Source organism: Topomyia yanbarensis, chromosome 1, assembly GCF_030247195.1.
Source record: "Topomyia yanbarensis strain Yona2022 chromosome 1, ASM3024719v1, whole genome shotgun sequence".
In the NCBI taxonomy this organism is placed as follows: Eukaryota; Metazoa; Arthropoda; class Insecta; order Diptera; family Culicidae; genus Topomyia; species Topomyia yanbarensis.
In genome coordinates this window covers 198,524,488-198,596,576 of record NC_080670.1, presented here as the reverse complement: position 1 = coordinate 198,596,576, position 72,089 = coordinate 198,524,488, and the positions used below count along the sequence as shown (strand labels likewise).

Sequence of the window (72,089 nt, the reverse complement as noted above, 5' to 3'; positions counted from 1 at the left end):
CTGCAAAAAGTATCAGTAACGAATTTAGTATATATTCATAACAAACTTGAATGAAGACTGGTAGATTGGAAGATGTTTTGTTCCTCTCAAAAATGATAAATTTTATGAAACAAACTTTTCTTTGACTAATTTTGTGAAAATCACTCCAACAACATTTTTTGTAGGATTTGTCATTTTTAGACTAGAGCCATTTGAAAAAAATTGGTAAAAAAAAGTTTGGCCCTTTTCAAAAGACAGTCTATAGATCATTTTTGGAAAACCAAAGTATGCAAAGTGGCTTTTTGTGACAAAGTTCTCATGTACAGAAAGTATCAATAAAATCTGAGAGGGTGCTGCCAACATTTGTTCGAGTTGGTGCGAAATTCGTCTATAAAAGAAAGAAAAAGAGTAATGTCTGGAACATAACCGGAATGTCGTGACAGCGCTTGGAATGGTACGATAAATTTAACGATATGCATGTGTCTAATCGGTATATTGGTTTCGATATAGTCTCCTGAAAGGATACTCCAATCGTTGCCTTCAAACATTTAGAGGCAACTGATTTCACGAAACCACAGTTCACGATTTGCGGCTGAAATGTATATGAAATATGTGACAGTCAAACACTAACGAGCTTCGGTCGAATCTTTTTTCGCTATTTCTTATAAGCTTTACTTCATGATAAATAAATGTGTGTTGGAGGAACAAATACTCAAATACTTTTGTATAGTAGAGCTTGGTTAAATTTCCCAATAAATAGTCTGCTCAACAGAGACTGTATCTAATACCTACAAATCGACAACCAGCACAACCAACAAAGAAGCCAACGTGAAAGAAGAAGGCTACTCAATTAGGTTTTACACCAACCGACATAAACTAGACTCACGTCACTGTTCCGTCAGGATAAGTTTAATACGTACGTCAAAATATTCCGTGCCGTTGATGTTGTGAGTGAATCTAGGGGCAGATCACTCGAAGAATGTATAACAAATTTGCATCAAATTAGAAAAAATGCATTTAATTTCCATTTTTGCATCAGCTTTGCACTCCCTCGCAGAAAAGTTTGTTTAACAAACGTCCTACGCTGATCCACTTTGTTCGACGTTTTGTTAAATGTAGGGCTAGTTTTTCTGTAGGGTTTTGACGTCTTACACGCAACGCAAACAACATTGCACGCAACGCAAAATACATTATGAATTTCTATTTTGATGGAAATAAATGCATTTAATTTCGCTGATTTTTAAAAATGCATCACAAGTGATCTGCCCCTAGGTGTGAATGCTTCCATTTAACTGCATGTAACTAATCTTGACGTCCCGTTGACGGAAGCTGATGTATCGTCTGAATCGTCCTGTAATCGCACAAAAAGTGCTGGATGAACTTCTTTTGACAATCAGTTGCACTCAACTTACGCATCTGACGAATTAAATAAACCACCGAGAATTGTCAAACATGAACTGCATTCATCACGAGTTCATTCGTGTCGTTATCTTGTAGAACTCAATTGAATACTTTACGCTGACGTCACAAATGAACTGAGTGTTTATTTTTGACAGTTCGCTTGTACTGTTTACATGGACTTAGAAAAAATCTTTACGGATTTTCTTTGAGCGAATCCAGCCTTACTTATGGCTCAGTTAAGCTTACGCATTCATATATAAAAATACCACTACTTTAAACCTTGCGCAGGCCCATAACGTGCTGTTAGCCGGGTGGACTCCCGCTAAGGATGCCAGCCTTAGGAGAACGTTGAAATCTTCGTATGCTTTTGAAACTTATTGCGGATAAGTCAGAAAATGTTGATTTACACGCTAAATTATTGTTCAAAAGTCGTACTGGAAAACCATAATAAACACCAAAAGAGGCTCGAATTTGAGAACACCCGAAGATCACGCTACGGCCCTGTGTATATATTCTACAAGATACTCGATCGAACAGAATTCTAAACAGGCATTTCCATCCGCTCTTGAACGCGGTAACAGGATAAATCACTACCAACTAGATATGGGCTAGTGAATTTCGGATTAGAAGAATCGACTGTTGAATGAGCTGTGGTGAATAAATCCATACTGCTTCGTGAAACAGGTCTGTTCTTTCACGAATTTATTTTCGAAAAGGAAGAAATATTTCTCGTAGCCTACATCAACTGGTGAAACATTTTTTCTGGGTAGGGTTGCCACCCCTCCGGGTTTGACCCGGAGACTCCGATTTTCGAGGGCGATCTCCGGGTATCCGGGTTTTACATCAATTTCTCCGGGTTTGGTGGGAAGAAAAATAGGTTGAAATTTATTGATTCTTTAGAAAATATTTAAAAAGTCTAGGATAAGTATTACTCTGGTTCAGATTTATTTTGCCCGACTAACCTTTCGTTTCAAGGTGGCGAAGATGAGTTCACCAAATATTAATAATTTCTTTCACAAAGCAATGAAAATGAAAAACAAATAAAATTACTACAAATTAACCTTCCGGCAGTCGCGCTCTGAAAATCTAGCGAAATCGTCTTAGGGTACCAGCGGCTGCTCGTTCGGTAGGCTATATGCGCGACTTCCGGAGGGTTAAGGAAAGTAATATTTCGTCATGTGCTACAATTGAAATGTTGCATTCCACTAAGTCGTTCAAAATGGTGTAAAAAGTTTTTTGTTGCAATTTTACCAAATAATTTCACTCATAGTGGTGCTTATCACCAGCTGCACTAAGGTCTAGCAGATTTGTTCTAATCCAGCTGACTAGGTAAACATCAAACGAGTTCTTCCGGTGTTGTTGCTACTCCGGCAGCGATCCTTAACTGGGCTAGGGGGGCGAGTTTTGCCCCTTTGTTGCGAAATGAAAATTTGTTGGTGATGTATAACCGATACCACATAGTGTGATGCCGCAGCTCTGCCTCCTTTGCTCTCCTTTTCCTGTTAGTTGTGGAGGAGAGCAATGCTCGTTCAACTTATCCTCTACAGTGAGAGTGGCTGGTGCTTTTGTATTCTTGGCACTTAGTCGGTGAAGTGAAATACTACACCACATTAAACCGATAAAACCGTTCTCAGCCGTCAAAAAATTACAGCTTTACTTTAACGTAGTAATTAAAAGCGATTAAAGTGCTCTAAAATGCCGAGCAATCGCTTTGATTCCAATTTCTGTCTCGTTCCACTCAAAATCCACCACCCCCGATCAGTGAAAATCTGCGGGTCAAAGCCTCTCCAGAGGTGGCAACCCTATTTCTGGGAATTTTTCCTTATTCCTGTTTCTCCATCACATTCTCTCTTTCATGCACAACTCTATCACTTCAAAAAAAGCTTCATCCACTCGTCACCACTTGTGGTATCCGGAATGTTCCGAAAAGAGGGCTTCACTTGATAACGGTCGTAAACAAAAGAGATCTAGTTTGTTATTTGCACATTGCTGCACTTCTTGTTCGTTCTGAGTATTCTGACATTTCTAACCCAATGGGTTCGGACCAACTGATCGAATATGTCGACTCCTACACGCAGAAAAATATATTGTAGATATAACAATATTCTGGTTCAAACTCAATAATAATTATTATCTCAGGGCTAATAATATTCACTAGTTGATTCAATCCATAATATTGTCATTTCTACAATTAATTCTGGTTTTGACGTATCTAGATTTAAATCGCATTATGGGCTGGATCAACAATAAAAGTGTTAAAACGATCGACATTGTGTTATTGATCGAATGATGTGAACACGATTAGTTCAACAATATTCTGTTGTTGAAGCAACAAATAATACAGCAAACAATTACTATTGAAATGTTTGTTTCTTTTCAATAAAAATAAACCAAAATATGTTTTAATGGCTTAAAATTTATTTATAATGAAACGTTTGAAAATCTTACTGGTTCATTTGCTAGATAAAACTTTTCTCATTTCAGGGTTGTTCTGAAAGATAGAAAGATGTTACTTTCAATATATTTAAATTATTTTAATATTAGCTTTTACCCAGAGAGTATCTTTTACGCCAATATGATTGTTGCAATAGCATCGCAACTGTCCTGTGACTGAGTTGCGAATTGGGTCATTAAGCTATATATAGTTTTCCGTTCCATTCGATAAATTTTAGGTCCAATATACATAATAAAGCATTATTTCAAAAAAATTCGTTGTAATACGTAAAAACGATTTTTTTGTGTTTTTTTAAAATAAATCTTATGTAAACTTGGCAACCATACATAGGAAAACTGCGGTTGTTTACATCTGGCCTATCAGGACAACACCCAAAATGAAAAAAAACTATATGCAATGGATGGTGTTTATGTCAAATAAAAATAACCCTCCGGGAAAACCGAGAAAACATGCCCTAATTTTTTTCTGACAGGGCATCATTTGTCGTGAAATTCGATATGTCAAATCCTTCCTATAGTGTCAAATCCAGACTGTCAACATATTTCTTTATTTTAAATTTTAATATTATTTTCACGTTGCCTGAGTTGGAAAAAACATTGTTGCAATCACGAAAATCAGCTTTATCGATGTAAGTAATAAAAAACCTGTTTTAATCCACCTAGAGGTGCAATTGTGCCTTTCTCATTTTTCCAAACTATGATTTAATAGCTGGTTCGTACAATATAACATTATGGAAATGTCTTTCATTCTTATTACACTTGGTAAGTATATATAAGAGCACCTTTTTGCATTCATCGCGGTATCGGTTTGAATCGGAGTTTTCTATGTGATCGACCTCCACAACCCGTAACTCCGGTGCTGGAAGTCGGATGGAGATGGAATTTAATATAAGTTTCTGGGGACGCAACACCTTTCATTTGAGACTAAGTTGAGCAAATCTAGCCATTTTCGAGAAACCAATATAACCGTTATTCTGACTTTGGATGCTTCCGGATCCGTCGATGGTGGCCAGTGTGGCCAAAGAGACTTTGAATGACTGTTGGGGACCTAGATCTACATATTCAACAGTTGTGTTTACATTTTGGAAAAAAATCACCTTTTTACATTCATCGCAGAATTCGTTAGAATCGGGATTTGCTGCGTGATCGTACGTATCACCCTGTAATTCAGGAACCAGAACTCGGATCCACACAAAATTCAACAGCAGCTGATGGACCTTTCATTTAAAATTAAGTTTGTCAAAATCGGTTCAGAAAATTCCGAGAAACCGATTTGGAAAAATCAACAAATTTTGTTTTGTAACCATACTCTTCAATTCGTAATTCGGAACAAGATGTCGGTTGAAAATGAAATTCAATAGCAACCTATGGGAATATTATACCTTTCATTTGAATCTTAGTTTGTAAAAATCGGTTCAGCCATCTCCGAGTAACCGATGTGGACATTTTGTTAACAAATCCGCACATACACACACATACATACACACATACATACATACACACATACATACACACAGATATTTTGCGATCTCGGCGAACTGAGTCGAATGTTATATGAGACTCGGCCCTCCGGGCCTCGGTTAGAAAGTCGGTTTTTGGAGCAATTGCATAACCTTTCTATATAAGAAAGGCAAAAGAATAATATTTAATTAGCTTAATAAGCATGAGTTCAATGTTATCTTCATGTGATTATAATTTGCAAAGGTTGGTGGAATGCTTTTGAACGTGTAGGGAATGGGGGTTTAGTAGAGTGGGTGTGGAGGATGCGTCAGAAATCCTTCATCTTATTTCGGTATACGGGGTGGATGAAGGAAATCTGGGCGTGAGGGTGATCCAAGAAGAGGGGAGTAATGAAGGAGGGAGGTGTAAGGGCAAGGTGGGGAGGGGGGGGGGGGGAAGGGGCGGCTACGCAATACTCAACTGCATATTTTGCCTTCCATTTGAGACTTGGTTTGAGAAAATCGGTTCAGTCATCACCGATTAACCGATGTGACTTTAATTGTGGAATATGCCCGGAATTCCGGACTTCCGGAATCGTCGATAGTGGACAATATATTCAAAGAATGTTTGATTGGCAATCAGTGATCTAGATCTACGATTAGAAGTAATTTGGTGACCATTTCAATAGTTTTTAGCCTCTGAGGTATCCTTACTAACACCCCTGTAACTCCGGAAGCAAGAGTCAGAACCGAATGAAATTCAGCAGCAGTCAATGGCATTACTGTATCTTTCATTTGAAATTAAGTTCGTAAAAATCGGTAGAGAATTCGTTGTGGAATGGGTGTGATATTAGCTTAGGAACTTGGCGGGTTCCCCGAGGGCGTCATGAACCGTCATAGGTGGCCAATGTGGTCAAAGCTGCTTTGATTGATCATTAGTGATCGAGACCCGCAAACTAGAGTAATGTTACATCAATTTTAATATGTTTTACATCATTTGAACATTATGGTGGTACCAGTTTATATGGGAATTTGCTGTGTGACCGCACTCTTCAACCCGTAACTCCGGAACCGGAAGTCGGATCAACTAAAAATTCAATAGCAGCTTATGGGAGCGTTATACCTTTCAGATGAAACTAAGTTTGCGAAAATCGGTTCAGCCATCTCTGAGAAAATTGTGTGAGTTTAAATGACACACACACATACACACACACACATACACACACATACATACACACACAGACATTTGCCGATCTCGACGAACTGAATCGAATGGTGTATGATACTCGGCCCTCCGGGCCTCGGTTAAAAAGTCGATTTTTACAGTGATTGCATAGCCTTTCTTTATAAGAGAAAAGCAAAACGACTTTTTTCTCATTTAATGACCCAATTCTGTGAAAACAAAAATTATATTTTTGGTAAATAAATTGTGATATATCATAGTACCGTCGTTTTACTTTAGGTTTCTTACTTACATGTATGTAGAAGAAAAATACGTGCATAGAACAAACACACAAAATACACAATACACACTGGTTTGCTACTATGCAAGACCAGCATAAAATAAATTTTGGTTGAAGTAACAATAATACTGTTAGTTCAATAATAAAACAGTGTATATTTAACAATCAATGAGTTTTGAATCAATAATTGATTGACCAATTAAATCAAAAATGAATTTTGTTGGTTTAAGCGTTTGAAATTTCGCTGCGTGTAGAATTTGGGGAATAACTCTACCCCCTAAGAAACGCTTGTTTCAAAATCTTCCAATGAAGGACGTTCGTTGGATCAATGTTGGACGGTGTCCAAAAAAAACCGTTCATCGTCTAACCGGTTTTGAATGATTTTTGAAACATTTTTTTTAGGGTTTCTCAGTGGGTACCCCAATCTCTAAAGAGTGTGGTCCAGAAACCGGGTTCAACAAAATTTATATTCTTCAACTTATTTTGTCCATAGCAGTTTTGTTGCTAAAGCTATGTTTGTTTTATTTGGAATTCAGAGTACACTAGATTGAGATATATGTTTCCAAAATATGTGTATTTTTTACCAAACACTTTCGTTCGTGGTATAAAATTCAGCGCGACCTCGTCAACTATAAAATCCGGTCAAATAGTTTTTGGTCAATTACAGAGTACAAACTGCCATTTACGAACAATAAGTATAACATGCTTATTTTTTGAGTTCGGAATCAGGATATTCAGTGTTGCATGTGTCAACTGATTAAGATTAATACATCCTCCTCAATTATCCATTTACCGAAGTAACTCGCTCGAACTAATCAAAACAACCGTTCTAGTTAGCCGTTAGGTACGACGCGTCTCCACCATCACGCTAATATGATTAAGCAATTTGGATAAAACAGTCGTTAGCATCATGTTAGTACCCAGCATGGGGGGCTAGCAATAAAAAATCAGCACACGCTTGGATCAGGTACCTACACAGGGTGTGTATGAAACTAGTTTTCCACATCATACCCGAGACCCGGTATGATGGCAGTTCTCGATCCGTTCACCAGCTAAGACGATCATCGATTCAAGTGTCGATACCGGATCGGATCGGGTCTCCTCTCGCAAAGCAATTACCCCTCTCGGTAATCTAGTAATTATCTAGTCATTGCGAGAAATTATAATACAGTACCCGAACATGGGACCCGTGCAGCAAACTGCCGGCGAAAAGATCCTCAAGATTTGCAAGTCGAACTCGAAACTGCCTGCCTTGGGGGTGCATGTAATAATTTGATCATGTGTTAATTGCATTAGTTCACTAATTCTACACACTCGAACCGCACGAATGTTGGTCGCTTTTAAGAGGGGTCGAATTTTAGGTCAACGCACAGCACGTTTCTGACGAGACCCCGCGTTGTGGTGTGGACTTTCTAAAAAATTCTTGTGCTGATGGTCGGTGCTACTTGCTGCCTACTGCCACCACCGACCAACCGAGCCGATGGAATGTCCTTGTGGCAAGAAGTCGGTCTCGTATCTTATACAAATTAAACGCTCGCGGGTCCCTGATAGACCTCCATTCGTAACCAGCTGAAACCAGCTTGGAAACGCTGTCGTCATAAAAAAGATGACTGAACATGACAGCTAGTCTGAGCTGCATCAGCAGTAGCGCATTGCGGAGCTACGTGGGATCGTCGTCGTTTCGCACTTTGGACCCTCCACCGTGTGAGTTTTAGAAGGCGGAAAACTGTAAACTGGGCTCACGAGTTTGTTATTCGTTAATAGCCTCCTTCGTTTCGTGATGTTATGTCGAGCCACCGTACTGATTGTTTATTGCGTCGAAAGCGAACCTAACCTAACCTTCGATTGTTTTGTGGAATCAACTTCACAAATAAACAAACAAACGACTTGACCTCCGCCACCAGACGCTGGTAAAGTACCTATCAATGTAAGATCTGACTGAGCATGTTTTTTTCCAGTAGTTTATAGGGGCGACAGTTAACCGGACCCTGACCGATTCAAGGAAATTCGATCTGTCGTAGTTGCTGTCAGTAGAGTGAGTTAAGCGGTTTGCTTATTTTTTGTTTATTTTAATTAGGAAACCATAACATAAGGAGCGTGGCAAACAGCCACCATCATCATCAAATTAATGGATCCCATCATCGTTCGCCATTTGTCTTTCTCGAGCTGAACAATGTTCAAACCGGTCGTTTTTTCTCACGTTCAACTATGTAATGACTATACACATTCGAGGCCAACTAGATGGTCCTTTTGTTTCGAGAGCTGCTGAGTGCGAATGGACTTGGACCACGATGGGGGTGACGATGATCGGAGCTGACTTTGAAAGTCGACGAGCGATGAAGGGATTTGCATCCTAACAGCTGTGGATAAAATTAGTTTGTAGTAGTGACATTCGACGATCCCTTCAAAATGTTATGGTTGATGGCGTATATTTACTACGAAACAACACACGAAAATACCCATGATACATTCATAAGCTCACGAATTAACATTTAGTATTCACGAATTAGGAAACCATGTTGTTCCGTGCGATGGAAAAAGTTACAGTTACAGCTATTTTCATCGCAAAAAGAATTGCAAATACGTCAAAATGGTATAATTTCAAACGTCAAAGTGATCGGTGCATCAGAGCGGTGTTATGCAAATCTTCTTGATAATCTCAACTGGAAGCATCGATCATAGCTCAACGTCTACTCCAACTCTCAACGTGATGAGAAACCACCAAAAGCGGACCGTATAATTAATTGACCGAAACTTGATCCCAGTGTGGTTTAATCTACTTTCAGCTGAACTGGGTTCTCATCGTCGCAACTAAATAACTGCTCGGTGCCTTTCCAGCTGCATAACGCCACATTGCTATGCGGTGTAACTGTCTAGTCTAGCCCCAAGCAAGACATTTTTGTTGCTCATTTAATTAATTAGCTACCAAAGAATATCCCGTCATCGGAACGCAGCACGTAGCAGAGCAGTTATACCGATGCAATACCGCGGCAGGTTGCTTTGATTGTGACTGTTTTTGGACTTTTTAACTAACGCGTTTAACGTTGCGCCGCTGTACGCCGCCGCCTCTAGTCATTAACCAACCTTTCGTGGCAGCTGTCATGGACTACTGTGATACTTTCCATGGGATTCAGTCTTACCTAAATATTGCGTCAGTTTGCGTTCCGTTGTTGTTCTGCAAAAGGCTGACTGTCCGTCAGAGGTTGTGGAGCTAGAATATTTGACAAGTAAAAAGTGGTTGTCTCGGTCGGTGTAATGGCAGTATGTATTGCCATAGAGAACAGACTTTCTTGTTCAAATTATTTATTTAAAAAAAATGTGTAAACATTTGAAAGTTGGCTCGTTAATAGATTAGTGCCGTAATACCAGAATATCCCGAACTGGGTGGCAATTTTGAAACCTCTCTGTAAATATATGCTGCTTTTAGTCTACTTTGACTTTTGTATGTACAATTATAAATGTTTTTTTTCTTGACCCCTATCCTTTAGTTGTATTAGCTGTCATAAATGGTAACCAATGTGGTTAAAAAGCCATTGTCAAGTAAAACCAATAGTGTCAAACAAGGACGTAAAAAATATCTATATTTTTTAGGGTTGAACAAATATTATGTTAGATTTAGAAAGTAAACCTCTATCAATGTAATAAAAAAAATCTAATGACCGAATTCTTAACCAGCCCGTTAATTTATACATACCCCAAACGCTCGAAACGGGCGTCTGTTCTCTGTGGCAATATGTAACACATTCCTTCCCGCCGAGGTTACAAGCCTGTGTTCCATTCAAGGTGCGATCTCGTTGCCATGGTCAATCAAGTTGCACTATTTACCTATACACATTAAGCAAAAAAAAGTTGAAATATTTCTTTCACCTAACCTTCGTTCTCCCTGCATGTTATTCAGTCTTGTAAATACCCCAATAAGGTAGCGCGATTGGATCTATGTTGATGCAAGAATTGAGTTGGCGTTCAGTGCCGGTACGTTGTTTATATTAATTGTTGATTTTAGCCGTCATATTGTACAGTTGATACAAGTGTGACATTAAATTTAAATCTGTTAAGCCACGCGGAAAATTGAGGTTATCAATGATCTAAAGATGCAGTCGGCATCGAAACGTCACATGGCAGCCTTAAAAACAATAACATTTTTCATGGACCTTTGCGGAACACGCAAAACCTGATTTCGTTATGTAGTTAATGGGTTAAAAAATAAATTAAATTAACAGGTCGGGTTGAAATGTTTTTTTTTCGTTGAACTTGCTTTTGTAAACAGGTTGGTACATAATAGTAAGTGAAACATCGAAACGTACTTTACTTTTTATGAAAATATGCTTGTTTTGTACAGTTGAAGGTCAGAGCTTGTAGTGGAGCAATTTTCTCGTTCGTATATAACAAGGGCTCGATTCTGCAGTAGTAATTCAGGTAAGGGTTCAGACAAAAGAGATTAAAACTATAAAGTGAGTGGTAGTTCCTGTCAATAAAGTGAGTACTGGGCATGAACTTTCATTTTTACTCTACTTCCTGTTTGTCCTCATCAGGTTATGGGTAAACGTCAACTATTGAAATTATTTCTCAAAAAACAAGACGCATTATCTCAAAACCTTTAGGCTTGCATAGTTAGTACCTTCGGAAGAGTTGCTCAGAATGCCATTGTCTGAAAGTTTTTCGAAAACACCATCCTTCCATCATGCCTCATTAAAAAGTAAGGCGGAGTTCCGCTCTAGCGCAACCACATAAAGGCCTGCCCAGATACTAAGCATCCACTTTGCTGTAGACACTGTACTTTTATAACATAACAACGAGGAGGTATTAATTAATTCCACAGCTTTCAGTTTTCGACCGCTGTGCGACGCGCTCGTTGAACTGCTAGTGTATCCGTCATTCGAAATAAATCTTTCGATGCAGTTAATGGTTATTTTAGGCCACTCAAAATTATTTCCTGTTTTTTTGCAGGTTCGATTTGTTTACTACCCTCGATCAGGGATGCGGTAAACTACATATTTTCCGGTACATTTACATTTGCACAAGCCGTACAGCCCGCTACAGCGACGCGTCACTACTGCTCTTGCCAGAACGGTAGCCAAACCGAGTACACTTTTCCGAACAGCAGTAATATACATTTTTGTTTCGCTGCTGTACTCCGACTGCTCGGTGAGAGTGTGTGGTTTGGTGTGACCCCCGTTATTCCGTTCGTTACCTTCGCCTACCTTTCGCAGGCGTAGTCAACCTGGTTGTTGAAGCTCAACCGGTCGTCGATTAGTTTTTCTGAGTGTATCCTGCAGGCAGGAAACAGAATGCTTTCCGTCATTCTCTTCATCTATTACACTACATGGATCCTACGAGGCTGAATCCGGATCGGGGCTTTCTTTGATTTTAGTCGCAACGACAATTCTGTGAGCTTGCGTTAGTCACTTGGCAATCATCCGTGTTTGTTCCTTCTTTTTCGCCTTACGGTGTCGGTTGGATCGTGCTTCGGGAAGAGACACTCAACGATTATATTTAGCTTACCACGGCGCATTTCAACGGGTGTCACGATCCCTTCATCATTCCTGGCATCTACTTCTTGGCACAGCTCCTTGTGGTACTCTGACTTACTAAGCTTAATTTCCCGTTTTAGCTCGTCTCTAGTTTCCCGAAATGCAGCCTTGAGCTCCTCTCTCCTTCTACGATCATGCTCTCTGATCCCACCTTCTGGCTCTGACACAAACAGCGCGTAGCGTACTGAGTGTCTCGTTCTACCAGCAATCTGAAGGCCGTCTGCTGTGTCGTTCCAGTTTCGGCGGCATTGTGGCGTCACAAGCCATCACGATCCTACTTGTTAGATCAACCGCATCAACGGTCGCGGTTCCACTGTCTGGCTCCACGAAGTGCCTCAGCGGAGAGGTTTTTGTCTTCCATTTTCGAACGCTGGTCGTCCTTCTCCGTGCTGCAGCAGGGCTCTGTTGGCCGATGTGTTAGCGAATCGCCTGATGATCTATACGGGAATACCTCTCGCACACCCTAGTCCACGTTCACCACCAGTGAAGGACTACAAAATGTGACGTTGACGATAGACTGTCTCTTCGGAATGTGCTAGCTTAAGCTTTCTTGCACAATCGTATCACTAGAGCTTCCTGCAGAGTACATCCTCTGGATATAGATTTTGTCAGACAAGAAGCCTTTTGCTCACGAGTTTTCTGTGGTTAACTCGGAGCTTCGCTTATTCCATGAAATAGCTCGACCTTTCATGCATTTAGTTCCCGACATTATTCTTGCTTTCCGTCATTCTCCATCTATTACACTATATAGATCCTAGATATACTTGAGGCAATTAGCCCCGAACTTCAGTATGATATTACTGCAAGCCATTTTGTTCGTTTCGAGACGTTTATCTCCCGTTTTCGTGAAATATTTAGCTTTCGTCTCAGCGATCCATTTAGCTCCGGTTTCCGTGAGCCATTTAGGTCCTAGCTTAGTTCGCGATCTACTCGAATAGTCCCCGATGGTAAACTCACCTTAATCCGACTGAGAGTTCTCCGGTAGCGGAATTTCACCCGAAACTGATACCCGTTTCCTTGAGCACTTTAGCTCCAAAACGAAGTAACTACCGTACTCCGACTGAGAGTTCCCCGGCGGCGGAATTTCTCTCGACACCGATGTACGTTTCGTGAACTAATTAACTCCGAGTTTTGTCACGATACAAAAGAGTCATTCAACTCCCCGTATCGTCGCGATCTACTCGATGTAGTCTTTGGCGGCGAGACAGAATGTGGAGCGATACAAACAAGCACGGAACAGGCAAACCTCGGTCCTCTGGAGAACGAAGCGCAAATAGGAGGAACGAGATCGCGAAGCGATGGAACAACTGTAGCGCGTAAACGACACATGGAAGTTCTACGAGAAGATGGACAGTTCGCGCAAAGACTACGTTCCGCAAGCCGAAATGTGCAGGAACTTAGACGGCAACCTTCTTACGAACTAGTGTGAGGTGATTGAGAGGTGGAAGCAGTACTATGACGAACACCTCAACGGTGAAGTAGTAGAGGACGAACGCGGTATGGCAACGGATCTTGGAGCACGCGCAGAAGACGATGGGCTGCCGACCCCTGATCTCCAAGAAGTCAAGGAGGAGATCGGTCGACTGAAAAACAGCAATGCTGCCGGTGTAGATCGACTACCCAGCGAGCTATTAAAATACGGTGGTGAAACACTGGCTAGAGCGCTGCACTGGGTAATCGCCAATATTTGGGAGGAGGAGATTCTTCCAGAGGAGTGGATGGAGGGTGTCGTTTGCCTAATCTACAAAAAGGGAGACAAGTTGGATTGCTGCAACTACCGCGCGATCATTCTTTGCCGCCGATTGTCACCATTTGCAAGGGAGTTCGTGGGGCACTACCAAGCGGGATTCATGGGTTCCCGTGCCACCACGCAACAAATATTCTCGATTCGGCAGGTTCTGCAGAAGTGCCGCGAATATAACGTGCCCATACATCATTTGTTCATCGATTTCAAATCGGCACGAGTACGGTTTTTCGGATAAGCTAACACGATTAGTCAAAGCAACGATGGATCGGGTGATGTGCGTTGTTCGAGTCTTTTGAATCTCGAAGAGGGTTACGGCAAGGTCATGGTCTATCGTGCCTGCTGCTCAACGTTGCGTCAGAAGGTGTAATAAGGAGAGCGGGGATAGACACGAGTAGCACAATATTCAGGAAGTCCGTCCAGCTTCTTGGAACTTTGAGGCGATGTCGGAAACGTAGATCAGACTGAAAGCTGAAGCCAGCAGGATTGGACTTGCCATCAACGTTTCGAAGACATAATACATGAGAGGAAGAGGTTCTAGAGGTGACAATGTGAATCTCCTATCCCACGAAGTTGATTATCTACAAGATGCTGATTAGACCGGTGGTTCTCTACGGCCACGAGACCTGGACTATGCTCGTGGAGGACCAACGCGCCGTTGTAGTTTCCGAACGAAAGGTGTTGCGTGCAGATAGAAGACTGAACGTGGCGCAAGTGAATGAACCATCAGTTGCATCAGCTGCTGGAAGAACCATCCATCGCGCATACAGCAAAAATGGGACGTTTGCGGTGGGCTGGAAACGTCATAAGAATGCCGGACGACGACCCGGTGAAGATGGTTCTTGAGGGCGACCCTATAGGAACAAGAAGATGGGGTGCACAACGAGCACGGTGGATCGACCTGCGGACCTTTCGAAGACTACGAGGCTGGCGACAAGCAGCAATGGACCGAGTGGAGTGGAGACGGCTTCTGCATACAGCCAGAGACTTACCTTTCAGGCTCTAGCCTGAAAGGTAAGTAAGTAAGTCTTCGGCGGTAGACCTAGCCTCCATAAAGAGCGCCAACCCGTAGGTTCCGAGGTCTGTCGCCAATTTTCACCGCAAGGAAATATTCTCAGAACAAAACTTGCAAAAGAAACTTAAAGAGTTCTGTTTAAAATACAGTCGTGATTCGTTGGTTGGGCCACAGCCTTGTTCACCTAACGAATTTGATTCGCTAGTTGGACCGACTGACAAATGTCAAAAACTCTCCAAAGGAGATGTTGGCAGTGTAAATGCATCTATTCACATCTCTAAATATTGTCAGATTGATTGTCAACGTTAATTTGACATGAGATTTTGACGTTCAGATGCTTTTTAGTTGGATAATGGTCCAACTAGCGGAGGTCAAACTAAAAAGCGGTCCAGTTAAAAAATGTCCAACCAGCGAATCACGACTGTATAAGGCACATTTTTGTCGAACATATTTCAATTTCAATAAAATAATTCCCCCCTCTACTACGCCAGTGGATCCGTGATTCCGTTCAACAAATTTGTAATCGAAAGATAAGATCACTGCAATGAGAGGCCATTGTTCGGACGACTGCTTTAAAATGTTCTCACTGTTGGTAGAATAACCAGAATAAAACAGGAAGAATTGTGTCCCGAGAAGAATTCTTGGTTTTTATCAATTCGCTAAAACCAAGAGGGACTGTCTTCTGATTTGTAGCAGCACTCTTCAATGATGTATGATTCTTATTCTTCTTAGAAGGTCAGGGTTCCTAAAAAGGCCGATCCCGTCCTTCATCAGAACATGACAATTAGACTCGCATCGCTGACTGCACCGTCGATCTTCACGTCGCTGGAAGGAACGTTTACGCAATACTCTGTCTTAAAGAGACTACTGCCAGCGATATCATTGGCCCTGTGCAAGTCAACCACGACTAAGCGCAGCTTATCCGACTGAACCTTTTTAATCTCAGTCACGGCAGAGTAATGTTTTGTCAGCTCCTGCGTAGCGATTAGGCTGTTTAGCGCTTTATATTTGGGCTGAAAGTACGTTATCTAGGAACCGGCGGATCCATCTTGGTAAACCATGATACGAGGGAGGAGCTGTTAAACAGTGAGAGAAGGGGAGTATGATGAATTTAGAAAAGGCCGGTATACTTACACCTTTATGTAGCCACGCAGATTTCTTTGATCGGATCATTCAATTTGGATTGTTAAAATACCGTTGTAAGGCCTCACTCAACACGTAATTTTCTCCGTGAAAAGTACATTAATATCGTATACAACAAATAAATTTGATTTCTAAACGGAACCCGTCTCCGTTATTCTAGAGTATATAAATAAATCAAATCCCCTCTTAAGACTAAATAAATATCGTTCAGGTAAGAACTCAATTTTGTTAGCTCCAAATGTAGTTCTGCCCATATTTAATTAAACATTTGTATCAACGTGTAAATGCGCATAACTCAGAGCACTCTTACAAAAGTGCTCGACCTAAAACATCTTGCCCCACACATGCTGTGTGCTGAAACGTACGTGCGAGAAATCCTGTCTTTCGCACCATCGAATTGAAGCATTTTGCAGTCCTGCCACTGCATAAGCTACCTCCATAGGTTTAATCGAAAAAAATATATATATTGAACGCACGAAAACTATTCGTTACCGCACAGTGGCCGGTACAGATTAGTGAATTTATTTGTGGCTGCGTGGCCTCAGCTGGGACCATAACCGCATGCCATGTGTGAACTGAACGAAAAAAAACCATGAATGAATAAAGCTGTGGGTAACTTGACATTTTGTTGCAAACGACCAACGATCCAAGCAACCCAACGCGTCACGTGACAAAAAAAATTGGCACTCCCGTCTATGGCGGCGGCGGCGTAGAGAATGTGCACACACATGGTTTGTGCTTTGACCGCTGGAGGTCAATACGGTAGGTTCCGATCGGAGCGGCTCCGTTAGCGATGGCTTATTGATTGGGGCAGTGCTTTTAATTTTTCTAATTTAGCATTTGCCGTATGTTTCACTTAGAATGCAAAGCGATCGTTGCAGATAAGGGCTAATTGCAAAGATCGTATCGAAAATATTCATCGGAATGCTTGCCCAATTGCCCTCCGGGCTTCTCATAATAACGCCGCAGATCTAACACTACAGGATGTGTCAGGGCATAATCAATTATCTCATTTGCTAAAATTGTATCGGCCATAAAATTATGGCGGCATTTTAGTTTTTGCACTGACATATCCAGCGCAGGTCTGTAATCGGTGTTCCTTGCAGGCAGTTGTCGCTTATAATGTGTTAAAATGTTTCACCTAAGTAGCCACCGCTGGCATAATTCGATCGATCCAATGAACAAACCAATTTGATGTATCCGTTTTGGCTTTCGAACCGCAGAGCAAGGCCATCTACGATAAATAGAAGGGAGGGTATCCGAATTTGGATAAATCTGCATCGATAGATAGTGTGTTTGTTGCTGGATTTTCTATCTCAAGTTGTTGAGGCTGTCACGTTTTCAAGGGGACGTAACGTTGTCAAGGTTTGGGTTAGTAAAAAATCGGGACCTTGAGATGCCATTTTGCTTCAATCCGGTTAACCCCTGTGGTTGCAACCGCTGTGAAGGAATGCCGGTAGTGTCAAACAACGAATTTTTCACTGTATCACTTGAAAGAATTAATCTGGTCAGCTTAGTACGGAAAGTGACAACTGTACGTTTAACCCTATTGGATCCTTAAGATGTCATTCCAACTTATGAATGGCACTTGTCAACGTCGCGTTTTTCCACTGATAGCCTTCTGTCTGAGGTACCATAAACATTACCATACGTTAAAAACGATTACTTACGCAACCTTGATCGTTTTTGTTTATTGCGATCATTTGCTGATCACCCAGTCGATCGAACTCATTCCGTTACCTGCCAAGGACTCACTTACTGGCTGCACAGGCCGACAGAAATTGATGGGGGGAATAAATATCTCGAAATTACAGCCAACCGTAACACATTGGTTTGTACTGCATAAATATGAATATGCGCATTGCACATATTCACCCCACAGTGGATCGTTGCGATCGGAGCTGCACTGGACCAATTTAACCCTAATGTGACCTGCTAAATTTGATGACACCAGGACCGAATGGATCTGTCAACACGTTGCACTGGGCACACGAGCACCGATTACTATTACCTTCCCCGACAACTACCGTTGGGATCAGAGGGGCAGATCGCTGTGTTAAATGGCGACCCAATCACTGTCGTACATATAGCAATCGCGATTATTAGTTCAACGAGACAATCTCATTGTGAGCTTTTTAATCAAAAGCGGTCATTCAATTACCTTATGAATGCACTCGCTCCTTCCAAGCCGGTCGGGTTCAGGTCAATTGTATATAGTTACAGTTGTGTGGTGTCTCGTTAACGCAGGTAGGCGTTACTGGTTGGCCTGATCGAGCGATTAGCGAACCTCGTTCCAACTAATGGTACATGATCGGATTTTCACGCATAACATCGCACACTTGAATATAAATAACTCAAGTCTCAATTATGCGCGGTCTCGCGTCGTTTAATGGCAGTGCTTGATCGAAAATTGTTTGACATTGAGTCAAGTAGTCCGAACGCCGTGAGGCGAGTTTGCATATGGCAATGGTTTGGCACTTTGTATCCAGCCGAAAAACAAACCCACTCGTAAAACAAAATACTAACCGACAAATGGTCCGCAGAATGCATGGTCCGTGACATTCACAGAAATGTCATTTCTAAACGGCACGTGACTGGTCGACAAACGTATTTCTTCGTTGCTTAGAAAGGTATCGTTATAATCCTTAAACTGGATGAGGCACAATAGCCTGTGGCAAAAAATTCTGCCATTTATGCAATTGACAGCATAATCATTAGCGTTCATAGCTGGGGCCATTATGGTTGCTCGACGAAGGTGTTAAACATCATATTAGCAACATCGGCATTGTATGGAGTCGTGATCGTTATGCTCTCAATTTGAACGTTGAATGTTGTTCTACTAATGTCAAAATGTGATCCGTTTGATTGAACTACCAATCGATCTAGTGTGCCGATTGTTTACAGTTTTTTTTCGTGATATAACAATTAATTTCCACTACTTTCTCGTGCCATTGCTTTTATATCTAAATCCCGTGGAGGAATTCCATTACCAACGTTTTCGGATCACTTTAGAGTATAAAATATTTGTATCGATGCGTTGATATCAGGCCGTTTTGGCGTTTGCATTCGGAGGTAAACAAATCGCTCTCACGGTAAATTTGAAGACAAACAAAGCACTGCAGTTTGTTTGTGGTAAAAGGCGAACACGAAATTATTGCGACACCGAAAATGTCATGCCAATTTTCTTATAATGTTTAAAATCAAACCAAAATTTTAGGGTAGTTTTATACATATATTTACTTCAAAAATCAAAAGAAAAGTTAATCGATGGAGCCTTGAGTGTAAAATTGAACGCATTTTCGCTTGATGCCCGTCATCAAAGTCTTTACAGGGTCAGCCGGTACCAGTTTCTCAGTTTTTTCCATTTTCTTAACATGTCCTTCTCGTCTTTGATTGTCTTCTTGCTCTTCCGAAGTTCCCGCTTCATCATTGCCCAGTACTGCTCCACCGGGCGCAGCTCCGGACAGTTTGGTGGATTCATGTCCTTCGGAACAAAATGGACAGAATTGGCCTCATACCACTCCAGGACACTTTTTAAATAGTGGCATGATGCCAAATCTGGCTAAAATAGCGGAGCTTCGTCGTGCTGCTGCAAGAACGGCAAAAGGCGCTTCTCGTGGCACTCAGATTTGTAGATCTCGCCATTTACTGTGCCCTTTGTCACGAAAGGCTCACTCCTCAGTCTGCAAGAGCAGATGGCCTGCCAAATGAGATATTTGGAGACGAACTTCGACATTTTGTTCTTCTTAAATTTGTCGTCCACATAGAACTTGCTCTTGCCGGTGAAAAACTCCAACCCCGGAATTTGCTTAAAATCGGCTTTTATATACGTTTCGTCGTTCATCACACAGCAGCCATATTTTGTCAGCATCTTCTCGTAGAGCTTCCGTGCCCGAGTTTTAGCCGTCGATTGTTGCCGCTCATCGCGGTTTGGAAAGTTCTGTACCTTGTATGTATGTAGTCCAGCTCTCTTCTTTGCATTCTGGACGTAGCTCTGCGACATGCCGATCTTTTTAGCCAAATCACGGCTTGAGACGTTGGGATTTGCTTTAATCATCCGCTTCACCTTTCCCTCCCTTTTTTTTGTTCTCCGGTCCCGGTTTTCTTCCAGCTCCTTTGCCGTGATCCAACGTCAACCGCTCCTGGAACCGCTTCAACACTCTGGAGACGGTTGAATGGTGAATGTTTAACATTTTTCCCAACTGCCGGTGCGACAGGTCAGGAAATTCCAGGTGTTTGGAAAGAATTTGTTCTCTCGACTCGCGTTGGCTCACCTCCATTTTCGCTGAATCGAAAAACACGACTTCGAGTTTGACAGCATGTAAGCAATACACATCAATGAGAAAGTGTGCAAAATTTGGTTGATTTTTACCCAATGGTAAAAATGTGCGTCAAATTTGGTAATTTTCCAACCAGAAGGGATGGATGCGTGTATTAGCACCGGCGAACCGACAGGACAGAGACATTTGAAAAGTGTATTATGCGAAATAACGATTGTTTTGAAATGAAGCGATCGCTGCTGTCAAACTACGACAGATTGCTCCGCCAATGTTTTGTCGTTTTTCATTGAAAAACACCGGGGTAGTGGATTGCACTGGTTTTGTACTTTCTTGCAGAAGTGGGAATGAAACACGTCTAGTGGCCTGCTCTTCTGCTAGAAAATGCAACACCAGTGCTATCCACCGCTCCATGGTTTTTCAATGAAAAACTCCATTATACGCGAACCATCCCTGTCAAACAAAAAGCGGACGAATATGGTCAGGCGATTTAAACAGTTTGACGTTTAACTCAACTCGCCTGTGCTAATTGTCCCTAGGAACAAATGCAATTTGCGAATGCGATTTAAAGGCAATTTCAAATTTTCTGGCGGCTGAAAAGGTTTTAGATGTTTTTGCGTTTTTCAAACATGGCGGTTCATGTTTGGTTTAAGCTTAAAATGATTTTTTCAAACGATTGGCGTGTTCTCGCTTGTATTTTGTTTGTCTAGTGCACTTCATTTAGCCAACGAATGTGGGAAATTGTGGAATCGGGTGTTAATATAGTGGAACAAGATCTCTGACCTAAAATCTTAATAAAAGTCAGATTGTGGTAAGTTTTGGTGTGTAATGCCAATTTCACCATTGATTCTTCCTATAGTTTGCTGGTGATTACCTATTGTAGTGATAAGTTTATGTGAGTAGATAATGAATCCGAAAATAAGTAATATTTGTAATTTTCATATTAGGATATTAAGGGCTATTAAATGGCGCGTCCCCTGGGCGATTTGGGGGCGATTTAAGGGCGGGTAGAGCAGCTAAAAAATGACGGCGGCAAATCGCCCAAATGTTGCATTTGAAATAACCCCCTAATTGCCAGCAATTTGCTGGAAAATTGAAGGGCAGTTAGCGCATCCGAGTTGGCAAATAGCCCCCTGTTAGCCAGCAACTTGCCCTTTTTGACTGGGATTATACAGATGCTGTTAGTGTAACAACGTATTTTAATTTAAACAATTAGGACAACATCCGACGAATTGTAGCCAAACATGTCAAATGGCCCTAAGTGCAAATGACAGTTTCTCTTTGTTTACTTTCTCTTTCGCTAATAACTCGGCAGTTTATACGTTTGTACTTAACTCTTAGCAGAATAAACTAGTCGAAATTAGAAAAACTCTAAAAAGAGAACTGCGGAGACTCCATTTTTGATCGATTTTTGGATTCGCGTTTAGCTGTCAAAAAAACGAATCCAATCGAACATTCCCTATCCTTATAACATTGGACGTGTTGCCATACAATGCCGGGGCATACGTTGCCAAAAATGCTGTTTTTCTCTCCGCAGTTCTCTTACTAGAGTTTCTAGTCGAAATTTTTCGATATATCCTGAAACAATATTGAAAAGTTTTATGATGACGCCGTAATAATCGAAAGAGAAAGTAAATAAAGAGAGGCTCTCATTTGCACTTAGGACCATTTGAAATGTTTGTCGAGAATTTGTTGTTCCATGTCGGTTCGTCGGTGTTATAAGGTCATTTCATCAACAAATCACGAAGTGTCGTTCCCCTCGCCTTTCCCACAAAAAGTTCCCAAAGAAAGTCTTCGTGTGGCTGACAATCAGTGAGAGGGGGATGTCAAAGCCAAAGAAGATGTTTTCTTTGCATCTTGCGGTCAACGGGGGGTATTCAGTATAAAGTGCTTACCGGAAGTTGCGGCCTTCATTAAGGGGTTACATACCTTTTTATTTTCAAAAAAATCGAAATTGTTTTCATTACTTTATCTGAAAGTAAAATTCCTTGAGAATACTTTTCCAATTTTTTTGGAGATCCAAGAATTAGATCGAAAGTTACAGTGCTTCCAAGCGCGCTTCGTCTACCAACAGCAGTGGTAACTTGAAATTACAAACTCGATTATCTCGAAATGTCATTTCTTCAAAAATGGTTTCGCCGCGAACAGAAATGTTTTTTTTTCGATTGATCGAAATTAATTTTTCTCGAACCTTAACGATTCTTTGTTATGCATAAATTTTTGTTTTGCGGACGAAAATTTTTAAATGCAATTTGTATAGCGTTGCGTCTATAACTCTGCCATTGGCACGAGATGGCACGTTCCCCCCTCTGTCTTTTCAACCGGAAAGTGATTCAGTAAAAAGCGTGTGTAAAAGCCTTGTTTTTTTTTAAAATCATTATGAAGTGTCAAGGTAATTTAATCAGTGTCATTGATGAATGAAACAGATACGAGTAGCCCTTAGTGGCTTCCTTGAGGAACATTATTTATGTTTATGATTGGCCAAGTTCTTAGCAACTCTCCACGCGTTTCGAAACGCGTTTTTAAAAATCAAAATTCCATTTCATAAATCGTGCATACATTTTGTCAAGAAGGTGTGTCCCATTTTACCATCCGGCTGGAGCTGCCCATGAACTCTGCCAATTTATGCCATTATTACATTTTTTACTCGATAGTCCTTGATGTTTTAAGATATTTCCCAGTGAAATGTGCTCTCTTCCGGAAAATATTTTATTAACCAAAGGACTGTGAACCGAATCGATTAAAGGTGGTGAATACAAACATCACCGCCAATCATGGTGAATGTTTGTTTTCCAATAGCAGGTATCATTTCGACTTAAGTTTAGAATGATGGTCTTTCGTGAAATAACTTTTCACTCCTGAAGTATTTCACGTTCAAAAAAAACCTCGACAAATAATCACGAGAAGTCTACATTAGACTTCAGAAGGTGAGCAAAAACACACTAGAAAAAATCTAGAGGATCGAAGTTAGCTCGTGTATGATTGGTAAACAGGTTGTTTTAGAAGTCAACAAGTTACTGACAGGATGTCGAATCATCCTGTTTGTTCTGGTTATATACATTATTTCCTTATTTTTTACTGAATTCAAGGTTTGTTTACCGCTTAATGTTTACCTCCTCAGATAATATTTTGAATAGGTTTATAATTGCATGTTTTTCGATAATGTTCACCTGAAAAACGTTTCGTTATTTTTTACTCACCTTTTCACCTTTGAACAAACCTAAACAACAACAAAGCAGATCAATTTGCCTAGTTTCGCCAATGTTGCCGATCGTGTACATCATTAGGATCCAATCCATTCACTTTTTCCCTCCCCCCAGCTCGCGGACCTTCCTCAACCAAAACGATTCATGCAGCAGCAGCCTTGCCACTGCTGAGTAGTCAAATTTATTATCCATACCACACGCGCCGCTACACGGCGGTCAACCTTCCACACCTCCAGCGGACAGGCTGGAGCTCGTTTTGGGCTGATTCATCAAATGGATTGTTATAGCTGTCATCATCACGTGACCACTTCCAACACTGTCCCTTGGGCAGGGGTCGGTACAGAGCAAGAGCTCTGTAACCTCCACTGGAGGAGGTCCATTCGAACGATGGTATGGCAGAAAGGTCTCCCTTCTATCCGTCACAAATCAAAATTGTAATTTTCGTATGAGAATGCTTGCGGTGTTTATGTGGTCGGTACATGCGGGTGTCCACGCGGGAATCGTTGAAATGCTGCAAAATGTAAGATATCGATTTTTTAGTAGCTGGGAACTGAAACCACATTCACCATGCAGTCGTGATTTACTGGTTGGAAAAGTTTAAACTGGACTAGTTTTTAGTTTGACTATTGTCAAAATAAAAAGCACAAGCTGCCAGATTAAGTTAAATGTATATTTCGGATTCAGAATAGGAAAAGAGAATCATCATTCTAGAAATGACTTACCAAAATTTTCCTGCACGCCACCGACGGTAACGAAAACTTATTTACGGCAAGAGCGTCAGCCCTCATTCACTTCCCACTACCGAGCACGAACTTGATTCCGAATCGATGGTCTTGACAGGGTTGCGAAATCGGTAACACAAACAATCAGCATCGCCAAAAAGTCTCCTCAGAATGACTTTTCCACATACCAGCCTACTGTGTTCAGTCAATGCCGCGAATCAAGTTCCATTATACGGCTCGCCACTTTATCCGCGCGTTGTGTGAAAATTATTCTCTCTTCGCTCTAGCAAAAACCAAAGAGATTTTGCTGAATCGAGAGAACCGCTCTCCTTCGCAACAACACATCGAGGCGCGTGTAAATACGCGCGCCAAACCATGGCGCGCAAAGCAAAACGCACATGTTCCTCCACGCATGCTGACGACTGAGTGAACTGAGCACCATTCCTCCGTTTCGCCACTCTCTCTCTCTCTCGCTCACGTTGGTAACCGAACCAACTCTCAGATGACTGATTGACGTGACGTGACATTGCCGTCGCCGCCTGCTTGCTGTTTGCTGAAAGTCGAAAGGTAAACCAACCAAAGTAATGTTAATCCCGTCTGCGGCAGCGATCAGTTGACGGTTGATCTTCGCACGGAACGGTTGGGTAAAAAATCGGAAACGAATCAAGAGTTAGGACTCGTCGTCGTCGGGCTCATGGTTATCCCACAGCGGCGCTTGGACGTTAGTTGGTTGTTGTGGCAGAGTGAAAGAAGATGCGTGCGGTTTTGGTGGATTGTTGGGTTTAGCTTGAATATTTAAAGAGTGAATGCGCGGTCACAAACCGACTACTAGTGACAGTGGGTTCGCGGAAATAACGATCCGTGACGTAGGATATTTTACTGATATTTTTAACTAGATTTTCGCAGCGAAAAAAAATGTTGATTTAAAAAGTTTATTACTGAACAGTGAATATAGTTCTTTTTTGTTCGAAAAGATAGTGAAAATTCAACGTAGAATCCTGAGCTAGTTTCGTGGCTGGAAAATGGTTTCACCAGTGTTCAGGTGAGAGTTTCTCTTCAGTGGCGCCCAACGAGGAATATGAAAGGAGTGATTTTGTGTGCGAGTTGGGTAGCGCAAATTATCGCCAATTGCGTGACCCGGACGTGAGCTAGCTAAACTGAACTGAGCTGAGCTGTCGAGTGGCCAGGGTTAGAAACTACATAGAAATGCTTCCGGATTTTTTAGCAGACAGCAACAACAACAACAACAAAAACCGATGGAACCTCCATCAGCTATGAGGACGGAATCTTCGGTTAACTGTTAGCTGCGAGGCTCGGGCACACCACCAGACACAAGGTTGAAATATTTATTAATTCATTTTCTGTTCGGATTGTTGTCGTTGCACACCGATCGTCATGGGTTTGTAGTTTATTACCGGTTGCGAAGAGAACGGTGGTAGGTATGCTGAGTTTCGTCGTTGTATATAGTCGGCATCTGTCTGCCAGCGGCAAGAAATGTAGTTTATGGAAAAGGTTTGAACTGGTTTGCGGTTGAACGATGCAGGAAAAAAATGCTAAACTAACATAGTTGACAAGGAGTAAAAGATTGTTGGAAGAGGGCGAATTGACTTCCGAGACTAATATTGTCAAGAAATTCAAAGAAACTTTCTTCATTATTGATGGAGAAGGACACATAGTTTTTTTTCTGATAAAGAGAATAGTCGTAAATCGTTGGGGAAGATGAGTAAAACGAAAAATGTTACTTTCAGATACTTAAAATATGTAAACAAATTATCAAAAAAGTATATACTTGATGAACTCTTGGCTGTCTTGGCTTGTGTGAGCTCCCAAACAACTGATGTCTCGGGAAGTGCAGAAGTGTTGGTTTTCCGGAGTGATAGCGGCATCGAAAACTTGTTTTTAGCTAGCAATTCAACGCAACGCACTAGGTTCAGTTTCTTCTGGGCATTATACGAGTTGTGTGACTCTGGGATTGGTGACCAAAACGATACTGATGAGAAGTCAAAAATGAAATTTGAATCTTTCAGGATTTTAGGGTTACGTAATCGGAACTTTTGTGCATCTCTTGTCATAAAGTTATTAAGAGTTTTACGCGGAATTTTGTTTCGCGCTAAGAGTACCGAAATAAAACGCTGTCGATCCTCTAGAGATGCATACACTTTTGATCTTCGGTTTACTTGCTGCAGGAATAGAAGTAACGGTTCTTTGTTATACTGTCTCTTATTGTACAAATTGTCGTGGGGATTTAAAAAATGAAATGTGCAATGCTTTCTTCACTGGTAAATCATTTTTAAATAACTTCAAAACCGACACATCAAAATGTCTCGAATCTATAAATATAAGGGAAACAATCTATTTCAAAAGCAATCGTGTATGATAGATGGAATAGAAACCGTGGCCTTAACGATTGTTGTTTGTCCATAAAGTGAGGTTCGTACATCGAAGCTGGAATACTCAGATGACAATATTAGGAGATTCGACCTGGCTGGATTGTTTGCTGTATTGGCGATTAATTTGCTTGCCTATACCAGACTCTATTTGCACTGTCAGAAGAATGTATTTTCTTCTGGTGCGGAACCAAGGGTACTTTCTAGAGCTAGTATACGAGACTTTATAGAATGTATTTGTTTATTGTTTCCATAACAAAAAATACTCTGACCGAAGCAAGTTCGTGATTAGTTCCCGCTAATTTCAGGCACCGAGCCGCAAATCTTGAACAGAAAGAATTGTGATTTCAGTAGGTTTCAGCATGTCAACCAATCTTGTCAGGTGTCCGGAGACTGTATGTCAACATCGGGAGAGAAGGAGATTATTGGAATTCGTCTCCTTGAATTAGTTTGTGCATTTTCATGCTATTAACCAGGGCCAATTGGAACAAAAATGTCCCACCCGGATTATATTTTCTTTGGCAAACAAATTAGCCCTTTACAGCGCTATCAAACCACTCAAAGAAATTAAGTTTGAAAATATTTCCCTTCGCCAACTATTGTTTTTTATTTTCGATGGGTAGAAAGAATCATACGTACGAATAAAACGTTTCTTTTACCAACTACTATTGTTTTGATTCGAGTTGTACTGAACGTACAAATTAGATGTTTGTGCTATCTGACTTATTTTGTAGTTAATTCCGTAGAATGTACAATTACTGAAAATGACGGAAATAATAGATTTTGTGCAAGCAGTTATTAGCTGTTCCAAGCAATTCGATCAAGGGACCACCCGAGCCTGACTAGTTTTCGTTCGAAGCTCCACCTCTTTGACGATGAAAGTAAACTGCTTTGATTCGACGGCCGGTCCCTTTAGCTAAGAACGTAAACTTAACCGCGTACAAAACCACGGCTCGTATGCGAGTGCGGCATTATCCGTGTGCTACACCACGCATACGCTCGATATGTCTGGACGCGGTAAGGAGAAAAGGTGAAAGGAAAACCAAAATCCCGCTCGGTTCGTGTCGGTCTCTAGTTTCCTGTCGGCCGAATCCACCGTCTGCTGAGAAAGGGCAGCTACGCCCAGCGTGTCGATGCTGGAGAACCCGTCTACTTGGTAGCAGGGGTGGAATATCTTGCCGCCGAAGTATTGGAGCTTGCAGGAGCAAATTGTTCTCCGGCGTGAACATTACCTAAGGTGGAGGGCTGCCTAACATCGCTTTTTTGGTGAAAGTAACGGGTTGTCATGGCGACTATTTTCCTCGCATAAAGAATTAATTGGATGTTCTTCCCCTTTCTAAGTATAGTCAAGATCCGCTGGTTGGGTCACACCCTCTGTCCAACTAACGAATTTGATTCGCTAGTTGAACCGAAAATGTATCTGCTCACATCTCTAATTATTGTCAGTGTGATTGTCAAAGTGAATTTGACACGAGATTTTGACATTTAAATGCTTTTTAGTTGAACAATGGTCCAACTAGCGGAGGTCCAACTAAAAAGCGGTCCATTTAAAAAGTGACCAACCAGAAAATCACGATTGTAATCACATTTAAAGCATCTGACAATTTTTTTCAATGCCACCCTAAATAGTGAAAAATCCATCGTCCAATGATCCGTACAGTGAAATAGTTTCTCATCCACCGGGTTTACTATTTTGATTAAATAAGAATGTTTGTATTTCCGATGAGTGGAAAGTAGCATACATATGCAATATGGAAAAAAAGCGGTTTTAAAACTCCCGGCCGTAGCTCGTTCGCGATTGGTTCTCGCTTATTTTATGCACCAATCCGCATATCTTGAACAGTTTTCGTTCGAAGCTCAGCCTCTTTGACGATGGAAGTAAACAGATTTCATTTCATGGCCAGCCCATTTGGTTTTGAACGTAAACTGAATCGAACTCAAAACCGAGGATCGTATGCGAGTACGGAATCATTCGTGTGTTTCATTCGTGCTGGCTGCACCACACATACCATCGCTATGTCTGGGTGCGGTAAAGGAGGAAAAAGGAAAGGGAAAATTAAGTTTCCACCCGTATTCTGAACACACATTAGGTACCACTGAGTCTGCCATGTGGGTAGTTGAGATACAAACTATCTGGAAAAGATGGAGTCCAGTCTTGCTACAGAGCACAGTCCGATGGAATGGCGAGAAATAATTCAACTAATAATTTATTTTTTTGGTGCCAATACCTTATTTGGTAGTATCCAACGGGGAAAACGATAGAAAATGGTGAGTGAAGCTCCCAAGTAACCATAAGCATTAGGCCATTGCACTATATTGGCTATACATTTGCACTATTGTTGCATTGAAACTCCATTACAGCATTAACAATGCAATAAAGCTCTATATTAGCATCAATAATGCATAAATGCGCAGCCGAAATATAGCATATAGCGCGTATATGCTTCAAGGGTCTTTAAAGCATGTAAGCTTTTCATATGCATTTAGTGCCATTATAGAGCAAATAAAAAGCCGATATAACGCTATCGTAATGCTGTGGGTTTATTCGTTATGCTACTCTTCTTGAAGATTATATTCGGCATATTTCATTTCAATCGAACATATGCAATATAGTCCAGGCAGCAAACGCAGCGCACTTACCTTGAATGAAGAGGCAAGGTACCTCAGTTCGAGACTTACTAAAGGTAATTTTCGTAAAACATTCATATCATGTGAGAAAGAAAACCCATTAAGGTTATTCATTACAATGCATTGGAAGAGAGTCAATTACGGTTTTAAACAGAACGATTTATTTTAAACTTTTGCTTTTTTCTCACCATACCGAAATGGTTTGAAAACTATGACGGACAATGACATTTGTACGCTGGTGCTGCATAATAGCATTAGTGTTGCAAAAACGAGCTGCCATTCTCTGCACAGTAATAGCACTATATTTCGTCTTTTCTGGCATAATACAAGCATTATATGAGTATATAAAGCTTCACGGCTCTATAAGAGTGCTTTATATGTGGATTTAAAGCCAATATTAGGCTACGTTATAATGCTTATTCGTTACTTGGGAATCATGTGAAAAAATTCCCCCTTAGGCGAGATTCGAACTCGCAACCTTTGAGACTCTGGCCCAATGGAAATTAAATAGATCAAATGTGTTGCGATGGCCAGCTGCCATTGTGTGTGATTCTCGCTTTGCTGGCAGCGTGCGATCACCGTCGCCAGTGGGATAATCAAATGTTCTTTCTGGGATGTCATCATACCCTGGGATAGCATAAGGGTTAGTGTATGGTGCCGGAGTCTCAAAGGCTGCGAGTTTGAATCTGCCCTCTGGGGGAATTTATTCACATGATTGCTTAGCTTCACTCACCATTTTCGATCGTTTTCCCCGTTGAATACCACCAGTCCTGAGAAATAATTGTTAAATCTTTCTCCTCAGTCAGGCGCTCAAGCTATGAAGAAACCAAAAATTTTAGGCCCATCGCCTTCAGCTATTTTCTTCTAAAAGATTTAAAACGAATAGTCGATCATCACATCGAAACGTGACCTTCACGACGTTGCTCGCATCGTCGGAAAAGCATTCTCACTGAAGTATCTAGAGTGGGTGTATTCCTGAATATTAAGTGAGTTCCAGCCAATGTTTCCAGTTACACTACTGGGGACGCGACACGTGATCATAGAGTGCCTGCGTGTGTCTCAAATTGAATACACGCCATGCTTAGCAACCGAATCCTGTGCTAGTCATTAATACAAGCAGAAAAAGGAATTTGGTTATTAGCGGCTATTCTCAAGCTTGCGTTCGGTCACATTTGTTATTGAACCTGGTTATCGATGGCTTGTTGAGGAAATTCAACCCAAGTAACTATAAATATTAAGCAATTGCATCATCACACTTACTTTAGGACCCGGACCACGGGCCGGCACTTTCGACGGGAATCTACCGTCGCACACGCGCACTTAACGATTTTACAGTGGCGGGAAACTGTCCCGAAAAAAAACACTACAATTTTCTGGACGTCTGATTGTCACCGTGGTCCGTCACTTTCTATCTTCTCGATGGCCTCCTTCCTCACTCGACCGAAAACAAACACCAACACCAAAAAACCACACCGCCGCATAGCTGTCATCGTTATCGTACAGCATAATCAGACCACTTTTTCAGCGAAAGGAGAGCGGTAACCTAACTAAACCCTATGTTACGTATACACAAATGTTTAACAGAATTTTCTACACCTATCTGCACGCAGAAAACCGTTCACAAACGCGAAACTATACAAAAATTTACAGACTAAGCGTGAACGGTATCGAAGAGCGGTGAGCACAACTTTACGTAAACAATACACTCTACGGAGTGTATACGCAAAAAAGGGTATATTTCCACGCAGTGCTAAATTGTTACCCTGACGGGTTACAATACAAGAGTGGGGGCAAACGATTTTTTCATGAAAAATTTTAAAACAAGGAATCCAGTTTGGTATTCAAAAGGGGAGGAATAGTTTTTTACGAAACATTGTACAGCTATCTTAAAACTAAATATACAGTTTGGTATATAAAAGGGGGAACAAATATTTATGAGAAATTTCACAGATATCTTAAAACTAGGGATACAATTCTTTCTTGACTGGTACTCATAATATTGATTCCAAATGAAAGATATAATACTCTCGCTAGCCGCTTTTAAATTTCATTCTAATTTGACTTTCGATTCCCGAGTGCTAGGTCGCTTACTACGGTCACATAGCAAATTCCTATATAAAGCGACACAATTATTATACCCAAAGCTGTACTTCTACTGCACTGTTGACCTCAAATTGCACAGTTGTTTACAAACAAAACGTCGTACAAACTGGATTTACATAAATCCTAAGACAAGACGTGACAATAGGGGGGGAGCGTTTTCGTTCCAATTTTACGTCAGAATGGTCCAGCTCCTGATTGGTTGAGTCTGACTTTTTGCACCGTACGCAATGTTACTGCAGGGATAGCGAAATGATGTTTGGCAGTGTTGCTATTTTTATAGGAAAAGGTTGTCATTACTTTTTTACATTTTAACAACATTCAATTAGCTAGAGATTACTGGGTAGGGCTGTGTCTTGGCTTTGATCTGCGGTGATCTGCGTGGCTTTTCTTTTGTCGGTTGTCACGGTAAAGATGGACAAGTCTGTCTATGCTGGTGACCTCGGGTGATTCGTTGTTATGCTGCCTAAGCTCGACCCTCATCAGCAGAAGACAAAAGTTAAGCCCGTGCGATACTAAGCCTGTTCTAATGACCCTACCACTTCTAGTTCTCCGATCTGTTTACTTCACATCCTTGCTCTCACTTGAGTACTATGGCTCTAAGTTTCATAACTTTCCCTACCCAGTAATCTCCAGCTAATTGAATGTCGTTAAAATGTAAAAAAGAAAATGTGACTAACATAGTCGAAATAAAAAAGGAAAAAAGGGAAAAAATTGTCATTACTTTTGACAAATAAAATTATTATCGTTAAAAAAAGTAAAAATGACTAAATTGAACTGAAATTGTGCGGTAAAGTGAAACAAGTATTTATCATGCATTGATTAATTTTAACAAAAATAAGACAGAAACCACACTATAATCTAAAATTATTCAGAAAATGGCTTCATCAAACTTTACTAAACCCATGACATGGAAAAACGGTGTCCTTCTTCAATATAGTGGATTCGAGATACAAAATATTTCCGGCGTAAAATAAATCAACAAGATTCCCTTTTCATTAATAAAAATAGCAACACTGTTCGGAAGATTTCGGTAGGGTAAAAATGTACGAAAAGAAGAATGCCGAAGGAAAAATAAGAAGCCGATTGTCACGTCTTGTCTTAGCATAAATCTATAGCCAATCTGATTGGATAACTCAGTAAAAGAAAAATGTGATGCTAAGTGCGAAAAACGAGGTTAGACAATCAAAACGCAAATAAGCGTGAAACTTTGGTATTGCAAACACAATTGTCCACTGTATGTTGACGAAAAACGACGTATTTTTCATAAACGTAAGCGAAAACCTGACTATACAACACTCTAACTTGAATGCCAATTTGCTACCGTACGCTTCACCGTAAACACTTTACGGAATGAATGGAAAATTCATTATTTGGGATGATAAATTTTATTTAACTTTTTCGTATCATAAATTATATGGAAAGGATGGCTATTTCATTGACAATATCGAAGCAACACCAGAGAATGTAAATCGAAATTCGAACCGACAGTGTTCATGTGCGCAGCCATTTCTGAGAGTCTTTGATCCGTTCAAACAAGGTTAAACCTTTGCGTAAAATGCTATTGTCAGGTATGACCGTCAGTGTCAAATAAAATAGTGTAAATATTCAACCATCAAAACTATTCTGAAATTTTAAGGGATGCAACGTTTATGTTTGTTCCATCGCGAACCCAAGCCTGCTATGTGACGAACGCTGATGTAATTTTGACAAGTCATGCAGCTTCAGTAACACTGCTTTTAAGTACTCGACAGATTTTCATTCGAGAGTGACAAGCACCCTTCCCCGAACGCGTTATGCAGCAAATGACGGCAAGCTGAAACACCTGTTCAATTACGAGGTGACGATGGTTCGGAGGTCTACATCAAAACTGTACCCCATCAAAGTAGCTTGTGTCCACAGAAGAAGCTCCTTGTCGCTTCGAAACCACAGCAACGAAATGATGCACTTGTATTTGATTTTTTTTCTTCTTTGTCGTATGTTTTGTTCTCGTGCGCTGATTGCTTAGCAACCATCCATCGAACTGAAGGTTTCTTTTTTGTTGTCGTGTCTGAACCTTCTCGCCCCGCGAACCCGTTGCTCGCTATCAAGGTACAGGGGCTTCGAGAATGGATGACGCTAATGATAGTTTTCGCGCTCGTGCTGCGCAAACACTGTTTGAATGGGAATGTAGGTCATCTGAACAGCTGGGTTTTGTGTGCACTGCGCGCTGTCATCGGCGCACAGCAGACGCAAACAAGGAGGTTGCTTCTCGCTCACTTTCACCTGTCGCACCCGCGGGTCGGTTTTTTGGGCAGCCGGTTTGGCCTTATTCCGAACCGCATCCATCGATGATCGGGGCTGTCAAAGTGAAAGGAAAGTAAGCTGGAAAGTTCTGATTTGAAGATCGTTTTTTGTTTTGTTTGTTTTGATGACTAATCAATTATGTGTAACACAGCGTCGTTTCAATATGATTTAGGGAATAATCTTAACGTTTCTTCGGGTCAGAAATCAGGCATTTTTGATCTTCCATGAATGTTTTTAAAATTGTTGCAAATGAGAAATTCTTTATCTACTTTCTCTTTAGGTTGTTAAAGCGGGATTAGAGCATTCCGAAAAAATGAGACGATATTTTTGGTTAGCATGTTGTGTAAATAGTTAAGAAGCACGCGTAAAAGTAACCTAAGCGAAAATAAACAATAAGAGGCTCTCATTTGGACATCAACGCAAGACCACAGACGAACTCAACTTTATGCTGATGTCACAAATGAACTCCAGTGTTCATATTTGACAGTTCGCTTGAACTGTTTACATGGACTTACATGAACTTGGAAAAAATCTTTGCGATTTGCTTCGAGCGAATCTAGTCGTCCACAAAAAAATTTCAAGTGCATTCAAACAGTACTAGTGAACTGTCAAGAAAAGTGTCAGTAAAGAACCAAATAACGTAATAAAATAATCCGCTGAGAAAGCCTAGTTACCCCCGACAACGTGTCGTTGTTGTTCCCGTGGTCAGAATCTCATTTGCTAGCGAGAGATAGAGCGTACCCACGGACTAATCGAACGTGCGTAATTGGGGTCGTCGGCGTCTCCGCGGTGCAAACTAGATCCTACACACCAGCCAATTTGCAATAATAAGTGGAAGTCGTATGTCGTGAGTGTCACCGCGTGTTAGTAGGTATAGGTAACTAGATCGATCAACGGCGACAACGACGACGACGGTTTGGAAATACCAGAATCACGTCGCTCATTTTATTGCAGCTCTTGCGCCAGACCACGCACTTCGACGTAGGTCGCTGGCGCGCGCGTTCGCGTGTATCCTGACGCAATTGCGCCAACAACAACCGCCATTAGAACTGGAAGGGGCGTGTGCCCCGGTCGGTCACAAGCCAGACAACTGCAAACGGCAATCTATCTCGCATAAATTACGCGCTCATGAAGGAAACCCTTCACGCACTTCAGTTGCGCCCGCTCAAAGGTTACACGAATGTGTTGCACCAGAGTTAAGACATTTTGACACCGCCACCGCGCCGTCGACCGTGGTCGGGTGACACTTGCTTTGCCGCAATTGCTGGAAGAATCGATTGGAATGGCATAATTTTTTTTTTCTTCTGAAAAAGTGAAGGTTTGCAAGAGTTGAAGATGGAGAAAAGCGCCTCGAGGTGAACTCCTGACAGGGTCCGAGGAACGAGTTTTTTTTAAACTTATTATAGTCTATTTAATGATTATTTATTGCGTGCGCAGATCCCCCAAGGGGTAGGTGTGTTTTATGTCTTGCAGTAAACCGTAATGGTTACGAAATTAATAGCTGCGAATGTTCGTCGATCGAAAGTGGAGTCATTCCTAAATGATATATGCATGCTGAGGCTGAGAGAAGAAATTAAGAATAGTGAAAAATGTGATTTACAAAGTTGCCGCCCTTGTTTCTTTACTCTAATTAATAATTTATGAAAATTGGAATAAAATTGACTGAATTTCTTCTTTCATTTAATGCCTCGATTGAGCTTAGCTTTCCTAATGTAAGAATATACATTTCAAACCTTTAAAAATTCGAATGTTGAATTGATTTTCTAGCAGAATGTAAACTAATTTTTAGTTGATACTGCAGGTCTCACTTTACAATAGTTTTTGCCACGGGGATTAGCTTCTTTAAGATGATAACTCTTCTTGGTAAAAACATAAAAACTACAAGGGGCAGCCCTATAGGGTTGCACGAACTGTAGACGTATGACTATACTACTTAATATAAAATATTTATTTTCTTAGTACATTTAGAGTATAGTTTAAGCACAACAATATAATATAATCACATTTTATGTATAGACCAAGCTTTCTAGTTATCTTTTGCTATTATTGTATCTTTCCTAGATTACGCATACAAATGTAGCGTGGTCTTAATCATATATCGAAACTATAAATATACACAAATCGAAAACAATTTTATATATGGACTTAAATGCGTTTTTGCTACGGTTTCTCGACTGGCTTTGTAGTATGGACTAGACCGGCAACAATTTTGACTTTTTTTCGGAACACTGTTAAATCACAAAAATTAAATTAAATTGTCTTCACATACCATTTGTCAAATATAAGCTTTTTCCGACAACTCTAGTTCACTCACAAGTGTTTTCAAGTTTGTATGCGAAAATATATAAAAATTGGCAATAGAAACAATAAATTCAGTAAAAAATGCCAGTATTATCATGTGCATCCCAAAATCTGCAGATACATAGCTTAAGGTGTAAGGATCAACATTGCCGAAGACTGAAAATTGATCCGATTTTTCCATAAACAGATATTCTCATATAAAGTTATGTGTTACCATAAGTTTTGATGTATGCAAAGTTACTGTGGAATTTTTTATATGATTTTAGGTTTTTATTTCCGAGTTTCCATATATATTCCTATGGAACCTTGAAACCTCTTGTGGGTGAACTAGAGCTATCGGACATAGCTCATATTTTGCATACGATTTGTACATCCAATTACCGTTTTAATTAGCAGTGTTCCGAAAAAAAAAAGTCGAAATTGTTGCCGCTCTAGTATGTACCTATTAGCAGAATCAAAATGGGATAGGCTGAGTGGAAATGAATCACGTGAAGTGGAAATGAATCAATGAATTGATCGAACCTAAATAATAAACTTTCGTTGTGCTTTCCATCGATCCGCGAAATGTGTTGCTAAAAAAGTTTTCGTCTTTGCGCAACGGAAGCACAGATTGCTATCATGCAGGTTACGCATACAACCGTTAACAAATTAGATATACCTACCTACACATTCGCCTCAAACATTGAACCCAAGCGCACAATGCAAAATGAGTCAACGCTGATGATGATGGGTAGAACGAAAGAGACAACTAGTACCACGACACTATGTTAACCGTGTTTGTAAATGGAGCTCGAATGTACAAGGGATTTGTGTACGAATAATTGTGTTCGAGATTGTACATAAAAGTGTGCTGGAAACGAGCACAACACAAAGGAAAGCATAGTGTTTGAACGAAAACGGATAAGCTTAGTCGCGTGTTGGACGGCACTGGGTAGCGTACCTCCACAACCAGTTTAACGGACTACTAACTCAGCTACACTAGCTGTGAAAACACACAGCACCGTGATCTGCTCCGTCTGCCGTTCAACAGCAGAGTTACCATATTCACAGATTTTTCTGTAATGTCACAGATTTTTTGCAAAATTTTTGATCACAGATTCTTTTTCACCGATAATAGATTTTTGGCATTTTGAAGAAAATTTCACAGATTTCCACAGATTTTTGGAAATATTGTAATTTTTCACAGATTTTTTCTGTTTTAGTCATCACAGATGGCAAAATGATTTTTTTGACCGAACACAGATTCCAATGTGGCATCCCTGTTCAACAGGCAACTGAGCTTGTCCGGCCAAATCCGTTCATTAAATAATCGATGATGACGTCATACATAGAAGCGTAGCGCGCTAGGTACACAAATCTGTCGTGTCGGACTTGGGAAGCGCTGTCTTCTGTGTGTAAATGCGTGATATTTTGACTAGGTTGTACATTATTTAAATTTTTAATGCAATGATATCAAATTTTTTTGGGTTTATCTATTGGACTCTATTTTTAGAAGTATTTCGAGGCGATATGTGCGAAAAATTTGAAAATTTATCGTGAGATGGCTGAATTATATGCGTTAAAAATTGGAGCACTTTTCGTTACATACCATTTTTGTAGAATTTGCAAAGTGCACCCACATATCGAAAACAATGTCAAGATTTTAGCGCAAACAACGCTACATACTTATGAAAAGCATGTTACAATCTGTCGACTCTTTCTCTCTCTCTGCAAGCACTATAGCGAAAACAGCTAAAACCGATGTAATCGGAAGCAAATCAGATACATCAGTTTTGATCGAAAGTTTGGAATCGCTCAATTTTAGCCCATTCATGCCCAATGGCATTGCCCATATTCTTTGTGGACAACAACGTTTTTAAACAGCTATAACTTTTGATTGAGGCAAGATCTGCTTGCAAAAACAAGTTAGGCTAATAAATGTGACTATTGCCTTTCATTTGAGTATTAAGTCTGATTGGATTCCGATCGAGCAGTGCTGCCAGGAACAGTTTAACCCATTCATGCCCATGTTGTTTGTGGACAACAACGTTTTTAAACAGTTATAACTTTTGATTGAGGCAAGATTTGCTCGCAGAAACAAGTAAGGCTAATAAATGTGACTATTGCCTTTCATTTGAGCATTAAGTTACAAATATCAGCCTTAGAACTGAAGTTATTGCAATTAGTCTGATTGGATTCCGATCGAGCAGTGCTGCCAGGAACAGTTTACGTTGACAACGGAAAATTAATTTTTCATATATCTTCGTTATTGTGCAATATTTATCAAAACTGATAAAACTTATCAATTTAGACTGTCTTTGGCTACGTTTTCCATGCAATTGAACTATTGTAAATATTCTTGGAGAACGGTATTGAGCATAGGATGGTAAAAATTGAGTAGATTCTAGCACTGCAAGGGAAGCACCTGTCTTTATGAAAAAAGTCTTTTCGTGTATCTTGCTCTCATCGTTTTCAAAGAAAAATAGTTTTGAAACCCTACAAGCACTAGAAAAAAGTTGGGCATGAAAGGGTTAAGTCGACAACGGAAAATGATTTTTTCATATATCTTCGTTATGGTGTAATATTTTTGAAAACTGATAAAACTTATCAATTTAGACTGTCTTTGGCTACGTTTTCCATGCAATTGAAATATTGTAAATATTCATGAAGAATTGTATTGAGCACAGGAACGTAAAAATTGAGTAGCTTCTAGCACTGCAAGGGAAGCACCTTTATGAAAAAAGACTTTTCGTGTGTCTTGATCTCACCGTTTTCAAGGAAAAATAGTTTTGAAACCCTACATGCACTAGAAAAAAGTTGGGCATGAAAGGGTTAGGAAATAATCCAATAGTATGTAACCCATCAGGGTAACAATTGAGCACTGGGTGGAAATATACTCACGGACGAACCGATTTATAAAATGGAACAAAAACGCGTCAGATGTTGTCCTAATTGTTTAAATTAAAATACGTTGTGACACCAGCAGCATCTGTATAATGGTTCGCGTGGTGAAACAACAGTACGCAAAATCCAAAGTGTATCGACATCGTGCCTGGTATGCTGCAATGAACAAACTCTTTCTTTTGTTAATGTTACAGATTATTTTTCTAGCTGTTTATTACCTTGTGTACATTCTATTTCACAAAACTGCCCGATTAAAGAAAAAAAAAGTAACAGAATGCATGCATTTTCAATGAATTCTGAATACTATTTTGATGCATATTACCACTACATGCGCAACTCAGGAAATTGCGCACCTTGTGTAATATCAATATACTTTTTGCTAAGCCTGCCCCGTCGCAGTTTGACAGCAGCGATCGCTTCATTTCAAAACAATCGTTATTTTTTAAGGAACACTCTTCGAATGCCTCTGTCACATGGGTTCTTCGATGATATCGACACAGATTTTTCATTAGGGCCTAAGTCGCAATGTACTCAAATGGAGAAAAATCAGTTTCAATATTCGGCGATGCTTTTCTAAATGTAGTTTTTATTGTAGGTATAAATTACTTTATGATCATGTTTTCCCTGAAGCATCTTTGGTTAAACCTTATGACAATATAACAAAGAATTTAATTTCTATGTGCTTTTAGTGGGTAGAAACTAAAAAAAGCTTACGCCCAATTTGCATTCCAGTCGTGATTTCGCCCTTCATCAACCACCATTTATGGAAGGGCTAAACCGTGAACACAATTTTCAGAAGGGCGCGGTAAATGGGCTAAACTGACTTTGTCTTGCTGGGTAGGGCTGGGTAAATGGGCGAGCTTGACAGTATACTTTTTAATAGGGCTCAGCAAATGGGCGCATAGAAACCCAATGCAAATGAAAGGGCGCGTGCATCTTTTCTTCAAATTTCATGAAAATATCAAAATATTCGAATGTTATGTGCAATAACTATAGAGTAGACATGATCATAGTAGATATTGCTTATCATTTATATAATAGAACTGCCGTTTAAAGAATAATTTTGTGAATAATAACCATACGCCCCGGTTCTGTCTAAAAATGTAAGTTTAGCCTTTATATTCCCTATGAGAAGAAGGGCCTAAGTCGAAATCTCGAAGAAAATGCATGTTTCGCCCTTTTGTTTTCTTTAATTATACATCGAATTAAAAATCATTTTAACTAATTTTCACCTTAATCTTGTAGTATTTTTGTCGCATAATGTCATAATAGCGAAAACGCAGTTTGTTTACATTTGCGATTTAAGCCCTAATGAAAGATCTATGTCGATATACCAATTCTACACCAATGTCGTATATACAGGTCTGGCGAAGATGGCACTTTGGTATTCGTAAGATGAATCTTACATGAGTGGTGTGAGTGATCACAGTATAAATCGACTTGCTTTCGTCATAGCGGTCGTTCCGCTCCCATTGAATCGTGTGACCGCTATGACATCGACCCGTTGTGCTTCTGGATTGTTTACATATTTTTGGTTGCCAACACTGGCAAACCGTGTGTTCTGCCTCTCCTATATATACCGCTTTGATTCTACACTCTACGTAGAGTGTATTTGTTTACGCAATATTATGCGGCTGGATGTTGTTGGCTCGAATCAAAACTTGTCGAAAGTAAACAAAGTTCAAAGTATCGTCAAACGGGCGCCCAGGTTGTGGAATCGTTACAGTTCAACGGGATGCTAAAGCGTTGCCAGAAAATTTTAATTTGTCAGATTAAGTTTTAGGAAACTTCTCAATTAAGCTCAGACGGAATGCTGCCCAGTTAAACTCATTTCGGGACCGGTTCGGATTTCTGAATGGAGTCATTATGGATTCCAAATCAAATGCAACAACCGATTCCGACTCAGAATCGGTTGTTGCATTTGAATTGGAATCCATACTGACTCCATTCAGGATTCCGAATCAAATTCCGAATGGTTTGACCGGGTGGCTGCTTCTAATTTGTATTCCGGCTCCAGTGATACAACCGCTTCTAGTTAGAATCGGCCTAGGAACGGAAGCGTCGGAAAGCCGCTGAGGAACCGCCCGGTCGAGGTGGCTGCCGACCCGCCGTCGGAAGCGAGCGAACCTGTAATCCACTCGTTTGCCCGGCTTATTCAGACATAAGGGCTATCCCTAGTTTAAGTCCGACTGAGCGGTAGCGGCAACGCTAGCAAAATGTAAACACAAATGAACACTCCGGATGAACCTATCGTCAATTGACATTTCGACGAGTTTTGATTCGAACCAATAATATGGGGCCCATATTATGCTCGCCGCTGTTTTGTACCGTTCACATTTAGTTGTAAATTTTTGTTTAATTTCGTGTTTGTGAACGGTTTTGTTTGTGCAGATAGATTAGATAATTTTTGTTGCGTGAATTTGTATAATTAACAGGGTTTAGATAGACTACTGCTCTTTTCTTACAAAAAAGTATGTGCTGGTTATGCTACAGTGATGACAGTTAAGGTGAGGCTGTTTTGTTTTGGAAAAAAATCGGTGTTTGAGGTAGATTGTGACCAGTGGCGTAGTAGCGATTCCCCCCTCCGAAATATTTTGAAGAAATAAGAATAAATTGAATATGTTCAACAAAAGTATGTCTAATATTTTAAATGGAATTCTCAAAGTTTCATTTGCAAAAGTTATCTTGTGAGAATATTTTCTTGCAGTGAAAATTAACGGCACACCTCGACACCTACCAGTCGGCTCGTTGTGGAGGGTAGATCAACCGCCGAAGACAAACGAGTAGATCGCGGCGTAGCTTGTAGATAAATGGCTCCTGGTATCGCGACAAAACTGGGAGCTTATTGGTTCACGAAACGGATATCGGTACCGAGAGAAATTCCGCCACATTCCGTAGTTCTTGACTGACGGCGGACATGGACTGAAGAGTATGCGAGAAGTATCCCCATAGTGACCACCAGGCGATTCGCTACCGTATCGGCGCCAATGGAACCCTGCTGCAGTACGCAAAAGGACGACCGACAAGCCAAAGTGGAAGAAGATAGTCTTTAACAAAAACCTCTTTGTTGAGTCACTTCGGTGAACAGCGCTGATGTGGCTGAAGGATTGTGACGGATTCTGACGTTACAATGCAACGAAAACTAGAGCAGGGATGCCAGGTGATATTTTGAAAAAAATTGTGCGTGGACCGTTTGAAAATCTGTGTCTACGGTCCTACGGAAAACTTGGCTGAAAACAAGATGTGGTGACCTTTTTTTTGGCTTTTACGTGAGGTAAAAAATTGAGAAATCTGTGCTAATCTGTGCATCTGTGAAACACAGGTAAATCTCTGAACTGGCGCCATGCAGTAGACGGCGTTCAGCTTACTGGTTAAATGAGTAGCTCAGTACGCTACACGCTGCTTATCTTAGAGCCAAAAGGCGGGTTCAGGGAGAAAGATCGGAGAGTGAGAGAGGAGCGCAAGCGCTTTAAAACGGGAGATCAAGCTTAGCAAGACAGGTTGCCATAAGTAGCTGTCCTGAGAAGTAGATGCCAATCCCTGGGGGGCATCATGACGAAGATGAGGGCCCGTCGACACCAGCTGAAATATTCCCGGGTAAGCTAGAGATAATCATTGAAGGCCTCTTCCCGAAGCACGACCCGACTACCTGGTCACCGACACCGTACGGCGAAGAAGAAGAAGCTAACACAGCAGAGTGGCACTAACGACTAACGACGAACTCAAAGAAGCATCGATGTGACTAAAATCAAAGAAAACCCCCGTTCCGGACGGAATACCAACCAAGGCGCTGAAAGCTGCAATCCTGGCATATCCGGACATGTTCAGGAAGTCTTTAGACGATGGCAATTTCCCCGAAATGTGGAAGGTACAGAAGCTGATGTTGCTGCCGAAGTCAGGCAAATCGCCGGGTCATCCAGTCTCGTATAGACCAATGCCGCAGAAGAATGAGCCAGATCCCGAAGAGCTGCTTCCAGAGTAGAGTACTGCTGTACGAGACAAACGAAGGGCAGCAGGCAATGTGAGTCGCAGCGGGCGTTCCTCAGGAACCACCATTCTCGGTCCAACTCTTTGGAACGGGACGTACAATGGGGTCTTAACACTGCGGCTGTCCGGGAAAGTGAAATTCGTAGGTTTCGTGGACGACGTGTCACTAACGGTGATGAGTGACACACTTGAAGAAATGGAGGTGTCGGTGACGGAGACAAAAGATGCGATCGAGAGCTTGATGAACGGGGTCAAACTGCAAAAAGCTCTACACAAGACGGATGTGTTGTTGGTCAGCAACTGCAAAGCGGTTCAGCAGATACAGATCACCGTCAAAGGGCACGTGATTACATCGAAGCGTGCATTGAAGCAATTGGGAGTGATAATCGGGGACCGGTTGATTTTATCGGAGAAAGGAAAGTGGACCAACCGGCTCATCTAAACCTGTCGACATGGGTCAATAAAGCACGAAGAGATGAGCTTCCACTTGAAACAGCTACTGCCGAGCCACGGCTGCTTCAGAAAGTATCTTCATCGGTTCGGGTGCGCAACGTCACTATTGTGCCCGGAGTGTGAGAACGTCGAGGAGACACCGGAGCATGTGATCTTCGAATGTCCGAAGTTTGAAGCGACGTGCAGGGAGCTACTTAAAACGGGAGAACCGGACATCAACCCGGATAGGGTAGGCTACAGAATGATAAGCGACGTAAAGACGTGGAACGCAGTTAACAGAGTTATGATGTAGATCATGACCGTCTTACTGCGGAAACGGCGTGATGAACATCGAGCAACGGTTTCGAGAGAGCAACCACCGCCCGAGAACTCCGCAGGAATAAGCTAGATTCACCGCCGACGTTGACTAGTCGAGAAGACTGCAACAGAGTTGTTGAAACGTCAGCGAACCGGACACCACGCTCCATCCGGAATCGCCAGACCGACTACTGTACCCCACCGGTTGTTCCGATAGAAATATAGCGAAAAACCGAAATCGGTATTGGGAGAACTTGTTTCGCCTGGGAACTCTCCATCAGCGTAAGCTAGATTCATCGCTGGGGACTAGACTGAGTAGACTGCGACGAGACACCACCAGTCGCGGGTGATCGGGGCACTAGTGAACCGGACGCCTTGCTTCACCGGGATCGCCGAACTGACCTCGGCACCTAGCTGATTGGCTCGGTTTCGGGAGAACTTCTCTCGCCGGGGAACTGTCTGTCGGAATAGGTTAGGTCAATCAAGGAAGTAGTGCTAAATGGCACAAGAAAAGATCTAAAGGGCTTAAAGTAGTTGTGGCGCTAAATGACATCGGACACGAAGCCAAAGGACTCAAGAAGTTGTGATACTGAAACCAAAGAAGAATCGGTAACGGGAGAACTTCTTTCGCCGGCGAACTCTCTGTCAGCGTACAATCAGATTCACCGCAGGGAACTGAGATTGAGTTGACAGCTACGAGACACCACCAGTCGCCGAACTGACCTCCGCGCCTGGCTGGTTGGCTCGCTTTTGAACTTCTCTAGCCGAGGAACTCATCGTCGTAGTAGGCTCGATCCATCGTCGGGGTACTAGACCGAGTAGTTCGCGAACCAGTCGGAAGCTCAACGAGGAAGTGGTACTAAATGGCACAAGGGAACTGAAGGGCTCTGTAAATTAGACAGTCTGAAGTTTGCCGCCCTGATTCGCACTAATTCTAGACCCACAGCTAGCTTTCCTACGACCATACAGAAATTGTCACGTTGCGTGGATGGTCGAAAACTGGAAGTGTGTCGGGGATAGGTGCTGTAATCCTACCGAAAGGACTAGTTGGATAGGAGAGTGTGCTGTGCACATAAAATAAAATCTTCCCGAAGTAATACCGTAAAGTAATGACGGGGAGGTTCCGTGCAATAATAGTTGTATTAGCGGGTCGGGTGACTAACCAAACCCGTTCCCTGGAGCATCTATTCACGAGACTGTGTATCCGGACTAGTATACGGAGGAGACAATATTTAAGAACTGTACCAATAAAGGTTTTTACACATTATTCGTTCGAGTTGTTAAGAAAATCGGTAGCATCCAGTCATATATCTAGTGAAGAGAGGTGACCAAATTTTTGCTTTGCTATTTTCTGGCTTGTCTTTCAATTTATTATGTCTCGTAGTTTTTGTCTCTTCCTTTGTATTCTTTGGGTTTTCATTTCGCGTCGGTCTCTAGCCCCTGCATAAATATTCTCCTGAAAAGACTCCGCTTATGGTAAAATGGATGTCGAACACAAGTAGTCTTCAAAGACTAACATCCCGTTTAAAATCATATACATTGAACTCGCTCCGATCATATCAGATTTTTCATATTAATGCTTATCCACTCTGAATATTTTGATAGAACTGACGCAGAAATATTACGAAAGTTCGCTCAGATAGGCTCGTGATTGTGGTATTCTATCTAAAGCAAGCAAATTGGCGATAAGTCTGTTATGAACCACTACCTCGTCTACATGCCCGCTCACAAAGTTGAGATCGACGGTGTGGTCACCGATTCGAGTTTATTGCGTATGGATTTACTGATGCACGTGGTAGGCAATTTCAAGGGCCCCTTTCTCCAACGAGCGAAGATTTTGAATGTTAATCTCACTAGACGAAACTAAATTGTGCGTCCCTTCAAACCCGCAACGGGTGATCTTTGGTGGGACTAGTTTGCGTTTCTTCGACAACGATCATCTGCCTGTTCTGCAATTTTAACAACGCGTCGTGCATTGTAATACATACGAACAAATAAGTCATTGTAACCATAAGACTCGTTGTGACAATTGCGCAAAGAATCATGAGTTTGAGTTTTTAGTAGGAAAGCTGAAAAGTTCGCCTATTGTGGAGAGACCATATCTCGCAATCACAACAGTGTTGCCGCTCCATCCCTGTACGAGAATCGTGTGAAAATGACAGAATCGAGCTGAAAAAAACTGAGTTACACTGAAAGTAAAACTGCTTCTTTTTTCAGACGTCGCAGAAATTTCTTGATGGCAAATTACCAATGTACATTTACGGTGATGTTGCGACATGTCAGCTTTAAATGATCACCTCCTCGAAGACGATCGGTCAGTAAACCAACGATCAGCTTTCCAGCCACTCCATCTCATCTGAACGTGACAACAGAATCAATTTTGTCCAGTGATTGATGCTACTAACATTTGCACGTTTTAGTTATTATAGCGATCGTTGCAAAATAGAAGGATCATCCATACATTCAGACATCACGCATCGCGTAAAGGTTTAACAAACCGAGGAAAATTTCTTCTCGGAAGCCTCCCCAAAACATCGACCCATTCGGGGGGGCAGTGGTAGTGCGCTTGTTGTTGTTGCACATACATATACGGGAATTGCTATGTACACGATCGTTACTCAGCAAAAGCTACTACAGGCACGCGATGCACGTAAAATGCAGCGCGAACATCTTTCAGTGGGCTTGCACCGCATCTTGAATCCTCCTCCCTCCGGAGCGGCATACTTCGAACTGCAGTTATTCAATAAATTCCTATCGCGTAATACCCCACACCGCCAGCCCAAACTGGTCAGATTGCCCGCTGATCAGCTCGGGGAGATTTCGCACGAATCTCCCGCAGAAGAGCTTTGAACTACAAAAGCGAAAGTACATGTATATTATTAGTACACACGTTCGCTTAAATGCCTTGACCACGCACGGCTTACGGGGGGGGGCAGCTTACGCGTCCTATCGCGGCTTCTTCTGGATCCCAACCGGTTAAGCTATGATGCAGACTTCCCGCTTGTTCGAAACGATGCCACCAACTCGATGGCTCCGTCTTCGATGCGGTTGTGGCATAAGAAAGCAAACCATCATACGGGGGGCGGGTGGCACTCATTCCGGGATTGCCCCGCGGTGTACACCGTCTGGTCGATACGCCAACCTAACTATATCTGAGATACCGCGACGTCTGTAAAAATGTGTGTGCAAAAGTAAAAGTTCAACGCCGAAGAAATGCTACTGGATGGAGCCGTGTTGCGTCTTCGCAGGTGATCCCCGGAAGCGTTTACTGACGTGTTAAATTTGATGAGCGGCATCATTTCATACTCAGCTGGGGGTATTTATTCTAAAAAAAAATTCGAGTCGGTTCAGAAACGGCGCCTCAGAGGAGTCATGATCCCGGATTTAGGCTTCTCTGTCACACACTAACCGAACCATGTATATATTTAAATAAACGAAAACTAATTGGAACGGAAATCGCCATTTATTCAAGCATTGCAATAAAAAGGTATCTGATCAACACCCGAGACTAATCAAGAATTGAAACCCCTCCCAAAACACTGTCCAACAACGACCAGCTGCCGGCGCTAATCATACCTCTAAGCCCCCAACCGTTCCCATCGCTACGCCGCCGCCGCCTACTAAAAGACGAAAAAAATATAAATAAACAAGAAAATAATAATGCAAACACATTCACGATTTTCCTTTCATGAATGGCTGCTTATTTATGGCTTAACGTTATTCAATTCGACCTGCATCCCTGCAAATTTCCCTTTCGACTGCCGAAGCTGTGGTGAACTAGTGCTAGCCGGTTTTTTCCCGCCAATACCAATACTGCCAGTGATAGTAAGAAGAGCATTACATAGTATTGGTTTGACATCAACCCAGGTCTAGACCCGGGCGAAGAAAAAGCTGATCCCGCATCCGCATAAGATGTGCACTTAGCGCACAAAAAATAAATAAAAATAAAAACAAACGAGCAACATAAAACCTGGGCCGTAAAACCATCATTACTTCAGCAGCTTCAGTCTGGCTTGCTACGGCTCCGACTCAGATTGATGCGGTAATCAGTCAGGGCGGTAGGCTGACTGTCCAAAATGCTATGGAAATGCTGATCCGGCCGCAATCCAATCGAGCTATCGGAAGAGATCAGTGGCAATGCCCTTTACGCCACGGTCGTCTCAATTTCATTTCTCGATTTGCTAAAATGTAGTGCAAAACTGCAGGTACCGTTAAGGAGTTGGAATTACCTTGCGCTTGAAAAGCGGGCACTGGACACCTACCGACTATACTGATATGCCGCTATCGATAAGGCCTGAAACGATTACGGATTACGTACGGTGCCACGCAACGCCTGATGACTGTTTATGGGGGAAATTGGACCGGTCGCGGCGATCAGGGGGGCGGTCCTTTGGTCGTGGTTTTGAACCTGAGGCATGCAGCGGACAACCCCCTCTGGAAGGTTTGCAACCGTGAAATAATGGTTCGGAAGGTTTGCCGGTTATGCGGATGTGTGGTGATTGAAGGTGTAAAAGGGGGACGTGGGGTACGGGCGCGAGTTCATCTCTTATTTAGCATTGAAGTCACTCGTTTGTTTTAGTCGTTGGGTGGTATACAATTGTAATGTCGTTTTTGCTTAAGGCGAGACTAAATCAGGTTCTAGCCCCAACTGCCGTCAAAATGTATGAATTGACAGCGGTTGGGATTGAAACCAAAACGGCATAACAAAGACATTTAATCAGACACATAGAAGGCCTTGACTAGTGCAGAACTAAAAACTGTTCCTGATCATTTTCGCAATTTTGTTTTGTTTACCAGTTAATTCCGTGACAGCAAGTTCCTCAACGCCGATCCGCTGGTTCTGAATCATCATTCCTGTTCCTATTGAAACATTTCGGAGTCAGTGCGCCATTGGACAAACTGGAGAGATCTCGCGGATCTTTTGCTATTAAAAAACTCAACTTCCTTAACGGTGGCAAATCGTATTGTAGGATGGTCGTGTAATGTTTCCGGGATCACTAGTGGGTTCATTGGACACTAGTACACACCATGCTGCAGTACAGTCGTTGGACACTTTTTAACTGGACCGCTTTTTAGTTGGACATCCGCTAGTTGGTCCATGGTCTAACTTAAAGACGCTGAATCCATCCGGATAAAGACTCGCCAACTCTATCGTTTGTTTACCATTTATCTGCCAAAAATACTCATTCGAAGAAAATCGCTTCGAATCTTTCTCGAACGACGATCATTAACAGGTTTCTTGCTCGATTTGAATGACACTGACAGATAAATGGTAAACAAACGGCAGAGATGGCGAGTCTTTATCCAGGAAGATTCGGCGTCGTTAGTCCAACTAAAAAGCGACCATTTAATATTGTGGTATGACTCAATTTGATGTTATGCACCTCAGCTTTCCCTTCATAATTGAGATACGAAGGGCCTTGTCCGATTTTGCATATTATCCCAGTTAGAATCAACTCGTTTCATAAATCTTATTACCATATTATGATATGATTGCCAAATCTCGCAGCACTAAGGAACCCTTAAAATTGCCTACCACGTGCATCAGTAGATCCATACGCAATGAACTCGAATCGGTGACCACATCGTCGATCTCAACTTTGTGAGCGGGCATGTAGACGAGGTAGTGGTTCATAACAGACTTATCGCCAATTTGCTTGCTTTAGACAGAATACCACAATCACGAGCCTGTCTGAGCGAACTTTCGCTCTCTGTCACGGCTGAATATTTCTGCGTGTTCTGTAAAAATATTCAGAATGGATAAGCCTTGATATGAAAAATCTGATATGATTCAAGCGAGTTCAATGTATATGATTTTAAACGGGATGTTAGTCTTTGAAGACGAATTGTGTTCGACATCCATTTTACCATAAGCGGAGTCTTTTCAGGAGAATATTTATGCAGGGGCTGGAGACCGGCGCGAAATGAAAACCCAAAGAATACGAAGGAAGAGACAAAAACTACGAGAGACACAATAAATTGAAAGACAAGCCAGAGAATAGCAAAGCAAAAATGTGGTCACCTCTCTTCACTCGATGTATGACTGGATGCTACCGATTTTCTTAACAACTGGGACGAATAATGTGTAAAAACCTTTATCGGCAATACATATAAAAAATCTATTTCATGTGTGAAAAGATGGGTGGGTAACATCTGGGACATAACAAGAAAGCCTTGACGGCAATTAGACTGGTAGTTCAAATCCTATACGACCTAATTAACAATTGACCAACTAGGTCACAGCTCTTAAAAATAAAGTCCAAAAAAGAACTTTCGTTAAAAAATTTTTTTTTTCGATATTGCATCACATCTCGACGTTTCATGCATTTTAAAGTCATTTGGCATCAAAAATGCAAATTCGATTTTGAAATTTTCCTTTACTCCCCCCTTTGAACAAAAATCGTCAAAAAAAGTCAATTTTCGTTAAAAAATTTTTTTCGAGATTTCATCAAATTTTGACGCTTTATGCATTTTGAAGTCATTTGGAACCAAAATTACCAGCTCGATTTTGAAATTTTCCCTCCTTCGAACAAAAAAAGGCCAAAAAAGAACTTTCGTTAAAAATTTTTTTTGCGAGGTTACATCAAATCTCGACGTTTCATGCTTTTTAAGGTCATTTGGCATCAAAAATGCAAATTCGATTTTGAAATTTTCCTTTACCAGCTCGATTTTGAAATTTTCTTCCCTTTGAACAAAAAACGTCAAAAAAAGTCAATTCTCGTTAAAAAAATTTTTTCGAGATTTCATCAAATTTTGACGCTTTATGCATTTTGAAGTTATTTGGCACCAAAAATACCAGCTCGATTTTGAAATTTTCCCTCCTTTGAACAAAAAAAGGCCAAAAAAGAACTTTCGTTAAAAATTTTTTTTGCGAGGTTGCATCAAATCTCGACGTTTCATGCTTTTTAAGGTCATTTGGCATCAAAAATGCAAATTCGATTTTGAAATTTTCCTTTACCAGCTCGATTTTAAAATTTTCTTCCCTTTGAACAAAAAACGTCAAAAAAAGTCAATTCTCGTTAAAATTTTTTTTTCGAGATTTCATCAAATTTTGACGCTTTATGCATTTTGAAGTTATTTGGCACCAAAAATACCAGCTCGATTTTGAAATTTTCCCTCCTTTGAACAAAAAAAGGCCAAAAAAGAACTTTCGTTAAAATTTTTTTTTGCGAGGTTACATCAAATCTCGACGTTTCATGCTTTTTAAGGTCATTTGGCATCAAAAATGCAAATTCGATTTTGAAATTTTCCTTTACTCCCCCCTTTGAACAAAAATCGTCAAAAAAAGTCAATTTTCGTTAAAAAAAATTTTTCGAGATTTCATCAAATTTTGACGCTTTATGCATTTTGAAGTTATTTGGCACCAAAAATACCAGCTCGATTTTGAAATTTTCCCTCCTTTGAACAAAAAAAGGCCAAAAAAGAACTTTCGTTAAAAATTTTTTTTGCGAGGTTACATCAAATCTCGACGTTTCATGCTTTTTAAGGTCATTTGGCATCAAAAATGCAAATTCGATTTTGAAATTTTCCTTTACCAGCTCGATTTTAAAATTTTCTTCCCTTTGAACAAAAAACGTCAAAAAAAGTCAATTCTCGTTAAAAATTTTTTTTCGAGATTTCATCAAATTTTGACGCTTTATGCATTTTGAAGTCATTTGGAACCAAAATTACCAGCTCGATTTTGAAATTTTCCCTCCTTCGAACAAAAAAAGGCCAAAAAAGAACTTTCGTTAAAAATTTTTTTGCGAGGTTACATCAAATCTCGACGTTTCATGCATTTTAATGTCATTTGGCATCAAAAATGCAAATTCGATTTTGAAATTTTTCTTTACTCCACCCTTTGAACAAAAATCGTCAAAAAAGTCAATTTTCGTTAAAAATTTTTTTTTTCGAGATTTCATCAAATTTTGACGCTTTATGCATTTTGAAGTTATTTGGCACCAAAAACACCAGCTCGATTTTGAAATTTTCTCTCCTTTGAACAAAAAAAGTCCAAACAAGAACTTTCGTTAAAAAAAAATTGCAAGGTTACATCAAATCTCGACGTTTCATGCATTTTAAAGTCATTTGGCATCAAAAATGTAAATTCGATTTTGAAATTTTCCCCTTTGAACAAAAATCGTCAAAAAAAGTCAATTTTCGTTAAAATTTTTGTTCGAGATTTCATCAAATTTTGACGCTTTATGCATTTTGAAGTCATTTGGCACCAAAATTACCAGCTCGATTTTGAAATTTTCCCTCCTTTCAACAAAAAAAGTCCAAAAAAGAACTTTCGTTAAAAAATTTTTTTGCGAGGTTACATCAAATCTCGACGTTTCATGCATTTTAAAGTCATTTGGCATCAAAAATGCGAATCCGATTTTGAAATTTTCCTTTACTCCTCCCTTTGAACAAAAATCGTCAAAAAAAGTCAAATTTTCGTTAAAAATGTTTTTTTCGAGATTTCATCAAATTTTGACGCTTTATGCATTTTGAAGTCATTTGGCACTAAAAATACCAGCTCGATTTTGAAATTTTCTCTCCCTTGAACAAAAAAGTCCAAAAAAGAACTTTCGTTAAATTTTTTTTTCGAGATTGTATCAAATCTCGATGTTTCATGCATTTTAAAGTCATTTGGCATCAAAAATGCAAATTCGATTTTGAAATGTTCATTTACTCCCCCTTTGAACAAAAATCGTCAAAAAAGCCAATTTTCGTTAAAAAAATTTTTTCGAGATTTCATCAAATTTTGACGCTTTATGCATTTTGAAGTCATTTGGAACCAAAATTACCAGCTCGATTTTGAAATTTTCCCTCCTTCGAACAAAAAAAGGCCAAAAAAGAACTTTCGTTAAAATTTTTTTTGCGAGGTTACATCAAATCTCGACGTTTCATGCATTTTAATGTCATTTGGCATCAAAAATGCAAATTCGATTTTGAAATTTTTCTTTACTCCACCCTTTGAACAAAAATCGTCAAAAAAGTCAATTTTCGTTAAAAAATTTTTTTTTCGAGATTTCATCAAATTTTGACGCTTTATGCATTTTGAAGTTATTTGGCACCAAAAACACCAGCTCGATTTGAAATTTTCTCTCCTTTGAACAAAAAAAGTTCAAACAAGAACTTTCGTTAAAAAAAATTGCAAGGTTACATCAAATCTCGACGTTTCATGCATTTTAAAGTCATTTGGCATCAAAAATGCAAATTCGATTTTGAAATTTTCCCCTTTGAACAAAAATCGTCAAAAAAAGTCAATTTTCGTTAAAATTTTTGTTCGAGATTTCATCAAATTTTGACGCTTTATGCATTTTGAAGTCATTTGGCACCAAAATTACCAGCTCGATTTTGAAATTTTCCCTCCTTTCAACAAAAAAAGTCCAAAAAAGAACTTTCGTTAAAAAATTTTTTTGCGAGGTTACATCAAATCTCGACGTTTCATGCATTTTAAAGTCATTTGGCATCAAAAATGCGAATCCGATTTTGAAATTTTCCTTTACTCCTCCCTTTGAACAAAAATCGTCAAAAAAAGTCAAATTTTCGTTAAAAATGTTTTTTTCGAGATTTCATCAAATTTTGACGCTTTATGCATTTTGAAGTCATTTGGCACTAAAAATACCAGCTCGATTTTGAAATTTTCTCTCCCTTGAACAAAAAAGTCCAAAAAAGAACTTTCGTTAAATTTTTTTTTCGAGATTGTATCAAATCTCGATGTTTCATGCATTTTAAAGTCATTTGGCATCAAAAATGCAAATTCGATTTTGAAATGTTCATTTACTCCCCCCTTTGAACAAAAATCGTCAAAAAAGCCAATTTTCGTTAAAAATTTTTTTTCGAGAAATTTTTTTTAGTGAACTATCGTTTTCAATGTAAAGCGCTACGATTTCAGCGCGCTCTATCTGCCATTTTTCTTGTTCTCAATTTTGATTCCATCAAAGCGATATTTCTGAACGATGACAATGCATTTTAGCCAAATTTAGCTAGCTTCTGTTTATGTGTATCCAAGTAGGCCTTACAATCGGTATCAACTTGACAGCATGTTTCGCAAAACTTCAACCTCCAAAATTGATACAGGAATCGGCAAAAAGGCAATCCGTACCGCACCGAACGGGACCCTGTCTCTTTCACGGCCAGCTTCGAGAGGTTCTTCTAATCAGGTGCGTTTATACCCTAATAGTTTACCAACCAACGATACCGATACCGTTCGCTTCCATCAGAAACAAACCGAGCGTCCGAAAAGTGCCGGTCACTGCTGCCAAAGCTCGACTCAGCAGCAGCTGCCACGCCGTCCATGGACCTCCAGTGTAGCCGTGGAGCCAAAGAAGCTGATTCCGAATCAACCAAGCCGTATACCCGGATATCGTCCAGCTTATTTGCGGGCTAAGAAATCACTTGTGTCGAACGGCAGTGGGGGAGCCCCGGATGACGTTGAGTGTCTTCCCCAGCTAGAAGATGAGCATCCTCCAGCGCTGGTTCCTAGTGAACTGTCGAGACAGACAACTTTTGTGCAACAGAGAAGCGAGGATCAACCAAAGAACACGGCATTTAACGAATTGATTCCGAAAGATTTAGACTGTGAAGGTGTTAAGAGAAAAGAAATGCAAAAAGAGCTCGAGAAGACTGTTCAGAAACTATATGAACTAGAAATAGAAAATTTGGAACTGAAACGATCCATTGCTTGGAGTCAGACTGCGCTTGAGCAGCGAGATGACCGGATCAGGGAGCTGGAAGGATTTATGGTTGACGTTCGAGTCGAGCTGTTTAGACTGTGCTCGGCGCTAGAAAGTCGTGAGCTGGAGAATGAAGAGCTGAAAAAACGACTGACCGAAGCGAAGGATACCGAAGAATTGAATAGCAAAATTTTACAACTTACCGCGGAACTCACAAGATTGCGAGAAGAAAACGAAACTCTTCGGAAGCTGCAAAATCATTTTGATACCGATTTCAAAGAGGTTGGCATATTTTTATTCAGTTATTTTAGTTAATGAATTATTAATAAAAATGTAAACAGATTGACGAAGAGTTAATAACTCCGGGAGAGTTACCCGATGGATCGGTGGAGCCAAGTTCGGAACACGGTAGACAGCAAATCGCCATAGACCGACTTGAACGCAAACTGAACAAATACCGGGTGGCTCGTGCAAAGCTGAGAGATATGTTGGATCTGCTGACAGAGGACAATCATCGGTTGAGATCTATTATGTGAGTAAGGGACATGTTTTGGGATAGGATCGAAGCTGAACCAAAAGTATACGTAATTTCGTTTTTGTTTACTAGCGAGAAACACCAGATCGAAGGGCCCTCGATGATAGGCGATTTCAATTGCAGTGTCCCCGAAGAGTTCGGTGAAGAAGGCATCAATCGGATAGCAATTCATGAGAATTTGCGAAGCCGGAAAAGAGCCAAGCAAAGCTCCATTGCGGTTAGGAAATATAAAGGATAACCGCAAGGTCCTTTTTAGGATGTTTAATAAGATTCCAAAATTTACAGTGAACTGTATTTAATATATTTTTTGAAATGACCTTTATTAAGCAAAAACTTATTTCATATCAGTTCATAAAACAAACTCTCCAGCACAGAAATGAAAAGACATGGTCACATGCTCAATTTGTTTCTAACCTCAAAAAGGAACAACCAAATACTGTCACATTTTTCATCGAAAGTTTGGCGAGTATTGTCTGAGTGGTGTATATTACCCACTCGCCTGTTATTCGCTCGGTAAACTAGGAATGCGTCACCCGCGGATATATCCGAGCCGGTCTAACCAGCGGGCTGCCTGCTAATGAGCTTTAAATAGGTCACATGAATAATGAATGCATGTCACATATTAGATCCAACCGAACGTCACGATGAGCAGGGATGGGGAAGATCGTTTGCATATATTCCGGTTGAGTTCGATCACCGTTCGATGATCCAACTGATCGCATTGACGCCGTCGCGTAAATACACGCTTACAATAGCTGCGCGGATTGAACATCAATCAAGTCTCACGCAGCTAAACTTGACGACATTAAGCCGGATTTGGAATTGGCTATGGAAAAAAGATCAGTCTAATAGAAGAATTAATACACGCGGAATCAGTCACAAACTACTTGTACGAATAGGAAAAGTCTTAGGACTTAACATAAACAAAGACCCAAATAAAGCGAGCTGTCAAAGATGCTAACCCATGTGGCAAAACCATAGCCAACCAAGACCGGAAGTGTCAAACAAGAACGTGTTTATATTCTCATAAAAAATCAACGATCATAATGACCGTCGTAGTTACAACTTTAGTTTGGGTTGTCCTGGTATGGCGGCGCTAGTGTTTTGCCGTTTTCTCGTTGAAGTGATTCCACAAATATTTTAAACTAATTTCTTCGAAGATGGAAGCCTATATTCTCTGTGTCCACACGAAGTTATGATGCAACAATCACAGAATGATGAAAAGTGAAACACCATCAATCATCAACCTGAACACAACGGAAAAGAAAACTTGATCTTGATCGCAGCGATAAAATTCGCAAACCATCATAATAAATTTGATCGATGCTAAAGAAAAACAAGAGTGGATACCTGTGTATAGATGCCAGGTTGGTTACGGGCACTCCGAAGAAAGTCGCTTGTATTGTGTACCAATGTAAGCCGTGCCTAACAAACTGATGATGGGAACTAATTCAGATGAACCCGTTAGTAGTGGGAAAAGGAAAACAAAATGCACACCCACCTTTTACAGCTCCGGTTGCTGTAACTGAAGAGTTTGAACGACTGCAAATAATCTGCGAACCTGTATTTGCTTTTGCCACAATCTTCCGATGCCGGAAAGGTCGGATAGCGTTACAAAGGCAGATGAAGGCCACTGTTATAATAGTTGGAGCATATAAGTTCAACATCATATTTCTCAGCATGCAAAAAACTAGGGTCTACCATACCGGGAAATTGGGTGCGAAATATTGAGAAAAACAAACCAAACATATCGATTGTTATAGGTATGTCCGTTTCCGCAAACTTAAAGCTTCTAATTACTTCGTCTTTGTTTTCTTTATGAGGTTTCCCTTCACAAATCCAAATCAAATGGGTTGGTTTCGAAAAGTGGCTGGAGCACCTTTATCGAATGCATTTAAAAATGAACTAATTTTGAGTGAGGTGCAAAAACTACAAAAGACATTTGAGTGGAGTATTTTTTATCAATTTCTACGTGTATTAGGCGTTCTACAAAAATGTTTCGATGCCCTGTCGTCAGCAGCTAGTCGGAACCTTACTTACTTGATACTTAATGGGCTACAACTGCTCCTCGATACACCTACGCCGAATGGAGTGTCCTCCTCCATTGGACTCGATCCTCGGGTCAGTCGCTTCCAGTCGCCCTGAATGTTGAGCGCCCGCTGGTCTTCCTCAACCGCACAAAGCCATCGTGTACGCGGCTTGCCACGAAACCGACGGCCTATTCAGGGTTCCCTGTTGAATATTGTCTTCGCTTGACGCTCATCCGGCATTTCGTCTTCGTACGCAGACTACGGGACTTAAGCTGGTTACGAATTCCGTAAACAGCCCTATTTACGGCTGCAATACGCCTTTTCACCTCGCGAGTAACATCGTTATCTTCTTCGACTTCGAGTGCTTGCAGTTCCTCCTCGAGCATTGTGCACGTTTCGTGCTCGTAGAGAACCACCGGTCTAATCAGTGTGTTGTACACGGCGCATTTCGTGCTGTTGTGAAACTTCTTGAATCTCAAAGTTTCGTGGAGCCCCTAGTAAGCACGACTTCCAGAGATAATACGCCTTCTGATCTCCCGGCTGGTGTTATTGTCCGCAGTCACCAATGAGCCTAGATAGATGAACTCGTCAACCACCTCGAACTCGTCGCCGTCGATCGTAATACTACTGGCCAAGCGTTCCCTATCGCGATCGGTTCCGACAGCCAGCATGTACTTCGTCTTGACCACATTTATCTTCAGTCCTACTCGTGCTACTTCACGCTTCAGTCGGATATACAGATCTGCTACCGTCTCCCTATTTCTACCGATTGTGTCCACGTCGTCAGCGAAGCACACGAACTGTCCGGACCTCGTGAAAATCGTGCCCCGCATGTTGAACCCCGCTCTTCGCATTGCACCTTCCAGTGCCATATTGAACAGCAGGCAGGACAACCCATCGCCTTGTCTTAGTCCCCTGCGTGTTTCAAACGGACCCGAGAGGCCTCCCGAAATTTTGACACAACACCCTACACCATCCATCGTAGCCTTAATCAGTCTTGTCAGCTTCCCAGGGAAGCCGTTCTCGTCCACCATTTTCCATAGCTCTACACGATCTAGCGTGTCATATGCGGCTTTAAAGTCGATGAACAGGTGATGTGTCGGGACCTGGTATTCACAGAATTTTTGGAGAATTTGCCATATAGTAAAGATTTGGTCGTTTGTTGAACTGCCGTTGATGAAACCGGCCTGATAACTCCCGACAAATCCATTTACAAGTGGTGATAAGCGCCGGAACAGAATCTGGGATAGCACTTTGTAAGCGGCATTTGTCACTGTGATCGATCTGTAGTTTTCAGTCCAATTAGTCGCCTTTCTTGTATATGGGGGTGATGATCCCTTGCTTCCACTCCTCCGGTAGCTGTTCCCTGTCCCAGATTCTTTCGATTATTCGGTTCATGCATTCCGTCAGTTTCTCCGGACCCACCTTGAAGAGTTCCGCTCCTAGACCATCCTTACCAGGTGCCTTGTTGTTCTTGAGCTGTTGAATAGCCTCGTGAACCTCATTCATAGTGGGCGCCGGTACATCCCCGTCAGCTGCGACACTGACACAATCGTCCTCCTCAAACGCCCGATTGTCCGCCTGCGCACCATTCAGATGTTCATTGGAGCACTGCCTCCACCTTTCGACCACCTCACGTTCGTCCCTCAAGATGCCACCTTCCTTGTCTCTACACATGTCGGCCCGCGGCCCAAATCCGTTGCGAGAGTCATTCAGCTTCTTGAAGAACGCCCGCGTTTCCTGAAAGTGATACAGCAGCTCCACCTCTTCTCTCTCAGACTCTTCCAGACGGCACTTTTTGTCCTGAAAAAGACGAGTCTGCTGTTTTCGCTTCCGTCGATATGACTCCACGTTCTGACGAGTGGCTTGAAGCAACATCGCTGCGCGTGCTGCATTCTTCTCGTCCAGTATCTCTTGGCACTCGCCATCGAACCAATCGTTCCGTCGACTCCTCTGTACGTATCCCTGGACGCTCTCCGCAGTGCTGCTTATGGCTGCTTTAGTCCTGGTCCAGCAGTCCTCCGGTAGCAGCGCTGCTTCAAGATGCTGCACGTACGTTGTCGCGACGTTGGTTTCCCTCAGTCGGTCCAGGTTATACCGCACCGGGTGCCGGTATCTTACACTGTTCACTACGGATAGTTTTGGACGCAGTTTAACCGAAATTTTTTGTTGAACTTCCTGAGCATGCTATTTTTATGGGCGGCTAGCTAGGACTGCGCCAACCTTGCAGTAACGCTGAAGGATCACGGGAAGAGAGAAAGAGGGATTTGGGCTAAGTGCTTATTTAAAGGCGGCGCTGTTTCGCCTTGTCAGGGCTGCTTTAGGGCATGTGGTATTTAGGACTAGAACGCGTAGGGCCCACTACCTCGTTCTAACACACCCGCAGTCAGCCCCCGCTACATGGTTCGGGTCGCGAACCTATAACCCGCCCGGTTGCTTGCAGCTCAGCTTTCCCATAGCATTCCTCCACCACCACGGGGCCCGGGATGCATCGACGGTGCATCACTCTGCTTCAATCCATCCAAGGTTACGAAGAATGTCGAAATTTCATCCGCAACCCTCACATGAATGAATTTATTGGAAAAGATTTTTCGTTTGAAGTTGTTTTCTATCGGTAGCAGCTTAGGAACTGTGGTCTATTATGACCACGACATCACGATTCGCTGGAATGATGCTTTTCGCCAGCACCTTCAGCCGCTCCTCCTGACTGATTGCCTGCTGCTCAGACACAGTCGGCTATGACTGACGCTTCCGCATAACAATCTCCATTTCGTTCAGGAACATTTTCACCGCTTGGTCGGATTCTTCGATCTCCCAGCTCAATGCGCGGAGCAATGTGACCTGTAACCACCGGTTACGGGGTAAAATGGGTCAAAAGTTGGTCAGGTCAGGGTCTAAAACACGTGTAATGTATACTAATTTCTGCTGGGCAGGTCCCCAGCGGGCCTTATTGTTTCTGGCTTCGGTTTTCGTCCTAAGGCAATCTTTTCTGCAGGAAGGGCAGTGATAAGCGCAGCACGAGTCACGCTGTGAACAAAGGGCAATCCAGTGAGTGAGATACAGGAACCGACGCAACGAGATGTACGTCGCCATTACATTTTCGACCGTTTTTTACCTAGAACGGCCCCAGTACGCCACCATTAGATGGCTACCGTGTCCCGATCTAGAGCGGTCCCAGTTCGCTACGGTCAGAAAGCCCTGTAGCCCTACCGACGCTACAGCAGGTTCTTCGCCATTTCGGGTACAGGTACAGCCACGAAACCCAAGCCGGCTGCGATTTGACCGTCACAAAGAACCGAACACGGAAGCCTCATCTACAACAGCAGCCCTCTTCATTATAAGCAGCTGCCATCTTTGTAGGGAATGCTATCGACAGATCTGCACCAACAAACAGTGTAAAGCCCAAGTAGAGCTTAAAAAGTGACGTCACCAAAGTTGAGATTATTACGAATGAACTTTCAAGGCCCCGCTTTTGAGCATTTTGAATCATTTCTCCACCTTGCAGTTGTTCACCTTGGTTGTAACAGTTTTCGATGATCCACTTTCGAATAGTTCCTGAACTGAATGAGTACCAGGGTGAGTATAGGTGAAGCCCTGAATGTGTATTTGTAGTAGTGAGCATAATCCCCCTCCAAATTTCCTCGGCCGAAACCGAGCTCCCGTTCGACGCACTTGCTTTTTTCCAGAAGGAAGGAGCTCGGCCATATCTGGCGAACACGAAGTGCCTTACAATGTCCAACTTCTTCGGACAGTTGTGGAGTTGGCAGTACGAACAAACCATCGAGCCACAATCGAGGTACGAATACACTAATAAGCTCCTTGTGCTTCTAATAACATTGTTACCATTCTTCAATTTACCATATGCTGCTGGTTGATCCGCCCTCTTCCTCGTTCTTCATGTAGTTGTCGCTAGAACAGTTTTGGTTTTATCTGTTGGTTGTTTTTATGCTTCTTGTGTTTCTGAGTAGCCTTGGTGTATCCGTCTTCTTTATGGTTATTCCTTCGCTTAGGGTTATCGATGATTATCGTTTGACCGGCTGTCTGTGGTTTGACAGGGGAAGGCTGTGGCCAAGAGGCCATGACATATCCAAACGAACATGAAATTTGACGTATTTCTATTGCGTATACGTCAAATTCCATGTTCGTTTGGATACGTCATGGCCTCTTGGCCACACTCTAACTAGAGTGCTCTAGTCTGCCCAGGGTATGTGCATAGGGTTCTTTGGATGTAGGTGATACCTGAGCGGGTTTGCATCCCAAGGTCAAGTAAGATGAAATAGGTTTGTACGGCTGCATTCTATACACATAAACCCTGTTGAGAATAACGGGGAAGAAATTTCTTCAGATGTCGTTCCTAACGGATTCAATTTCAACATTTATGCGAATTTCAGTTATATACGGGTATCATGGTTTTAATGTTGTCGTATACGACGTCGTGTTACATGCTTTTCCTGACAATAAAGATTTCTGCATCGAATAGCACATTGAACATTATCAGTACCACATTTTTGTATGATGCAGTTGTAGCTGGATCGCTACCGTAAGATCAAGCTCCTTTTCACCTTTAGCAACTGTTTCACCACGCACACTGTAGGTCTTTTTCGAGTTTACGTAAAGTCGATCACGGCAGTATTTTCTCTTAGTGGATGTTTTTTTGATTCACTCATCTCATTCACCGCAGGGGACAATGAGACTTTTCTGTTACTGACGTGTAGAAGTAACGAATCGAAGCGGGTAAAGTTTCGCTGTGAACGGACGGTGTGTTTTAGTTTTTGGTCTGTGAGAGGTCAGACACTAGACTTTTTTCTCTAGATTTTGTTCTTCACACAAGACACACACAATATACAAGTAACTGTTTTTGTCGTTCGCTTTGCGCTGGTTTGGGCAAAAGCAAACAAACACGTTGAGGATCGTGATCGTTGTTTTTGGTGGTTGGAAATAGCAATCTTTTTCAACATTTTCGCATCAATTTGCTCAAACCAAACGGGATAAAAGTTTGTTAAGAGTTGCCTAAGTACATGTTTTTGTTAGGGAGTTTAAAAAAATAATGATGATGCACTTGTCAGGAAGTTCATGAAAAGTGTTAGACAATAAATTCGAAAATTTCTGAAGGATTAATATGAATATTATCTGGGTTTTACAATGTTTATGTTCAATTTCGTACAGTAAAGGAACAAATGTGTTTGAATTAGCCGTCATTTTTATATGATGTGAAAAAATATGTGGATAACATATTGTTAATTCAGTCCTTATTAGTTCGCTTGCCAAATATCAAACTCACACCACTTGGAGTATCTTATAACAGGCTGCTTCCTCATTTCGTACAGATCAGAAACCAAAAAGCGCATCGCTTGCGAACAGCATACAAGCAAAACGATTACGTTACCCGCGACGTTCTAACGTGTACGTGTAACATATAGACACAGCAAAGTTCCGTTGCACCTAACTGCGAGTGAAACGAGTGAACCACAAAATAAATTTTGCTTATTACAGGAGAACACAATCGCGATAGACTTTTCACAAACTCGTCTTAGACCTTCAATGCGCGAGGTTGAACAGTTGATCAAGGTGAAACTGGAGATTCTTCTTATAGAAGTTTCACACATTCAGCTACACCATACGAGAAAAGTAGTACCAATAACGTTCAACTTCTTAGCCGAGGCAGAAAGCTTCGTAGCAAAGTACAACTAGATACAACATGACGTCGAATACGAAAACGTCAATACCAAGATCCCCGTGTATATGGATCTTGATCTAACGGAAATACGCCTACATGATCTGGCACCTCGTACTAGCACGGATTATATTAAAAGATTCATGTCGAAGTAGGGAGAAATGAAATCCGCCACAAACGACACTTGGAAACATAAATGGTGTTCGGAATGTAAGGGAATGCGGCTGAACCAACCTATACCGTCTTACTTGACTTTCGAGGGCAGATCTTCCCAAGGTGTTAACTACATACAAAGAACCCTATGCGCGTATCCTGGGCAGACGCTCACGTGCCAGTTCTGTACTCATACGGAACACTACGGTAAGCCATGCGCTGAAACAACCAAACAGCCTTCAGTTTAACTTCAACACAGGGCCGGCGGAATGCGAGGGGTAGTATGGGTAGTACTACCCACTCGAAAATTACCGAGGGGGAATTACCCACTTGAAAGTTTGGAATAAATTGTTTGTTTAAAATGTGTTATTTTATGACACTGCGCTTGGAAAGTACATCTTTCATGTAAAATTAAACAGAACATGGTTTTATTTCGTCAATTACGGTTTGTTAGATTGTGGTAAGTTTCGAAATACCTCAACGGTAAAATTTAGGTTTTTATGTGTGTTTGTAGAACACTAGGCGCACGACCAGACAACATGTTTAATGTTGCGATATCCGTCACCGCAAGCGCGGAGAGCGCTCTTTACGACCCCAATACGCCGGAGATGCGAATTCAACGTACAATGATTGGACATGATCCGAGATGCCACCCGAAGGAAGTCACGACGTTCACCCATTCTTTTTCACCTAAGGTTGGTTGATGCCTTTGGGATTCCTAAACTTCCATTATCCCACAAAATTTGCCAATTTCCGAGTGTTCTCTAACTCTAAAGCTAACTGAAAAATTCGTTAAAGCTGCGCGATGTTTCACAAATATTACCTTCTAATGCCTAAGTGTCCGCCTTCTCATTACCATTCCAATCTAAGTGTCACTTTTCTTATTACTCTCGGAATAGATCAATGCGAATGAACTGAAACTAATATTTGTATCAGGCAATCCGGAACGATTTCAATATAAAGAATCTAGGATCACCCATATTCTCTCCGGGATAATTAGGAGTGCTTTCCATGCTCAATCGATCGAAACGCCTACTTGAAACTGTAACGATGTAGACAACATGGTCGTAGGTAAATATAAAACCATAAGTTTTGTGGGGAAAATGCTTTGCGCGAGTATCTTTTTTGTCAGATAAATTTGTGTGTTTTAAGAACAATTATTACGTTTATATACATTATTATAATTTCATCGCGAAACGTCTATCATTTGAATGTGAATTTACGTGGAATGCTGTTGTCGCCGATAAAGAATTTTTAGTTCCGTGTATTCCGATCAAAGATCGAATCGAGTACACGACGTAGGGCCCAGCTGCTAGACGTAATATTGTTTCTCTCGTTAATCCGTTGACGAACCGGTGCCAATAACCGCGTTTTTCAGTTTGCATCAAGTTTTTCATTTGCGTTTCTAACGTCGCGTATATTCGGAAAAAATTGAGTGATCCGGCGTTCAAAAAGTCCTCATAGGAGCACTCTCTGACAACAACGGAGTGGGAAACCGTTCACGATTGTTCGCGCCAGGCATTCGTTTTGTCTGACCTTTAATCTCAGTGTAGAAAAACAAGCCAGTCAAAACGTTGCAACACTGCCACCGGAGGAATTTCTCATTTTGATTCGATTGTTTCGGACATCATGCAGTAAGAAAGATCGGTTATCAGCATGAAAACAACCCCATGACATGCGGTGGGAGTTGAAATCTTCTCGAACCAGTTGAGGTGCGATGTATACGGAAAGAATATCAACAAATCTTTGCCTATGATTCGGATTTAACAAGCGACAACTTCAATACCTGGTACCGAGCAAAGGCTTATCCGATTGAAATAATAGCACGTTTTGATCCCCAAAACGCTCCTCAATATTGTTTTCAGCTATGGCGAATAATGTTTAAATTGAGAAAGATCTACGTCGGAAGTAAACCTAGAAAAATATGACTGAAATATAGAGACACTTGAAGTTTTGGATGTCCCATGTGGACTTTCCGAGACCAGGAGCCTCTCCGCATTTTCCAAACCGTGCCTTATTTCTACAATGGGTTCTTCAGTTCATGCCTTGGGTTACAAAAAGGCGAACAAGTAGACGAGCCCGGTTCAAAAGAACAAATTTTGGAAGAACAAAGGCGAAAGGTTCGAAGTGAGGCTGATGTAAAATAAATTTTCTAATGCTCCTCGATTTTTACTGAGCACAATTGCTTGCATACCAGAATTTACACTGACTAACGCACAGGGATCTGGAAGGAGCCACTCCCTATTGCGCAATCAAGGCCCTTCTCGGAGACCACACCATCATTCTCTATTTCCCGGGCGGGTACGCAGACAAAATACGTTTTCGTACACGATTGCGATTTATCGATGACGTTAAATGGCTTGTCTTTGGTCCGGAAATAGACCATCTGGGGGCCGGTTGTATTAGATATAATTTGTATCGAAGATGAGACTTATTGGTATGATTTTTGCCATTGGAGAAATATTCAAATCGACCTCAACTAAGCCTGAAAGAATGTCGGTCGCCGGAAATACCCATCGGCTCACACTCGTAGTTAAATTGATTTTTTTTTTCATCACGGACGTCAACAGCAAGGTAGCGTCATGTACGGAAAGCAAGACATATAGTTTGGATCCACGTATCCGATCCGAGAGTCCGGATTCAGACTCTTGTCTGGATCTAAGCACCAAATCTGGGCCTGGTTCTAGTCCTGACCTGGTAACGGGGAAAAGGGGATGGGCTAGATCCAGGGACTAGTCCAGTAATCGGGTATTGGTCCAGATTCGGGAACTTGTCCGGATCCGGAAACTTGTCCGGATCGGGAACTAGTTAAGATCCGCCAACTGATCCAGATTCGGGAGGTCCAAATTTGGGAACTGGTCCAGATCGGGAGCTGTGTTGGATCCGGAAAATAGGCCGGATCCGAAAACTGCCGAAAATTTTTCTTTCACTATCCAAGTGACCCTATAAAAAATCCGAAAATCCGTCTATTTCTGCCAAAATGGTGCAAATTCCGGCCTGAATTTGGGTAGAAATCCGCCAGAACTCCGGCTGGTTTGACTCGATACTAATACTATTATAGAAATCGGCCGAATTATCCTACATCGTCATTCCACCTTTGCGGTAATATGAGTTTAATACCGCAATGCGCAATTGCGTGGTCTGCTACCAAAAAGGTAATAGAATCTTACAACCCAAAAGTAATAGAAACATGCCCGTTGAATTTTGGGTGTAGTATTCAACAAACACATTTTCGCTGAAGACGATTTGCGGACCCTTCGCAGACTGCGTGGCTGGCGACGCGCGGCCATGGACCGAGTGGAATCTTTTGTATACGGCACAGGCCACTTAGGCCTTAATCTGTTAATAAATAAAATAAAAAAAATTTCGCTGAGCCGTCGGACAAACAGCCCTGTTAACAAAGAGTGTTTCCAAATAGCCACCTAATTTTTATTTTCACTTACACACGCCATATCTGAACTTTCGTCAGTACGAGGAGAAATCACTTCGAATCGGGAAAAAGGTGTTCCGTCGACCCTGCTTCAACACCTGCTGATACACCACAGATAGCCGGCCAAAAAATAAATGCCGGACAAACAATATTCTACGGTATCCCCAAGCCAATAGTTAACATACCTTAGGAAGAAATAAACAAGAAAGATATCAAATCACTCGAAAACACAAAAAGCATCAAGCAGCTAACAGCGAAAATCAAAGCTCTAGCGACGCAAACGCGAGCGAAAGACTAGGCAGACGAAATGATCAGCAAGCGACTGACCATTGCTCACCACCGTCAAGAAAGTAAATCAATACGAGAAGCGGTAAACAGTGCACCCAGAAAAGCTGCAAAATACATGATTTTTTTCTATTATTGTTTATGAATTTTAATTTGTTATTAATTTATTTATATTATTGACTTTTGGTGTTAAAACTTTAATTAATATAAAAAAGTACCTTATAACAAAATTAACACCAGCGGTCCTCTTAAATCGATTTTCTTCTCGCTTTGAAACAACCTTCCACCCATCGCAACGTCGACCAGATTCATTATCATTCTATTTTCATCCAACTTTTAATCGGAACGATACCGGTTGGCTGACTACCTTTGCTCCAGAAAAAAAATCCTAACCTGATTATTGTGTTAATGATCCAACCACACAGGTTGCGGTCAGTTACTAACGGTACAGATTCATAGGTAGGTGCGAGATCTGAGGGAGCCCAATCGAGGATCGAAACCAGTTCAGTTTGAAATTTTTTTCGTGGCGGAAAAGAAAATTGAGGTTGACAAGGGTAAGAGTCCGTTCCGCCCGGAATTCCCCTATATTATGTAAATAAAGTTCGGACCCAGTTCCTCAATCAGTTTAATATTCAAGAATGTGGCTGTGGCTTATGATAAACCGATTTTTAACCGGGCACCTCGTCTAAATATTGATTGGACTAGGGGGGAGAAGGACGGAAACTGGATTGCCCCATTTTCTCCGTCAAGAAAGTTTTTTTCTGCCATCAGCTGTTGGGGGCAATTAGCGAGAAACCTGATTTGTTAAAAATAGATAAGATTTTTCGTAGTCTGTTTTGAGAAATGACCATGTGTCAATATAACATAAATCGAAAGCAGAAAATATGACGAAAGAAAACAAATTGACCCCTAAAGGTCGTTGCCTACTGTGTCGCAAATCGGTTCTTCACAGTCACGTTTAGGCCATTTAGAAACACTGAAACTTTACCGCTGACCAGTAGCTAGTAGGCCTATAAGCAACCGGGGGGCACCTCGTTGACACTAAATGCATGCCGTCGTTTTCAACCCATCAATGAATGAAACGCGAGCACGTGCGCACACAAAGCGCACGCTTCACTTACATGACATTAGAACGGCCCCGGAGCAGCGCCTGTATGCATGCCACAGAACTGACTCAGTCCTCAACGGTATAATTGTTGACTTGCTTAGTGCTCGGGGAATTTTTCTTTCAGCACCACAGTTCGGTGCGCGCAGAGCACCGGCAAGAATTTAAATTGGCCTGCTTGGATCGGTTCCATGCGCCAATGCAATGAACCATGATTTATGACAGATTACGACATGTCTGCGGTAATGTGAATGTGGGATTGCGTTCACTCGCGTCGTTCTTAATTTATTCTTTTTTTTTTCTCAGTTTAGCGGTCCTTCCACAATGTCGTTTTAAGGGCACCTTCAAAGCCGGGTTGCGGTTCTTGGCCTACCTCAATGGCCATTCATAAAACCGTCCTAGTCGCTGAAAAAAGAGTGGCCGTCACTTTAATCTAAATAGACCATCGCCGATCGCCGACTGAGCCTGTCGCTAAAGGTTCATGAACAACCAACCGGTCTACAAGAAATCTACCATCGAATCGTAATTGTAATTTGCATAAAGCGTCTATCCCGCTGGCGTATTTCGGTGCCAATACAACAACCACCAGAAAAGGTTGACCGGCACTTACCTTCCACAGCAGTGTTACTCAACAGTTCTCCGTCTAGGTCACAATCACTTTCCAAGCGCCAAACATCTGACACAGGCACCGCACAGCCTGCTGCGTTTATTATTATTGTTGTAATTAACCTCTCACCTCCAACCCCTTCATTGACCATTTTTGATTCCCTTTCGCTACAGGTTACTGGCCACTGTCGCGACAGTCACTCTGGTTGCAGTCAAGTCACAATTCCTAAGCTTCGACCAGCATGGATCCGACTGTGCACTGTACGTGGGCGGTGCCGGCAAATCGTCCGCTTTCGATTATAACGTGAATCTGTTCCGTGGAACGTTGTAAGTATTATCGTCGTAGTTTAGGACATCAATGCGGGCGTTAATTTGTTTGTAATTTTAGATCACCGCTTCACACGGAATCCAACACGTGCATTACGTACGATGCCATCAATCAAGCCTACTTGGATGCCCGGAAACGCATCCGAGTTTCACAGCCGAAGGGCGATTGGAAGACGGAAGACATTGCCACTGTCGGTGAATTGATGCTTGACATCTCCATCCAGTTGGCTAGAACGTAAGTTACTTTATACACTAAACCGTACAAAAAAACTAATAATTTCGTCCCTCAGATACGGTCTATCATACGAAGAAATCGAGAAAGGCCTCCCATCGATCGACACCTCCAAAACGCTAATCCGCGAAGTCTGTCCCGCTTTCCTATCCGGAGTGGAATGCCGTCCGGGCAAGTACCGCCGGGTCGACGGTCTGTGCAACAATCTGAAACACCCAACGTGGGGTGCCGCCATGACACCCTTCCAGCGGTTGATTGGCCCGCTGTACGCGGATGGAATCAACGCTCCTCGAATTTCCGTAACCGGACACGATCTGCCACTGTCCCGTGTTGTCTCGCGTACCATTCACCCCGACGAAGGTTACCACGATCACGCCGGAACGGTATTTGTTATCGCGTGGGGCCAATTCATGGATCACGATTTCACCCTAACCGGAACCCCGCTGGACCCCATCAATCGAAACGATCCGGAGGAATGCTGCAAGCGACCACCTCACCTCAAGCATCCGTACTGTAATGAAATCCGCATTCCGGACGACGACTACTTCTACCGGTTGTTCAACGTGAAATGTATCGATTTTGTGCGTGGATTCCCCTCGCCCCGTGCCGGATGTCGTCTCGGATCACGTACACAGTTCAACACGCTCACCTCCGTCATCGATGGGAACACCATCTACGGAGTTAACGAAAAGTTCACCCGTAAACTTCGTACCGGTTACAACGGTCTGCTCCGGATGAATCCGGTCTTCGCCGAATACGGTCTGAAGGATCTGTTGCCACTGAAGCTGGACATTCCGGATGAAGGTTGCACCCGACCGAACAAGAGTATGTTCTGTTTCGAAGCCGGTGAAATCCGTGTCAACGAACAGTTGGTTCTTACCTGTATGCACACGCTGCTGGCCCGTGAGCACAATCGCATCGCAACCGAACTGGGACGCATTAACCCGCACTGGGACGATGAAACTTTGTTCCAGGAATCCCGCCGTATCAACATCGCCATCATTCAACACATCACTTACAACGAATTCCTGCCGATTCTGCTCGGTAAGGAAGTGATGGAAAAGTTCGGACTACTTACACCGAAGGAAGGTTACTGGGATGGTTACGATGAAACCGTCAATCCGGCCATCATCGATGCCTTCTCGGCGGCTGCCTTCCGTTTCGGTCACTCGCTACTGCCAACAGCCGTCGAACGGTGGTCTAAGGCACACAAATTCATCGCCTCCAAGCGGCTATCCGATCTGATCCGTCGGCCGTACGATCTGTATCGGGCGGGAGTCTACGACGAATATCTGATGGGCTTGATGAATCAGGTGGCGCAGGCTATGGACGATTCGATCACGCAGGAGGTTACCAATCATCTGTTCAAGAAGGAAGGTTCCCGGTTCGGTATGGATCTGGTGTCGTTCAATATGCAGCGCGGGCGAGAGTTTGGCGTTCCCGGGTATATGGAGTTCCGAAAGTTCTGCGGTTTGCCTACGGCAACTACCTTCCAGGAGCTGTTCGGGTCTATGCCGAATGAAACTGTGCGTCGATACGAGAGTATATTTGAGTGAGTTGAGCGTTCAGTTGTTTGATTGAAATGATACTTATTTTGTTGTTGTTTACAGACACCCATCCGATGTAGATCTGTGGTCCGGAGGGGTGTCGGAGCGTTCGTTACCGGGCTCGATGTTAGGACCGACCTTCGCCTGTATCATCGCTACTCAGTTCAGCTACGTTCGCCGCGGTGATCGGTTCTGGTACGAGCTGCCGAACCAGCCATCGTCGTTTACTCCGGAACAACTGCAGGAGGTCCGCAAGGCCAAACTGGCCCGGCTAATCTGCGACAATACCGATCTGATCGACACCGTTCAGATCTATCCGATGGTTTTGCCAGATCATGAAATGTATGTTGTATGGGCGAGTAGTTGAAAATTGTGTTTAACCAAACAATCTTTGCTTTGTTTCCGAATCCAACAGTAATCCTAGAGTGCCATGCAAAAGCGGAATTCTTCCTTCAATCGATCTGACCAAGTGGGCCGACTATGGTCAGGAAAGCCATTCACCTCATCAATACGTGAGTGTTTTTGAATTGTTTTATGATTGCATTTAACACTTTGTTTACATTTCCAGCAATTCCTGAATGACATTCCCGGGAACATTGGTTTCAAAAAGTAACGGGCTGCTGCGATCACTGATACCACCGCTAGTAGACCGAAAACAAAGCTAGCCCACGGGTTACTGAAAGAAGATCAAAAACAAACTGAACAAAACAACCATTTCAGAGATTATAAGTTAGATAATTCAAGTTTATTTTATAAGTCAAACACTATCGAGCTTCCATCCAGTCCGTCCTATCGAATCCCACTTTCACTCGGATTTTTATTTTCGCATCCGTTGCTTATCTTTCGCTATTATCATTGTATTATACACATCTTATCATCCTGGCACCAACACAAGCGAAACAAATGCTGCTCCTAAAGAGTTCGGACAACAACCTAAGCTTCTATCCAACCCTGTGAAAAAAAATCTATTCTAATGTTCATAATTTTAAATTGTTTAAAAACTAAAATGCATTAGTTAAATTGAACACCTCTTCGCACAAATCTTTCGTTCCCATACAAACTATCAGACTAGCACTACACCGTGTCCTCACAACTCGTAATGCTTCGCATAGGCCACAAGGATGTATGTAGTGCTACTTGATTGACGATACAACCCTGATTTGTTATTTTTTCTAGTGCAACAAACAGCAAAAAGCGGAAACAAAAGCATTTATATCGAATAATTTGCTCTATTACACAAAAACCGCAATCATTTAATCATCTGTCGGATTTAATAAACTGGAAATTGGTTTGATACAGGCCCCCCGAAGAATATTTATTTTATCAAGAATTTGAAAACACAACACAATAAAATATTGTATTTTGTTTTGTTTCGAATGAATCATATTTATGTTACGTTTAGCTAAATTCTACATCCGTTGATTGAGTAAAAAGAACCACATGCCATTAACTCTCTATATCGTTTTTGTGTAATATTTATGTACATAATAAAATGTTTTAAGTACAAAATTTATCGGTGTTTTATTCGTCGAACCTGAAGAGAAAGCTCAGCTTTTGCTGACTAGATCGATAAAACTTGTAACTAGCTGCTAGTCATCACTCGAATTCTAATTTCTCTTTCCGGCAGACCCTAAGTGACAGGGCGGCAAAGATGCTTCTACAGAGATTTCAGACTTTCGTGACCACAACAAATGAAAATTGAAAAGAATAATAGTTTTACTGACTTTTACCCTCTTTCCGTGGTGTATTCTTATTCCGGGCGGGCTCCAAACTGCTACGTTCTCCTACGCGGAATGCGGTGTGACCGTGTATATGTACACGTA

The 72,089-nt window shown here is 41.7% G+C and overlaps 2 protein-coding genes across 2 annotated transcripts; both read left to right on the top strand.

Moving 5' to 3' along the window:
- Positions 1 to 24,978: 24,978 nt before the first annotated feature.
- Positions 24,979 to 71,718, top strand: LOC131687305 (peroxidase). The gene is made up of 8 exons (XM_058971385.1): positions 24,979 to 25,018; positions 25,271 to 25,416; positions 68,335 to 68,487; positions 68,549 to 68,722; positions 68,778 to 70,271; positions 70,330 to 70,608; positions 70,682 to 70,778; positions 70,835 to 71,718. Exons 2-8 carry the CDS (start codon positions 25,397 to 25,399, stop codon positions 70,877 to 70,879), a joined length of 2,262 nt encoding a protein of 753 aa, XP_058827368.1. The 5' UTR covers positions 24,979 to 25,018; positions 25,271 to 25,396; the 3' UTR covers positions 70,880 to 71,718.
- LOC131687313 (chromosome partition protein Smc-like) lies at positions 53,696 to 54,912 on the top strand. Its single transcript, XM_058971390.1, has 3 exons — positions 53,696 to 53,829; positions 53,890 to 54,624; positions 54,684 to 54,912. The coding sequence occupies exons 1-3, from the start codon at positions 53,710 to 53,712 to the stop codon at positions 54,876 to 54,878; spliced, it is 1,050 nt and encodes a 349-aa protein (XP_058827373.1). The 5' UTR covers positions 53,696 to 53,709; the 3' UTR covers positions 54,879 to 54,912.
- Positions 71,719 to 72,089: the final 371 nt, after the last annotated feature.

What these genes read in the sequence shown, in the direction of transcription:
- LOC131687305 (XM_058971385.1), top strand. Translation starts at nt 25,397, where the DNA reads ATGGTTTCACCAGTGTTCAG. An exon ending in AATCTGTTCCGTGGAACGTT is followed by an intron (nt 68,488 to 68,548) that starts GTAAGTATTATC and finishes TTGTAATTTTAG; the next exon opens with ATCACCGCTTCACACGGAAT. An exon ending in GCCATTCACCTCATCAATAC is followed by an intron (nt 70,779 to 70,834) that starts GTGAGTGTTTTT and finishes TTACATTTCCAG; the next exon opens with CAATTCCTGAATGACATTCC.
- LOC131687313 (XM_058971390.1), top strand. Translation starts at nt 53,710, where the DNA reads ATGTTTCGCAAAACTTCAACCTCCAAAATTGATACAGGAATCGGCAAA. An exon ending in CGAGAGGTTCTTCTAATCAG is followed by an intron (nt 53,830 to 53,889) that starts GTGCGTTTATAC and finishes CGCTTCCATCAG; the next exon opens with AAACAAACCGAGCGTCCGAA. An exon ending in TTGATACCGATTTCAAAGAG is followed by an intron (nt 54,625 to 54,683) that starts GTTGGCATATTT and finishes AAATGTAAACAG; the next exon opens with ATTGACGAAGAGTTAATAAC.